General features: G+C 44.2%; 1 long non-coding RNA gene across 1 annotated transcript; it reads right to left on the bottom strand.

Annotated features, from left to right (window-relative positions):
• Positions 1–27,102: 27,102 nt before the first annotated feature.
• LOC123940397 lies at positions 27,103–61,820 on the bottom strand. Its single transcript, XR_006818071.1, has 3 exons — positions 61,693–61,820; positions 60,971–61,202; positions 27,103–28,120 (listed from the first exon to the last, which is right to left on the bottom strand). It is a non-coding gene; the product is annotated as an uncharacterized LOC123940397 (long non-coding RNA).
• Between the last annotated feature and the right edge of the window lie 10,269 nt (positions 61,821–72,089).

Genomic DNA, 72,089 nt, shown 5'->3' with positions numbered 1-72,089 from the left:
CTTCTCCCTCTGCCTGTGCTGTTCCACTTGCTCGTTTTCTCTCTCTCTCTCTCTCTCTCTCCATCAAATAAATAAATAAAATGTATTTAAAAAAAAAGAGTAGGGACGCCTGGGTGACTCAGTGGGTTAAGCATCTGCCTTTGACTCAGGTCATGATCCCAGGGTCCTGGGATTGAGTCCCTCATGCACTGGGCTCCCTGCTTAACAGGGAGCCTGCTTCTGCCTCTCCCTCAGCCACTTCTCCGGCTTGTGCTCTCTTTTTCTGACAAATAAAAATAAATATTTTTTTTAAAAAAGAGTAGGTTCTATCTTTTAATTATATTAGTCTTGGGAGGAGGCTTGAGAGAAGTGTCTCAGGGTAGACATCCTTAGCTTCTCTCCTCACCTTCTATCTTCCGGTGGAATGTTGACAAACCAATTCCAAGGAGTCATATTTTCTTGGTAATTTTTTAAAAAGAGTCTGATACTGAATTAATGACATAAGAGCTATAGCAGGGTCTTCTTCGTTCCATACTCTTTAGAAGCCATGTACCTTCTGGGTAGATTTGGAGGTAGATCTGGTAATGATAATAATGATAGTACCAGTAGCGTAGCAATAGCTGCCAAGCTCCTTACAGAACTCCTCACTCAGGGCATTTTGATCACAGGCAACAAGAACTAACTCTGGCTAATTTAAGCAGAAGAGGGGCATTGAGAAATGTAATACATGCTGTCAGTGCTCCACTCAGAGCCTCGGTATCTTTGGCACAGTCATCCACCAGCCACTGTGAATGTTGGTTACAGACAGGGCATAGCTGTCCCCTTCTCCAGACACTTGGCCTCTGCCAACAGGAGTCTCCTCACGTGGGGGGTTACTGTACACCTCCCAGCAGCCCACAGCCAATGACTGACTGCTTTGGGGGTCAAAAAAGGTCAACCACCTTGCCTCAAGGCGAGATTTGCTCTGGAGTGCAATTCATACCCACAGCCACTAGGCTGAGGCTAGACCCCTGCTGAGAAAGCATCGTGGCTCTTTCCCTGCCCCATCTTGCTTCCCTCACTTCTTCCAGATTTCTCCTGAGGGCATCAATAATCCATATGGCAAGAGGCCCCTCCCGAGGCTCTGTATCTAGGGACCCCAACCTAAAATCAAAGGGCATTGGGGAGCCCACAGAATCAAAAGAGGACAAGACCCACAACAGCCCTTGGGGTGGGGGTGGGGCCTCTGGAGAAGGAATTGAAGTCTGATCTCTTCAGTCTGCCTATTTCAGGATGAATTGGCTCCAACCATTTTCAAGGGTTTTTTTCTGCCTGTTGAAGATCCAGATTAAAAAAAACAAACAACCTGTATCCTGGATCACATGCCCAACTTAGTGCAAGGGTAGAACAGGGCATCTCTTTTAGTTGTCCTCCCAAACTATCCAGTTTCCTGGGTACCTTGGCACCTTGAGGTAACAAATAGCATCTCACTCAGTCCCTCACAGGTATGAGGTAAATCTGTCATATCTGAGGAAACTGAGGCACAATTCAGAAAAGAGCAGGAAGCACATGCAAAATTTTTTGATTAAAGGATCCTACTTTGTAGAGTTGATTTCCCAATATCCACTCTACCCCATGTGGGCAGTAAGCCCCTTATGGCAATCCTATCTCCCTTGGCAGTTACTGGTTTAAGACTGGTCATGTGTCTATGTCCCAGCCAAAGAGACAGGAGGGAAAATTTCTGAGCCTTTCTGAGATAGATATAGATATCTATATAGATATATAGATATGTATATCCTTGTTCTTTCAAACAAGATATGTATCTTGTTTTAAATATATATAAATTTACAAATATATATTATATATTTAATATATAATAATATATCTAATATACTAATTTATATGATTTTATATATATGTATGTATGTATATATGTGTGTGTGTATGTGTGTGTGTGTGTGTGTATCTTGTTCTTTAAAACAAGATCTAAGGACAGACCATGTCCAACTCTTCCTTTGGACATGCTAAGTCTGGATCCAACAAGCCAAAAACTTCTCTGGCGTCTTGCTCACCCCTGTAGTCCAAAGGGAGGTAGGCAAGACTAAAAGATTCACAGAGACATGGAGCCAGTCTGGAGCCTGCTAACCCTCCGGTGTCTTTGTTACATGACAGAAGAAAATTCCCCTATCATTTAAGATAAATAGGCCAAACTGGGGATTTCTGTTATTTTTAACCAAATGCAATTCAACTGATGTGCTCACTACTGCCGACTGGGAAGACGCCAAAGGAATGAGGACATTTTCAAAGATAAGTCCTGGGACAGCTCACAATTTTGGGAATTGCCATTTACTAGCTGTGTAACCCTGGACTAGTTACCTAACCTCTCACACATGTAAAATAGAGATAATACTTATGTCTACTCCATGGTGTGGTCATAAGGATTAAATAGGGTCGGGCATTTAGAACGAGAAAGCTACCACTGGGCATATAGTGGGTTCTCACTAAATACTTGACTATTAGATATGCTCTTGAACGAAAACTTGAAATAGAATAGAAAATAAATATCAAGGGGCACTTGGGTGGCTCAGTCAGTTGGGCATCTGCCTTTGGCTCAGGTCATGATCCTGGGGTGCTGGGATGGAGCTCCTCATAGGGCTCTCCACTCAGCAGTGAGTCTGCTTCTCCCTCTCCCTCTGTGATCTTTTTTACTTTCTCCCTCTCTCAAATAAATAAAATTTTTTAAAAATTAAAAAAAAAAAAAGAAAATGAATATCGATCGCTTTCACATAGCTGGTGAATATTTAACAATATTTTCCTATACTCCCTCCAGACTGCTCCTGCTCTTTATCTACCTGAGTCCCTGACACAGCCATCACTTCCTCTCCTGTCACACAGCATAAGGCCATCAGTGCACCCACTGACACGTTTGTTCATATTTTAACCGTGAACTTCTAAAAGGCAAAGAGTCCTCCTTCTCTGTTTATTTGAATAACATGATTCCAGGAACATGGGAACACAATATAGTCTTGGCTCAGTAGTTTCTTAACCCCAGGTCAAAATCAAATGGGACTGCATCAGTTCTTAAACATTTTTGGATCATGAACCCATTTTGGGAATCAAATGAATGTTGGGGACCAACTCCCAGACAAATAAACAACCAAGCAAAATAGCTATTTGGGCCACGGGCCAGCAGCTTCACCAACTTCATCTTACTGAATCTTTGAAAACAATGCCAAGGTGAAGAGCTTCCCCCAGACGTCCAGGCAGGTTCAGAGATGACAGGTGTCCTGGGTGAGGTCACACAGCTACGTGTTCCATGGTCCTGGCGTACAGGCCTTCCTTGTTCCCTCACAGGCCTGCCATAGATCACTAACCAAATTTGTGGGCTGGAAAAACATTTTCATGTCAATTCTGCTGTGAGGAAACAGAGGCATTCGGAGGAGAAGGCATCGTGGGATGTAGAGGTAGTGAGATGAGTCCACCCAGGTCACCTGAGCCTGATGAGGACTTCGCTCGTCGGTTCTCTCCTTCCTTCATTCTCTCAGACATCAGAGCATCGCAGGTGACAGACACCATATCAGGATCTGACACATGCACCATTACAGAAGGAATCCGCGGCAAGGAGGCCTGGATTTGGATTCTAGCTCCAGCAGTTAGCTGCTACGTACCTGGAGGGAGCTAATTAATGCTCTAGGCCACAGTTTTCCTCATCTGTAAAGTGGGGTGAGTGGTGAGGGTTGTCCTGCAGATGAAGGGGACCTTTGTCAGGAAAGCAAACTATCCAGGGCCTGCGCAGCATGCCTCCTGGACAGAGGTCACTTGCAAACACATAGAATCTATTTTGGAGTTGTCAGATGAGAAGTCCTTAGAGGAAAAAAAGAAAGAAGAGAGAGAGAGAGAGAGAGAGAGAGAGAGAGAGAGAGAAAGAAAGAAAGAAAGAAGAGAAGAGAAGAGAAAAGAAAGGAAAGGAAAGAAAAGAAATTCCTGCCCAGGAGAGGGACCCAGTGAAAGGGGCAGAGCAGGGACCTATACGGACACAGGGAACATTAGGTTTCTCTTCTCTCCAGACCACTCAGCTGACACTCCCCTTTGTTTTCGTGTTGCAAAGGGAAAAATATTTTCCTGGCAGCTGGAAGCAGAGTTTTTCCATTAATCTTCTCTTTGTCTGTTGTTTCACCAAGGTCCAAAGTGACACAAAACAAACCCCAGAATTTCACACCAAGGAGGATGGAAAAATACACCCTTGCCAGGGTTGGGTACAGCTGTCTCCAGGCAACGGAGCAAGGAGTTGTCTCATCAGGGAAATTAGCAGCACCCTGACAGCTGTACCCCAAGAGCACACACAAAGGCAGTTTCCCTCAGACCTCCCCAAATATTTGAAGGCAGTCCTGAAAGTGCCTTGGATGTTTCTGGGCATCTAAATAAAAATGACATGCCTAGCAAATATGAAGACTGCCACTGGGGGGCCAGCCAAGTGCATGAGTCCTATCTTCTGCCCCAAAGTCTTCATCAGGGGCTAGCCTACAATTTTTATATTCAGGGGCTCATCAGTTTCCTTCCAGCCATGCTGGGTGATATTTAGAATGAATTCCTGTGGCCAGTCCAGTCTGATATGCTGTCCAGATGTGGGCACCCAGATATGGAATGGATCCCCGCCACACGTATAGAACAAAATAATCAGGGAGAAGAAAACGAAAGCAGATGCCGGCCCAGAATCTAGTCAAGACTGACTAGAATGAGCCTTGAAGTATTCTCAGTTTTGGGCAGAAAATCAGCCTCCCCTCTATCAAGAGGATGGTTGTTTTGCCACTGAATAGCTAGCTATTGATTGTGCCAGTGGGTCTTTTCTTTCACACCAAGGTGGGGCCGTGATTGGGAGGGTCAGTCAGTCATCTGGATGTGAGCGTCTTGGCTCTGGACACCATCCTGCTGCTTGGAGGTTCCTGGGGGAGCAGAGGAGGGAGGGGAGGGAGTAAGATGCTCCTAACTTATGTCTCTTCCTCATGGGCACATGGAGCCTGGAGCTGTTTCCTGTCCAGTCTCTACAACACATGACCATGTGTGTTTGTGATGGAGGAGGGGAGCAGAGAGCAACAGTCTCTCTCTGGTCCATCTTGAAGCACCCCCTCTCAACCCCTCCCAAAGAAACTCATCCCTCTCCCTCCTTCAGTCAAAGAACAAAACTTCTGTGGATATTGACCCAGGGATGCCTCCAAGAAGTCATAACCTATCAGTCCCACAAATAGCCAGACTTGAATCCCGGTGTGGGCTCAGCAGAAACATCCCATTCTCTTTGAATCCCCGCCACTGGCTACCATGGTTGAGAGCACAGCTTCTGTTCACATTGACCCCTTCATAGGCATCTCTCCATTTAATCTTCATTCCCACCCTAAAGATGAGGAGGAAACAGCTGTGGGAGATTGATTACTCCCCCAAGGACACCCAGCTAAGAAGCAGAAAGCAGGGGTTTGAGCCCACCACAGCTGAATGTTCTCCCAACACGTTCTGCTGCCTCCCACTGGTTGAATGAGCCCATGGCCCCTTTGTGGTTCAGTTTTCTCAACTGTAAATGGGTTATTCTAACGTTTGCATGAGTTAATGTTTATAGAGCCTCACTATGTATGTTGGGTTCATAAGGCCTTTTTCTTCAGCTATGTAAGTGTGTGAGAAATGGTAGAAGATTCATGTTGAGTAAGAAGATTTTCAGGAAATTCAAGTGTGTGAAATGGATCTTTTCTGCCCATAGACAGCCAGCCCTTTCTGAACACATTTTCCTGGTCCCGCTCACTGCTCAGCACCCTATTCTCCCAGATGGCCAGAGTTTTCCTGCATCCTGATCTCCTGTCACAGAGGAAAACACCTAAGATGTCAATCCTACTGGGGGTTGGAGAATCTTGCGATGTATGAGGTCTGGGGCATTTGCATTTTTTAAAAGGCCATCAGGAGAGGAATGCTTCATGTAACAGATGTAATTACTTGTGGTGGTGGGATTTGAGGCACTGTGGTCTTTGGGGTTCTGCCATTTAGATGACCTATTCATAAAGTTGGTTCTCCAGCAGCCATAGACCAGAAGCATCGCTCACTGCCCGAGAACCAGTCATGGCCACTGGAGAGGAGCAACAAGTCCAGATAGAAAGAAAGGTAGAAAGGCTGACTCCAGACTACAAAGTCACTCCTGTTCCCAATTAGTAAAGATTCTGGGAAGGGGAGAGAGAAGTGGGACCCGTCCCGGGCCATGAAGCGGAGCACTTGAGTTCAAGTTCTCCGTGCCTACTCCAGCCTGCCAGACCCCCCACACAGTGTGACACTAACGCCACACATCCAACCTCACCTCCCTGCCCCCACCTGCCTCTCCTCTTGAATTTTCCCCAGCACCGCCATGACGGACTAATCTGGAAGACCTGGAGTCATCAATCGCTCCTTCCGGCCCTTGGCTTCCCCACCTTACATCCACAAGGTCTCAGGCATATTCAGTCACCTGTTCCCTCAGTGAATGTGCAATGAGACCTGATGTAAAAACTCTCAGCCACAGGGGCGCCTGGGTGGCTCAGTGGGTTAAAGCCTCTGCCTTCAGCTCAGGTCATGGTCCCAGGGTCCTGGGATCAAGCCCCGCATCGGGCTCTCTGCTCAGCGGGGAGCCTGTTCCCTTCCTCTCTCTCTGCCTGCTTCTCTGCCTACTTGTGATCTCTGTCTGTCAAATGAATAAATAAAATCTTAATGAAAAAAAAAGACTGTCAGCCACAGAACAGGTACTCAAGAACAATTTGTTGAACTGATCGGACTTCTTTGGCTTCCACCCACTTAGCAATCTGCCCGTTACTAGGGTATTTCTGGACTCCAGGCACTGAGCCAGGTATTTTATACACATTCTCCTTTGTCACCTTCTTATCAACCCCACGTAGAAGGGTCTTTTATTATACCCATTTTGTGGGCCAACCTGAGGCCCAGAGAGCTAAAGTAATCTGTCCGTGGTCTCTTAGAGACAAGGCAGAGAGGAGACTAAAACCCAGGCCTTATTGTCCTGCCACAGAGCCTCTCTCAAAGGTTTCCTTCTTTGTAAACACAAAGCTGGGTGTCCTCCCCTCCTCACAGATACACCTGGAGGACCAAATGGGAGATCAACCCAGAATGGTAGGCCTGGGAGGGCCCTCAGAGACCATCCTGTCCAACCTCCTCATTTCGTAGTTGAGGAGACTGAGGTCTCTTCCTGAGGTGAGCCAGGAAACTCACCCAACGCCCAACAGCTACTGGTGGAACCTGGAACCACAGGTTTCTAACTACTCTTTCTTTCCTTGTGGAAAGATAGCCTGCATACAGAAAATTAAACGGCTTAATGAAATATTTAAAATGAACACTCTTGAATCACCAGACATGTCAATAAATAAAACATTCCAGCAGGCCAGTAAACCCCCATCTCTTTCCCCATTCCTTGTCTCCCTCTTAAAGGTAACCATGGTCCTGACTCTTAGGGGAATCAGTTACTTGTCTTTTTTTTTTTTTTTTAAGATTTTATTTATTTATTTGACAGAGAGAGAGAGAGACAGTGAGAAAGGGAACACAAGGTGAGGGAGTGGGAGAGGGAGAAGGAGGCTTCCTGCTGAGCAAGGAGACCAATGCGGAGCTCGATCCCAGGACCTTGGAATCATGACGTGAGCCCAAGGCAGACGCTTGACGACTGAGCCACCCAGGCATCCCTAGAGAAGCTTGTCCTCTTTGCATATAGCTCTAACTCACTCATTTTCACTGTTGCATCATATTTGTATGGGGTAGAACACTGTCTCCCAAAAATTTCACTTCCACACAGGACCCAAGAATGTGACCTTCCTCGGAAATAGTTTTTTGCAGATGTAATCAATTAAGATGAGGTCATACTGGATTAGAGTGGACCCGAAATCCAATGACTGGAATCTTTATAAACAAGAAGGCCATTTGAAGACACAGAGCAAAACAGAGAGGAGAATACAATGTGAGGACAGGCAGAGACTGGAGTGGTGTAGCTACAAGCCAAGGAACGCCAAGGATTGCTGGCAACCAGCACGGGAGAAACAGAACAAATTCTCCCTCAGAGCCTTCAGAAAGAGCCAACCCTGCAGATATCTTGACGTGGGACTTCTAGCCTCCCAAACTGAGCAAATAAAGTTCTGTGATTTTAAGCAACTCAGTTTGTGGCAATTTGTTATGGTAGCCCCAAGGAACTTTGATAGTACTCCACCATGTCTTGATCCATTCTGTAGTTGAGGTAGTTTGGATATTTCCGGTTGGAAATGATTATGGATAATGTCTCTGGGAATATTGTTGTGCATTTGTCCTGCTGCAAGAGGATATGTGAGTCTCTGGAGGAGACTATGTGCCTCCAGTGTCCCCTATGGCTACCTGAGTGGTCATCCTTCTATGGCCATGGCAGGAGAACGTGCTGGTTCTGTCAGATGAAGGCACATAGGACAACAGTGCAATCAGCAGAGCGCAACTGGAGATGGGCCCTCTGATCTGCCCCAGCTCCTGTCCAAGCTTCAGAATCAGGGGCCTCTCAACTTCTCCTGCCCAAATTCTCCCCCATGCCTCCAACCCTGGCCTTGCTGTGGCCCTGAGTCAGTTGCACCTCCTTTGTTTAGGAACCCCCACCTCCCCCAATGACTTTGGCCTTTTTGGCCCTTCACCTGCCCCCAGCCAGAGTCTCTGAACTCCCTTCTGGTCCTTTCTTCTTTTGCTGGTTAACTGGGTTTACAACTGGACCCTACTTTGTTGTCCACTGGGCTCAGCCAATGCATCTCAGACCAAAAGTCCTTAACCATGGGTCCTCCATTCAAGGGGAGGGTTCTGAAGTATTTTCTTTCCATCTACCAGGAAATCCACGGCCTTTGGGGAACAGCCACTCCTAAGAACAGAAAGGTTGAGGACAGAGAATACAGACATCATGAGCAGAAGAGGGAAGTGGTGTGTGTAGCAGAAGCAGAGACCCCGGTGCATATGGCTGCAGTAACATCTTCCAGTGGCAAAGTCACAAGAAAAAGAATGTTTGTGTCAAACTCCAAAGGGCTGAGGTAAACGGCTGCCTTCATTTGGTGCCCATTCCTCAAGATGAGTCACTTCCTAAACTTCCAGTACTATGAGTACAATTGTTTATCTGACACGAACCTCAAGCTTGTTTTCATTGCTGCAACACTATCGCAAAGCATACTGGGTTGCCTTGTTTCTGAGCAACAACATCCTCTTATTATGAATTCTGTATTTCATTTGGACATATCTTCATAGCATTCGTACAACTCATTCTGGGAAAGTGTGGAAATAGCAATACTGAGGTGGATATAATTCTTTTTCTTTCTTTTATTTTTAGGGAAATCCTACTGCTTTTGATTTTGAAATCCGATGACAAATCTGTGGTTAACTCCACCCATCGGTGCTCTGAAGCCAGGAGTTGAATATTTTTTTTTTTTCCTGTGAGGATTTCAGCAGCCAATATTCATTCACTCTTTCTCAAAGTCCCCCTACAGAGTTCTGGGGAGGTCGTGGGTGAAGGGGAAGTGCAGTTGAGAGCCAAAATGCCTAGAGTTAAGGTAAATGCAGAGTTTTTCAAAAGAACCATGACTTTTCAGTGATGTCAACGTCTTCCCTTCCAAATCATAAGCTAACTGGGGGTTGGAGGTGTATCAGTCAAGATTCAATTAGGGAAGCAGAACCCTGAGAAGTAACACAGAAAAATGCAGATTTGGTATAGGGATTAGACCTTGAGTAATGGTGGGAGCCAGTGAAGATGTCTGCGCAGAGCTGTTCCCTCTCATCTGGTGGGGGTCACACCTGAAGTCTCTGTAGGTTGGCAGGAAGGTAGGACATGAGTGGAGGAAAGCAAGGCAAGGTAATTATAACCTATGGAAACAACAGTGATCCACAAGGACAATCTGAAATCCATGAGGACCAACTGCACCCCATACCTGTCTCCCATCATTTCAACTTCTACTACATGGAAGCTGGGACCCTTTGTCATGGAGCTGCACACACACCTGGCCGGGGCTCAGAGAAACTGCAGGAGGAAGGCCAGAGGGAGGAGAGGACATACAGGCCCACCACTGCCCTGCACCAGCTGAGTCAGCCTGTAGATCAATGGGTGAACTACAGCAGCACCTTGTGCCCTACGCTAACCTTCAGAGCATGGTGGCCACAGCTTCACTTCTGGCTTCCAAATCTCGTGCAAAGTTTTCATATGGCAGTTCTAGCCCAGATCATATAGGGAAAGGAATTCTGGGAAATATGGTTATGGTAACTGGGTCAACATAATACAAAACCATCACAAAGGTGCAGTCAGAAATAGCGGGCAGAGGTTTACTAACTCTGTTTGGGAGATAACACTAAGCTCACATATATGTACTACTTACTGTCTGCCAGACGCTCTTCTAAGCATTTATGTATATTGATTACATATACTCATTTAAGCCCTATGGAGTGGTTGCTTTCATTTTCCTTATTTCACAAATGAGAAAACTGAGTCCTGGAGAAAATCACAAAGCTAGTAACTGAGAGGCAAATCCTAACACAACAGCAATAATGCTAGGCAGTCTTTCATTCGTCCTTATTTTTTTATGACCTGCCATTCTTTAATCCTGAATCCTGCTTTTGTTTATTTTTCTACTTTTTGAAAACATATTTGTCTCTCTCTCTGAGAACTGAGGACCTCTGATAGTGGTCCATGAATGTATTAACCTGGTATGATTACAGCTCTCCTCTTCCCCACGAACCATCTGAAAAAAGAAACCTATGTATTTTCTCATCTAGTCTTTATTCCAGGGTAAAATTCTTTACCTGGGAAGAACTCAGAGAGTATTAACCAGATTCATTTCTCAAGGTTTTATAAGGAGGTGATTAAGAGCCCATATTTGAATTCCATCTTCACTGGGTACCAGGTGAGTAACCTTGGGCAAATTACTGGCAAGCTGAGCTAATATTATTAGTAGTAACAGCCGTAGTAGCATCAGTTAGTCATTGCTGCATAACAAATTAATCCAAATAGCAGTTTAGTTCTTTTTAAAAGATTTTATTTATTTGACAGAGAGAGAGAGAGAAAGCACAAGCATGGGGAGCAGCAAAGGGAGAGGGAGAAGCAGGCTCCCTGCTCAGCTCCATCCCAGGACCCTAAGATCATGACCTGAGCCAAAGGCAGACACTTAACTGACTGAGTCACCCAGACACCCCACCAAACAGTGGTTTAAACAGCACTGATTAATTCTTGCTTGTGTATCTGAGGCATTGTGTATCTGTGGGTCTGCTGATCTAGGCTGGCATCAGCTGGGCAACTCTACTTCCAGCTGAAGATCCAGCTGAGCTTCAGTCTTCATTGATTTGGGGCTTATGTCTTTTCCATGTGTGTTGTGTTGCTAGGAGGCAATGGCTGAGCACAAGCTCTTCCCATGGTGATGGAAGAGGTACAAGAGAAACAAACAGAATCCGGCACTGCCCCTTTAGACCTAGACTCAAATCTGTCATACCATCAATGTCTATTCACATTCCACTGGCCCAAGTGCAAGTCAAGGTCAGGGAAGTACAAATATACGTGGCAAATATAGATGGCAGAGGGTGTAGACAAAGAGAGGGGGAAGAACCAGAGCCAATAATTTATGATATTTAACAATATTATTATTATTATTAAAAAGCAAACAACTATTCTTAGGTTCTCTTTTAAATACATTTCTAGATCTCAGAAATTTAACATTCAGAAGAAAAGCAGAAGTGAATGGATATCTCCAGTTTGTACAGTTGACTAAATGGACAGCAATTCAGAAGAGAATTTCAGGCTTGTTTCTCTCCTCTCCTCCCAACACCTCTAGGTCAAATTCTGCCCCATGATATCCATTGTAAATTCCTGTGATCCACGGGCCTGGGTCAGTTGGTCGATGTTAACTACATATCGGGATCCTTTCGAATCAACTGCAGGCCTCAAACATGATTAGTGAACTTGAAGCCTGACCTGGGGGGCAGAGGGCCCACTCCAGGGTCTCACCGTCCTCCATTTCCTTTCTAAACATCTCACCCAACGACATTTCATCCCCAACATATAAAATTGGGAGCATAATGTTCTAGAATTCTAGGGACAGATCATGCCTCCAGGGAGAAAACTCTGTTCTGTCTTTGTGACCCAGGTACATCGGAGGCATGCAGCTTGAACTTCCTTACTTCTACATGTCTACCTACATCCTCTATCTTCTTACTTGCTTGCTAATGTGGCAGTTGTTTAAAAAAAAAAAAAAAAGGTTTTGTTCCCATGGTGGAGAGTGTCATCCGTATTGACTCTCTTGGGTGAGCTTTCTTCTTTTATTTCTTCTGGAAAAAACAAAACAAAACAAAATAACAGTTTTTTTGGGAGCAGAATCGACATCGGTCAGCTGAGTTCCCTGTAATTGGGGCAGCCTGCCCCTGAAAGAAACTTTGACTCGCAAAAGTCTTAACAACAACAATAGCATCAAATCAAAACCAACTCCCATTGCCAATTCCCCACCACACTACAGACTCCTTGAAGAAAACAAGTCATGTTGTCTTCATATTTAAATTTGCACAAGGCCTGGCTCAGTTGGAATTCAAATTACTTTTGTTAATTAAATGAGTAAATTCCAACCCCCTGTGACAGAGTCCTCATGGCAAGACTTGTGAAAACAAGAACATTGCCATCTTAAGTTGGAGTGGGTGTGGAAGTTATTTTATAGGGAAGTATCCATACGAGGCAAAATTATGACTTGCACATACAATTCTCTTCAGATCTCAGACTCTCGATTCTATAGGCCTCACTCTCAAAGTCTTCCTCCCCTCCCCATGACACAAAAATATATATGGGGTTTAAGGCTATTTGTTTATTCTGATTCACAGTGATTTCATGAGAATCTATTAGAAGTCAGGAACTATGTAGATTTGAGGGATTAAAGGTCAAATACGGCATGGTCCTTAGGGTGTTCACAGTTTAACGAGGGATATAAATGTGTAAACTGATGATCCTCATACGGCATGACAAACTTCCAAATGCCCTAGGAATCCAGAGGAGTTTCCCCTAGGCCTTCCTGGAAGAGGGGACATCTGAGCCGGTTCTTGTTGGAAAAATAAGAGTTGGGGGTGGGGTACAGCTCTAGCAGAAGGAACAGCATGTACAAGGGCTTGGGTTGGACAGCAGCAGAACATTCTTGGAACACCACGGAGTTCAGCATGACTGAGGAAATGGGTGTGAGTTCGGGTGTGGCCAGAGCCATAACCAGAGAGGGAAGCTGGATCACGCCTGCCCCCTCTTAAGGCGTCTTGAGAAGTGTTGATTTATCCTGGGGGCAGTGGGGAGTCGCCAAAAGTTTGCAAACAGGAAAATGACCAAATCAGATGTATGATTTTAAAAGATACAGAAGCGACTAAAGGAAACCAGTTAGGAGACCGTTGCAATTATCAGGCAAGAGCAAGCAGGCCTGTCTAGAGCCCCCTGCTCAGTGACAGGTCAGTTGTGACACAGTTTCACCCTGCGATGTCCTGCGCAGGCTTTGGCCTATGTGTCTTTAACGCATTACAAGCTTTGGCTCCTTGATTTGCACTTGACTTGAATTTCCTTGTTTGGTGGTCATTTTATCCTGCCAAGTTTGAAGCTTACGGCCTACAGCGTTTGATGGCTTTTCAGTACATAGTTTTCAGATCTTTTATTTTTTCTTTATGTGGAAAACTGCAGGGATTTTTCATGCTAAAAAACCCAGGAGTGCATGAATGACTTAGTTCAAACTTTTCCCAAAATATTGATGTTGGGTCAAGATCAAATATCTGATTTTCAGGCCAGAGCTCAGTAATAGGCTAGATATCTTTGCGGTTCCCTCTTTAAAAGAGAGAGAGAAGAGGAAAGAAAACAGGAGGTTTCTCATTTCATCATTTGAAGAATTAGCATCTGAAAAAAATTTTAAAATATCGATGTAAATTTCTCTGATTCTATAAAGATGGCAATATCAAATTCTGAACCTTTCGATTGAAATATCAGACTCCGTATTCCCCATCATGCTGAACCCTCTCCTGCCGTCTTCTTTCCCTTCCTGGCTGTCCCTGCAGTCTCTTCCCTCCCTGCAGTCCCTGCAGATCCTCCCACCAGGGCAGGATCCCAAGCAAGACTGACTGGTCTGGGTTGTTTGTTACTAGGATATAAAAGAATTTTCCAATGATACTCCAAAGAGAGGCAATTATCTAGTAAAATTAAAATTTTGATTTCCATTTTCTCAGGCCTAGCTACCTACCTGATGCTAAGCTCTATTAAGGTCAAGTATAAAGCAATGGGATATAGCCCATTTTCTGTCCCCTCAACAACTCCTTTACACCAGGGTTCCGAATACTGTGGAAATTTAGGAGCTGTTTTGGTTAACTATCACTGCACAAAACCACCCTAGGTCATAAGGACCTAGAAAAAAATAATTGATTATTTCCCACAATTCTGTGGAGTGACCAGGTGTTGCTTATGTCTCGCTGGTCCTGCCGGGGGTATTGGGATGGTGGGAAATTCTGCAATGACTTCATTCACAGGACTGCGACTTGGTGCCAGCTGTCCCCCGGGGGCTCAGTTGGGGCTGTCAGCTAGAGACCTCAGTTCTTGTCCACTTGGGCCTTTCACGTGGCTAATTGGACTTCCTCATCGTGAGGCAGCTGGGTTCTGAGAAGGGATGTTCCAACAGGTGAATGAAGACAGCAGCTGCTCTTCTCCCGTTACATGGAGTACTTCTGCTATGTTCCGCTGGTTAAAGCCAGGCACCCGCCTAGCCCAGATTCAGGGAGAGGAGAAAGAGACCACCTCTTGCTGGAGAAACAGTAAGGGAATATGGCGGAAGAGCATGAGGGACGGGAAATTCAACTGTGACGTCTCCGGCGGGTAGAAAAGGAAAGCCAGTTCGAAGAGGCTATGGGCACAGCTAACTTTGAAGTGCTTAGACCTAGATGCGAACTGTCAGACACAGTGGTCCCTGGGGAAGGATCAGTGGGTAGCTAAGCACTAACCCTATAAAGAACAATCTCCCTCATAAGCTTATTGCCTGGGAGGTGGTTATAAATATGTCCTGTAAAAATGCTCTATTCAGTCTTTGTAATTCTGGCTCTGCACACAACCTCATCCTGAGGAAAGTAGTCATGGCAGTTTCCTTCAACGTAAGTGGCCAACCTGTGAGCCATGAGACCCTGGTCACAGGGGATGGACTCAGGAGCCCAGGGTGGAGAAGCTGGACCCAGCGGAGAGCAGCAGCCAACAAGAAGACCTAGCATGAAGCTCTGTGCGGTAGGAAACTTCTTACTGGCCGTGAGGAAACGACTACCAGGATGCGCAGATCCTCACCCTAGGGAAACGTTAATGCAAAATGAATTGAGAGAGAGATGGTGGAGCTGAAAGCTGAAGAGAGGAAACAGAAAGAGAGAAGCAGAGGAAAAAAGCAGCTGAGTAATGAGGTTCTGATGGACTCAATGGGGAAGAAAGAAGTGGACTCCCAGCGCTGGGGAACGAGATGCTGAGGACACGGAGCAACTGTTGGGTTGGACAATGAACCCATTAGATCTCTCTAAGTCCGCTCACCTTTACTGCCTGTACTCCAGCCCCATGACCTTCACGTTCCTTAAACATGTCGAAGTTGTCACTTAAGGAGCTTTGCACCAGCTGAGCCCTGTGCCTGAGACATTCTGCTCTGGCCCTTCTCCCAGCCAGCTCCCCGGGAGCTCTCGCAGCCCGGCTACAATGTCACTTCTTCAAAGAAGTCTTCCTGGTCCATGCAGTCTGAAGTGGCCTCACACCCGTCTCCCTTCTCCCTCTCTATCACATCACCAGATGCTTTTCTTCATAACACTTATATTTTTGTACCATCTGTCAACCCTCCCTTGAGTGGAAGCTCTGTGCAGGCAGGAACCTAATCTGTCTTATTTACCGTCTTACCAAGCATCTGACTCAGTTGATGATCAATGAATGTCTGTTCAGGAGAGCATTTCCTTCATCTCATACATTGAAAAAGCCTCACATGATTTTGCAGTGATGGACCCATTATACCGACAGCAAGGTAGCCAGAGTCATAGAACCCATCTGCGTTGATGAATATTTAAGTTCCCTAAAAATAGAACAGAAGCTATTCCCCCCAAATAAAAGTGAAGCTAAGGCCATTTTGCTCCCGTTTAATTAACAATATTGGAAACTTTCCGTTCACACTCAAGGACAGTCAAGATGAGCCAAGTAATTTCTGCTCACTAGAAACTTTTGAGGATCTTCCTTCCCCCAACAGCTCACCATCTGCCCTCCCACCTCCCACAAACATACATTTTAAGGTAACTCTTATAAATACGTTTGGATTTGCAGATGATATGCCGAAACTCTGTGCCGATTCTGAGTCTGGTCCGCTAAGCAAGCCTTCAGTGTCCAGGGCATTTTCGCTACTAGATCTTACAGGCAGAGCTTCTGAGGCCAAAAACTTGTGAATGTCCTCAAAAAGATCTGACACCTGAAAAACATATTTTTTTTCAAACAGAATAAATATAATTCAAGGAATGCTGAGGTGAAATGTATGCCGAACAGGACACAAAGTCTACCTGTCCACTGCACTACATTTCTGTGCTTCCCGGGTGGGGGGTGGGGGGTGAGAGAGGGGTCAGAGGGCCTTTCAGTATTTTGGGAGGATGGGGATGCTACGTGCAAGCATTGCTGGACCTCTTTAAATGGCTTACACACTTTTTGGTGTGCCTAAGCCTTGACCCACGTGGCCTCATCTACACACATATACCTGTATGTGAAATCCTTGCCACGCAAACAAAATCTAGAGAAGAAAACCGGCATATACCTGATTTTTTAGTTAGGGCTTAGTTCTCTGAGAGAGACCCAGTCTCAAGTACATCCCGTTTTCCCTCAGGTACATTTGTCCTTATGAGATCCCATGTCCTTGCTTTAGTGTAGAGGATAAGGATCTCAGGGTGTGGCTAGGGGAGGGGAGTCTCAGGGTCCAGGTTCCCTTGACTGCCTTCCAGGCTCCCTCTCTCATCCCACTGCCTCCATGTTTCCTAGCAAAGGCTGCAATAGGGAATTATGGGTCCCTCAGGAGAGTCTTCTGGAAGCCTTGTGAACTGGATGAGGAAGGAGATTAGGAAGTGGGAGGGAGAATGGGGAAAGCATGCAGAGCTTACAAACTCCCTTATGTAATTAATGGAGGTGGGATGTTACTTATTGGGAAAAATCCTGTCAGCCCTTGAGAGGTGAGTTTTGAAACTCCATTTCTGTGGTGGATATGATTTTCCATACAAGTTAACTCTCAGAGATTCCCAGCCAAATATTAATCTCCTTCCTCCACATTGGAACTCTAGTGTCCCTGCTTGTTGCCAAGCATCTTCAATATGTATTTAATATTGTGCGGGCAATCGAAGAAGTGGGGATTTGTAACAAATCTAAAACAGCTTGAAATCAATCGTTTGGTGTAAATAAAGAGCTTTGCGGTTATCATGTTTTCAGATTTTTCACAGGCTCTCATTCCAGACCATTCCAGAGGGAAGAGAAGTCATCCTATTTTTAAAGACCTCCAAAGTACATTCCACTGTCTTCTTTCACAGCCTAGTCTGGTGTCTACCAGCTCTCAGTGCTGGCAAGTCCTCCTGGGGCTCTAACTACATTCTGCCTGTCTCTAACTACATCCCTGCCCAACCAGGGGAACCAGAAGAACTTTCTGCCCTCTTTGATAGCATCTTCCTCAGGCCTTCCAGGTCAGTGAGCCTTTGGAGCCTGATAATCCTTACTTCCATAGCCTCCTTTGAATCTGGAGAATCTGTTGTTCTATAAGCTCAGTATTGAATATCTTCACTGAAGAGGTCTTTTTGCCCGCTGGGGAGAAGGAAAGCAGCTCCAAGTAGCACTGTGAGCAGAGCTTAGTTTAGAGAGTGAGTATGTGAGGGAGCTAGAGGGCCCTGGGCCCACACAGGTCTGCTGGCTCCTACTCCTAGGCCTGCCAGCGGCTGGCAACTGCTCTCCCAGCGCTCTGAGCTCCAAGTCAGGGGACTAACATCCCTCCCCTGTGTGTGTCCTCTGCTCTTCAAGGAATAGGGGTCAGAAGCATCAAGGAAGCTTGGCCTTGCCTGAGAGGAAAAGGAAGCTCAAAGGCCGGGTCAGAGGGTGAGGTACTGCTGGGTCGTAGGATGCATCTGGCTTTAACATTTCTGAGGAAGGAAGGGAGGAAAGAAATCAGATCCTGGTGGCCTTCTGAAGGCTGCTCAGCCTCTGAGATTTTCCCCACATGCCTCTGGCTGCCCAGATTAAGGCTTCAAACTGGCTTAAAAATCTCTTCCATCTCACATCCTCACTCCGAGAGACGGTAGGTCCTGAGCACGAGGTGTTGCCATGCCATACAGTTCTAGAGGGTTCTATGCACACAGGAAGGTGAAAGCCTGAAAAACAAAGATGTATGTGTAAAAAGTGTATGGGGCGCCCTGCCTATATTGGGAGAATGTCCTTGAATAAATGCACAGTTTAGAAGCCCGGACTCCTCATGGCCCGGGTGCACAGTGTCCTTCAGAACGCAGCTCATAGTGACATGCATAGTCATGGGGGGAAAGAACACTAGCCTTTAAGTGCGAGGCCTGAGTTCCACCCCGATTTCTAGGGAACCACTAGGGATCTTAGATTTTTCTGGGCTAGATCAGTGGTTTCCACAGAGACTACCCATTTTGTGCCAAAATTGTCACAGACAGACCTCCACATGACATATCTCCCGTGGTGAGTTGGGTTCTAAAGATGAAATAGGGGGTGAAACTATTTTCCGATAAAAATGTTCCTTTAAGATCCTTTAAGTTACATGCAGACACAGAGATGCACTTATTCTGATAGGCATTTGTTTAAGATCGGAGACCCACTGAGGGGAAACAGTCCCATCTACCAGTCATCCCCAGCCCAGGCAGCCCCTCATCGAGAGGAGCGACAGTCAAATCACCAGCCTCATTCAGTGGTTGCGGGTTTAATTTTTGTTTTGCTGTTTGTGAGTGTGTTTGCTAAGCCTATATCATCAAATTTCAGCACACACAAGATGCAACTCTATCCTAAATGTATTTACAAATCTTTGTTGGTTTAAAAAAATACATTGTGATAATACTAGAAACTCAGAAAAGTTTTTATATGAATGTGCTTTATTTATTGCAGCAACATCTATGCACATTTGCAAGAAATTTTTTTTTTTAAATGTGCAGGTGTAGTGAGATAGGTGAATTATCCAGGAATAGATGTTGCTAGAATCAGATGGCCTAGCTGGCCCCTGGCTCTGTGGCTGAGATAGGCAAGGGAGAGCCAAGCTAATGAGATGGGCTAACCTAACCACAGCTTGAAATCCTAATGCGTTTACACTCTCTAGGCAAGTCCACGCTGACTGACCCAGGAGGATACCGTGGCTTTCAATCCACATTCAAAAAACCAATTTTGGGGGCGCCTGGGTGGCTCAGTGGTTTAAGCCTCTGCCTTCGGCTCAGGTCATGATCTCAGGGTCCTGGGATCGAGCCCCGCATCGGGCTCTCTGCTCAGTGGGGAGCCTGCTTCCTCCTCTCTCTCTGTCTGCTTGTGATCTCTGTCTGTCAAATAAATAAATAAAGTCTAAAAAAAAAAACAAAAAAAAACCAATTTTGAAAAAGTGTAGTTGGACTTAGGTTTGTTTAGCCCCTGGATTCCAACTATACCTTACATGCTGCCTTGTCATTTTGGCGGTGTTCATATGCCTTATTATCTATGGCTATCGGAACGGCCCTGGGAGGCAGGAAAAAATGAGTATGTTTCCCATTTTCCAGACACAGAAATCAAGGCTCCCAAATCCAAGGGTCTTGTCTGAGACCCAACAAGCTCAATAAACGTTAGAATTAGAACCAGAATCCAAGTTTTCTAGTTTCAAGACTAGCTAGTTTCCAAAATATTAACATAAAACACAGACTTCCTCTCTGTGCTTATCTAGAAAGGTTTGTTTACTCTCGCCTAAAACAGAGGCATGCCCGTGTCACCGCTGAGCTCTCCTGCCAGAGGTAGAATCACTCTTTAAATTCTCAGCCGGAATTCTTCTACGTGGGTGCCTTTCTCTGGACCCTGTTCGTCTGCCCCCCTCTGGTGGCCGTTACACAAATAACAGGTGGTAGAGCCGCTCCCAAGGCGGTGTTGGTTTCTCTCTCATCTGTCATTCAGGCAAACAGCACCTACTATGTGCCAGGCTCTGCACTCGGTGCTGGACATACAAAAATTAATAATCTAGGGCGTTGCCTTCGTAGGTGGTAGACAAGTAAGAAGATGATTACAAAATAGCAGGGCAAGTGTCATGGGGAAGTATACAGAAAATGCTGGGAGTGTACCAAAGATACCTGAGCTGGCCTCCTGAGGGATAGGGTAGAAAGCTAAGAAAGGAAAGGCAGTGCTGGAGCTGAGTTCCCAAGGCCAGGTAGGAGCAGGAAATGAGAGGAGGCCTTAGGAATTCAGGAAGCTGCCAGGATCGAGTTCAAAATGGTGGAATTCAGACCACTGGTGCAAGGGACAAGGGCAAGAGGTGGGTCAGAGGGACTGAATGGGGCCAAATTAGGAAAAGCTTTTTATATCATGCTAGCATTTGAGCTCAAAACCCCTAGGCTAGTGGTCTCCAGACTTTTTTTGATCATTTTCCCCATCAATAAAAATATACGAATGTGCATCCCCAACTTTTAGATATTTATTTAAACATCTTATACCCAAGCAATAGAGTGTGATGATCAAGAGCATGAGGTCTGGAGTCAAACTGACTGGGTTCAAATCCCGACCTTGCTACTTATTCACGGTGTGATCTTGAAGAAATAATCGTTCTGTACCTCAGTGTCCTCATCTGCAAACAGGAATATAGCAGATGTAACCTGTGGGATTATGGGAAGGAGTAAATGAATTCATTCCAGGGGAAAGCTTAGGACAATGCTTGACACATAGTTCATGTTGTTGTAGCTAGTAGCTGTACACGCATTTGCAATTTGGTGCTATTATAAAAGTGGAGTTGAGATTTACAACAAGTAAGGGCTCCATTTACTCCCAGAAGTTCTGTTTCAACATCAACTTACTTCAAAATGTCAAGAATTATTCTAGTCTTTAAAAACAGCAACATGAAGAGACTGTCCCCCCGCCCCCACCAAACACCTACCTAAAAAACAAAAACAGCTTTGTCACCCCTGGATCCTACTCATGCCTAAACTCATGCTTGAGGGTGACTTCTCTTTAATTCAAATTGTCCATGGAGAACGGGCCCGAGAGACCCAGGGGATGATGCTACCGGTCTGCGCACCAACCTTTGAATTTTAAAAGGAAAATATAGGTACACCTGTGTGGCTCATTGGTTAAGCATTTGACTCTTGATTTCAGCTGAGGTCATGATGTCAGTGAGATCCAGCCCTGCCTTGGCTCTGTGCTGGGCGTGGGGCCTGCTTAAGATTCTCTCTCTCCCTCTGCCCCTTCCCAACTGCCCAGTCATGCTTGCTCTCTAAATAAATAGCGGAAAAATATAAATATGTAATAAACTACCTTTTAAAAACATTTTCATTTTTCATTTTCGGGGCACCTGGTGGCTCAGTAAGTTAAGCATCCGACTCTTGATCTCGGCTCAGGTCTTGATCTCAGGGTCATGAGTTCAAGCTCTGCTTTGAGCTCCCTGTTGGGCATGGAACCTACTAAAAAAAATTTTTTTTTCATCTTAATTATTAGGATACAAGCTATTTTTGCTCTCTCTAAGGAAAATGTGTTTTGGCAAAGATAAAACTTGCTAGATTTTTCTTTCTTTTTTAAGATTTTATTTTGTTTATTTTACAGAAAGAAAGAATCACAGTAGGCAGAGAGGCAGGCAGAGGGAGAGGGGGAAGCAGGCTCTCCGCTGAGCAGAGAGCCCGATACAGAGCTCGATCCCACGACCCTGAGACCGTGACCTGAGCTGAAGGCAGAGGCTTAACCCACTGAGCCACCCAGGCACCCCATTGATTTTTCGTTATAATCTCAGTTTTACACTCTGTAATGTAACCATGCAAAGTTCTCATTCCAAATTCAGATTATTCCAGTACGTGGTTTTGAAATAACTGAAAAGGAGCTTCACCAACATGCATAGATATTAAATGCAAGAAGTGTTTTTTGGATCATGCCTAATAAATAGTGATAGTCATCTTCCCGTTTCCTCCACCAATTATGCAAATGTATTTGTTGAAATTTAGCTGACAGTTTCCATTTTTCCTGAAGTCAGTCAGTTGTTCTTGCAATATAATTGGGCGATTTTACCTTTTCAAACTGTTAACAAATTGGTTTATTTTAAAAAGATTTGTGTATATAACATCAGAATATCCTGTCTCCAAGTTTTTAAAGTAAGTAGATAAATGAGCTTTTAGAAGGGTCCCACTTACATAGTTTTCAGCCTCAAAAATCACATAACTCTGGAGAAATTTCCACTATCCATTTTCAGTGTAAACCCATGGTCTCCAAAGCATGAGTTTACTTTGGAAAGCTATTACTCTCTCACACTTTGTTACAACATAACCTTTGCCTCCACGGGACAAGTGTATTTATTTTTTCTAAATATCTTGTAGGTACATTTTACTGACTCCACTTTCGTCATGGAAAAGGTCAACAGATTTAAAACATGGTCTGTTTATAAAAGAAAGATTCAGAGCAGGTTTAGGTTTGACAACTCTTTTAAGTAGTTGCCACAGGGAAGCCCTTGTCCCCTCACCTCGTTTTGGTTGTGAGACAAGCTGTATTTCTCAGCCCCATTTTTCCTACTTCTGGGGAGGGAGTTGTACTTTTTTTTTTTTATTAAAAAATTCATATATACACACATATACTAAACAAAAAACCCTCATTGCGCCTACAGATAAAATAAATAACACTCCTGCCTAGCATAATTTTAATCTAGTGGTATGCAGTTAAATGTTTAACACCAGGACTCTGAAAAGAAGACAAGACCCTGATTTGTAGTATTTGCCAACTTCCATGGTTAAATATTCTCACTGAGGTCAGTTTCAAGCCACCAAAACACTGTCCCCGATTGCAGAGCTGGGAAGAGATGCAGGGCAGCAGACCATTATATAACACGTCCATCCTCCAGGTGCAAGAAATGTCAATGACCCCAAGAGCGTGCATAATAGCAACATGTAGTAAAATAATTTGGAAGTGATGAGTATATTTAAATATGCATTATATTTTAAATAATTTAATTATATGTTTATATGCTTTATTTTTAATAATGGTTGTGCTTATCAACCAGCTCCCAAACTCCTGAAAATTTAATAATAAAATATAAAATTTTATAATAATAATAATCATGATCCATTATAAAACTGTTCTGCACATACCACTTTGACCTTGTTAGGCTTAAAGAGGAGGGTCCCCTCTGTACGTGTAACGTGTGCCTGTGGGCATTATGTACATGTTTGTGTATGTTCCAGCTATAAAAAATCTTTACTTCTGAAGGAGACGTGTTATGTGACTGACTTCTGATTTTTTTAATATAATGAGTTTTTGAAATTAAATATTTTTTGAAGGAATAATTTGGTCAGGTTCTGACAAAATGTTAATAACCTATTTTATGTTAGTGTTAAGCGTAATAATCTGAACTGACATTGTATTTAGGGACTTGATTTGGGAATAATCAGCATCTTTTTAATATTGACTTCGAAGTTTTAAATGAGCATGTCTCTCCATTTATTCAAGTTTTCTCTTTGTCTCTCAATAAAGTTTGGAAGTTTTCCTACTGTTGGGCCTTTTTAAAAAGTGTGCTATTTGGTAATACATAATTCTAGTTGCTGTGGTAAATAGAATGGGTTTTTCCCTGATATTTCTATGTTGGTTATTGATATTATATATAAAATCACTGATTTTATATATAAAAGCTAATGCTTTTTATATGTTTATCATATAAGCGAGTTCTTATTAAAAAATATCTTTAGGGGGCATCTGAGTGGCTCAGTGGGTTAAGCCTCTGCCTTCGGTTCAGGTCATGATCTCAGGGTCCTGTGATCGAGTTCCGCATTGGGCTCTCTGCTTGGCAGGGAGGCTGCTTCCCCCCTCTCTCTCTGCCTGCCTTTCTGCCACTTGTGATCTCTGTCTGTCAAATAAATAAACAAAATCTTTAAAAAAAATCTTTAGCTTTTATTTTGTTATTATTTTATTTTTTAAAGATTTATTTATTTATTTGACAGAGAGAAAGAGAGACAGTGAGAGAAGTACTATAAACAGGGATATGGGAGAGCCAGAAGCAGGCTTCTGCTGAGCAGGGAGCCCCATGTGGGGCTGAGGCCCAGGACCCTGAGCCAAAGGCAGATGTTTAACAACTGAGCCACCCAGGTGCCCCTATCTTTAGCTTTTAAACAGTGTGTGGCAGGGTTCCCCAGAAGCAGTACTGAGACTCTCAAGCAGGCTCCAGAATCAGCTGGTTCAGGTAAGAATCCAAGCTCTACCACTCACTACTTACTTTACCTTCTGGAACTTCGTTTCCTTATCCATAAAATGGAAGCAACAATAAATGCATCTTGGAGTATTCTTGTAAGGGTTAAATGAGATGATATATGTAAAACACTTTACAGAGATCCTGGCAGGCAGGAAGCGCTTGGACGATAAAAATCATTTGATATTCTTGGGGCACCTGGGTGGCTCAGTTGGTTAAGTATCTGACTCTTGATTTTGGCTCAGGTCATGATCTCAAGGTCCTGAGAGCAAGTTCCACAGTGAGCTCCTCACTCAGCAAGGAGTCTGCTTGAGATTCTTTCCTCTCTCCCTCTGCCCCTTCCTTGTTGTGCTCTATAAACAAACAAACTGTAAGGGCCTATTTAGTCTATGAGCAATTCCATCCGGTTAAACAGTGATTTTGTTGTTTATGCAGTAACACTCAAACTGACCCTGCCCCTCCTCCCAGGGGAACTTACTTAAAAGCAAGTCCGGGAAACCAGTAAAATATGGTCGACCAGTCCCAGGTAACAGAGCCCAAATACAAGGGCGGGTCAGGCCAGGTGGAGATAACAGAGCCCGAACCAGGGATGAGTCGGGCCAGGTGGAGACATCCAATCAGTGGAGCGCCCATACTGTCTCCCTAGCTACCAAGGAGTGTGGGCCCCGCCTTTTGGGTGCCATTTGGGCGCCAGTTCTGACCAAGGTGATAGGCTAGTTCAAATAGCTACTATGGGGTGAATTGTAATTCAATTGGCCACCCGTGTGTGACCTAGCATGACTGTGCAGCTTTCTCTGTGTGTTACAACCTCATTGGCCACCTGTGTGTGGCCAGGCCCAACCACATGGCCTTTGCCTTGAAAAGTTAGTCTGTGAGGCAGGGAGGGGTCGTCTATTTGTAAGACAGGGCCCCAACCAGTCAGTTTGATTCTCGATGCTTGGCATGAAATAAAACTTTGCTTGACTTTCTCTTTGTATCAGTCTCGTTCCTTTGATTACGGACCCAACAAAACAAACAAACAAACAAATAAATAAATAGATAAAATCTTTAAAAAGTTATTTTATATTCTTGAGCCTCTTGGATTTGCCATGTATAGTATCACACCTATATATAGTAATACTTTCAGATTCCTTCTGAGCAACATTGAAGTTCTCTTTTTTCTCTTTCTCTTTTTAGCTAAGATTACTGGGTTCTTTTTTTTTTTCCTATTGAATTGGATTGACCACAATTTTGAAAATGTTAAGTAAGAATCATGTTATTGGTAGGGGCGCCTGGGTGGCTCAGTGGTTAAGCCTCTGCCTTCGGCTCGGGTCATGGTCTCGGGGTCCTGGGATCAAGCCCCACATCAGGCTCTCTGCTTGGCAGGGAGCCTGCTTTCTCCTCTCTCTTTGCCTGCCTCTCTGCCTACTTGTGATCTCTCTCTCTCTCTCTCTGTCAAATAAATAAAAATAAATTCTAAAAAAAAAAAAAGTTTACAAAAAAAAAAAGAATCATGTTATTGGCCTTCCACATCTTATCCTCGACTTTATTAAGTAATCCTTTAGCTTTTCCTTCTTAAATATGGTGGTGACAGACAGTTTAAGAAAGCTATTATTTCTCCTATTTGCTTAAGAAGTTTTCCCTTTTACTATTTCTTTTAATTTTTTTAAAGATTTTATTTGTTTATTTGACAGAGAGAGATACAGTGAGAGAGGAAACACAATCAGGGGGAGTGGGAGAAGGAGAAACAGGTCCCCACTCCCCACTCCCCATGACCTGAGCCAAATGACTGAGCCACCCAGGTGCCCCCCTATTTACTATTTTTTAAAGGCATAAGTAGAAGGTAGTTTTTCTCTTTGGGCTATTAGTGAGATTAATTAATGTAAATTATTTTTATATGATTCTTTTATTACTTTAGTTACTCAAGCAATATTTGATCACATTCCCCTTGTAAAAATGTTAAACAATACACAGCTATACAAAAAAGATAAAAGTTGAGGTGCCTGAGTGGCTCAGTCGGTTAAGCATTCGACTTTTGATTTCGACTCAGATCGTCATCTCAGGGTCCTGAAATCGAGCCCCACGCCAGACTATATGCTGGGCACGGAGCCTGCTTAGAAGTCTCTCTCTGCCCCTCCTCCTTAAAAAAAGGAAACATTTTAAAATTTTTAAAATTAAAAAAAAAAAAGAAAAGATAAAAGTTCTATTGTTTAGCTCCCATAACTATCTCCATTGACTCCAGAAGAGAAGAGCTTCTTTATATTAATTTACAAACACATGTATAGATACGTAAATCTATACTTCTATTTTTAATATTAATGGATCATTCTATAATATAATTGAGCCCACAAGTTTTGTTTTGTTGTATATTTTTACCTAATGTGTCAAAGATTTTTCTGTCTCAGTTCATATAGAGTAACACATTCTTTTTTAGTAGCTGCTTCATATTCTTTAGTATGGAAGTAACACTGTGATTTAGTCATTCCCTTACTGATGAATATTTAGGTTGTTTCTCTTTTTTTTTGTAATTAAAAAAAAAACCTACTATAGTCAACATTCTTGTCTATATTCTTGTGTGGTTATGAGAATACTTTTTAGGACACAGCTATAAGGGATATTGTTGAGTCACAAACTGGATGCATTTCTAAATTTAGTAGATTCTACTAAGTTACCCATCTAAAGGGCTATACCCATTTATTCACCTACCAACAATGTCGAAGATTTTTCTGTTATGGTCACGTATATGTTATATTTTCTTCACCCTGAATAAATTTTGATGACTTGTGTTTTATTAGAAAATCATTCATTTTACCTACATCTCATGACTTTTAGTACAGAGTTCAACATAACAATCTATATAACAAAACCTGTAAATCTTTCCCTCATCTGTGGTTCCTCTCCTCATTCTATGGTGTTTGTTTTTTCCTGTTCTTTGTCTTGATTAGCTTTGCAAAAGGTTTCTCTTTTCTTGTGTTTTAAAGAAACATGTCTTTGATTAACAATTGACCCTTGAACCACAAGGGTTTGAACTGGCTAGGAGTCGACTCCTACGCAGATTTTTTACAATATAGTACCATAAATGCATTTTCTCTTCCTTATGAGCTGCTTTGTTCTAGCTCACTTTATCACACGAATACACACAGTCATACAAATATAACACACAAACATCGTGTTCGTCGACTATGCTATCATAAACTCTTCTGATCAACAGTAGCCTATCAGTGGTTAAGTTCTGGGAGTTTACATGGATTTTCACCGGGTGGGGTTCTGTGCCCCTAACACCTTGAGTATGGTTACTCAAGGGTCAACCATACCTAACAAACTTAATGATTTTCTCTCTTCTAACCACTAATTTCTGTTTTAATCTTTATCGATTCCATCTTGCTTTTCTTAGTCATATTTTCTTGGCTCTCTTTTAACTTCTGGTTGAACGGTTTATTTTTACTCTTGTTTCCTGTTTAATTATAAAAACTGTTAAACCTCCTAGTGGGTCTATACGCACCGCCTTGGCCTTCTCGCTTATGTAATATTCTTGTTATCATTGTTTTCTAAATAATCTTTAATTGTACTTTTGATTTCTCTTTGATCCAAAAGTTATGTAGGGGTATGTGGGGTTTTTTTTTTTTTCTTTTTTAAGTTTTGGCATTAACATTAAGTTTCTCTGCATTGTAGTCCAAGTTTGTGGCCTTAATGATTTCTTCTCCGTGGAATACGTTAAATTTTTTTCTTGTGGCTTGATCGCTGATCATGCTTCACAAATGTTCCATTGGCTTCAGATATATTCTCTGTAGGGAACAAAGTGTGACACGTATTTATAGTTGGGAAAATATTCTGGTACAACCTGATTCAAGTCAGTCAACTGAGTCCTTGAATGAAGTTCTTAACTCACAGAAGACAAAGTGGGGTTTTTTTGTTTTTTTGTTTTTGGTGTTTTTTTTATTGTAAGGGCCAGGATTTGTTGACATTTTAGAAGAAGGACAGGGAGGAAGATGAAGAGGAAGAGAGGAGGAGGAGGAGAGAAGAAAGGAAGGAGGAAAGTTAGTTTGCTCAGAATTCTAGCAACTAGAGTTTAAATATTAAGAACCAGTTTTGGAAGACTAGCTAACTATAGAGATTTGTACTGTCAACCCTAGACTTGAAAAGGCACAAAAAATAATAGAAGCCTAATTTTCTATTCTGGAAGGGATAAATGCACAAGAAGAACAATTGGAGAGGAGATAAGAAAGTTAGATACCAGTGAGTGTTTCTGTGTGGGGGCTGTGGTCCTGTCCCCTCCCAATGTTGAAGCCCTGAAGGAGGGAAGGGAGGATTGGGATTTGAGGGTCTAAAGAAAGCCCTGTTTCTCCCCTGCAGCCCTAGAAGAAGAGACCCTCTCCAAGTGTTCTATATGTGACCACCATGGAGTAGAAAATGGTGACAAGCCTGGTATAAACAAAGAGAGGACCCAAAGGGTCTCTGATGATAGGGTTGGAGGGAGAGCTCACCAGGGCCAGGGGTGCAGGGACCTGCATAGACGGCCAAAGGCTTAGACTCCAAAGTCACAGACAGACCTCAGGAAATCTACCAGAGGTGAGATGAGACCCAAGACTCCTGGGACCCCTCGGCACAGGTCTGGTTAAGAAAACAGACTACTTATGTCCTTTGGCCACCAAGACAGGAGGCTACCACCAAAGACCAAGTGGGATAAGAGTGTGCCATAGAGGCCATCTTGTCTCACATATCCTCCAAATTATAAGGTTGTCTGAGCCTTGTAAACTTAAAAGAAACCCAGAGGAATGGGAAAGGCAACTTGGAGAGAAGCAAATTTTCTTCATATTTTCATATCTCTGGGATGGGGATGTGAGTTGCAATCAATAGCCCCTTATAGTTGCTTCCAGTTGGCCAGTTGGTAGTCATGACATAGCTGCAATTGTCTACTTACCTGTGGAGAGCAAAAGTACCAGTTTCAAAACTTGCAGAATAAATGGGCATCAGCAACTTGGAAGAAAAATCCCAGAGTAATAGAGAAGCATTCATTGCTCTTACAAATAAAATATTTGTATGGAAGGACAAGAGAAACAGTCAATAAATCACTCCCAAAACAGAACCCAAAAGTAGGGGTTGCAGGCTGGGTTCCCCCAAGAAGTAGACGCTGATAAGGAGATGACCATGTGGAAGTTTTTTTAGGGAATGTCTTTAGGATCAAAATCTATAGAAGCAGCAGATGGGGCAGAGAAAGAAATTGAGCTGTGATGTAGTCACAGTGAAGGCCTCGGCCCAACCCATCAGGAGCTCAAAGCTGGCTGACCCTTTACAGTAGTTTCAAGTTAGGGCAGGGGGCCAGACCTTTATAATCCTGTGCTGGCCAACTTTCAGGAGGCACACCTTGGGTGAGGCGGCCCTCTTCAATAAGGCAATCCTCAAAGAGAACTGACAAGTAAAGGCCAGCTGCCAGCAACATTCCCAGCAGTTGGGGGAATAAGAAATTCCTGGATGAAGGAGAATCTGGGTTTCACCACAGCAGGCTGGTTCTACCTAATTCTGCTTAAGAAGCACCTAGCAGCAAAGGCTTTTAGGTAAATGTTTCATTTCAAGAGTAATGTAAATTACTCTTGAAATGTAATGTAAAAAGTAAATGTTTCATTTCAAGAAACACCAAAATTCTTGATGGCATAGAGAACAATATTGTGCAGAGAACACAACACCAATGACTGAGTGAAAACAATGATACCATTGGATAATGGTGCTGCATAAGGTTGTGCAGGCATGAAAAGAGGACCCATACCCAGAACAGGTGTCCATTGCTGTGACAACAAATAGCCACCACATGCTCAGTTGGTCTCCTGGAAGAGCAGGGCCATATCAGGGGTGCAGCATTGGCTTCTGTTGCTGACAAGTAGGACATTCAGAAGGGGCAAGAGCTGTATCTGTTTTTTTTTTTAAGTGGGAGTCCATGCAGTTAGGTCCATGTGGAACCATGGCCACTTAATTCATGAGTCCATTTGATAATTTATGATGCCGTTCTGGGAGAGCTAATGATGAAGTCTGGCTGACGCTAACTTTGGTTTGGTTGGCACTTTGTCTACTCAAATGTTCTATTCATGTTCTGTGGGGGATGCTCTATGGTGGACATGAACATGTCAAGCAAAACTCTTCACACTTGATGCTCACTCCCTGTGGCTTGTCCACTTGCCTCTACCCCAGGATTTTTTGTTCCAAACCTTCCAGCCATTGTCCCTCTAGACATCTAGATAGTACATCAACTCTTTGACCATGGCCCATGAATACATAAATATTCTTATCTTGAGCTACTTCTATTTCCACACAAGGTGGATAGCAGGGGCACTACCTGCAACTCTACCCAACAACAAGCTTCTCCATTTCCACTTTCTGTCAGTGCCAACTCTGAGTGTGGTTGTGATACAGTACCTTCATTTCATTTCCAGCTTTTATCCATATACTGAACCAACAAAAATGTAAACCAAGTTAAGGTTCTGCTTCGTCCATCCACTGGTCTTATGGGATCCCTCATGTGCCTATAAAGGTAAGCTGACAGACGGGTACAAGTGCAAGCAGGATGGGTGATAGGGGGTTATGAGCCACCTACCTGCCCATGTAGTTTGCTCATGCCCTCTAGTCTTGCTTAGGTTTAGTTCCAGATATACCATTTCCATCTTATAGTGGATTGCTGCTCAGCTCACCCAATTTATGACTAAGAAGTTCCAACAGTTTTGTATGAGAAACCTAATTCCAATGTCAAAAAAATCAGTCAGTCGTTGCTAGATTTTCTCCTTCTTTGGATTTACAATAAACATAACATTTAAGAAGATTTCCTAGGACCTCAAGTTTCCAGATGAAGCAGAAAAAAATGGGGCAGGAGATGATTTGGCTGTGAGGTAGGGATCCACAATGGTGGGAATTTGGGATCTGGGGAGCAAATACTGTGGCAATACAAACTAGTTCCAAATGGTAGTACCTGTTCAGGGGCAGAGTTGGAGGCAGAGAAATTCCTGTGGTAAGTGGTTGACTGAGATGAAGGCATTCATAAACAATGGAGCTACATATTCTAGGTGCTCAGATATTTAAGGTTCCTTAAGTATCTGTTTTATTAAGCACAGAAGAGATATGAAGCACAGTGGAAGGTGGAAATTGCCTGTATTTGGTTATGTGATAGATTAAATACAGACACAAATTCTTTGCCACTCCTCCCAAGATAGAGTCCCCTCCCCTTGATAAAGGCAAGTTCTGTGACCTGTTTTGACCAATAGAATAGGGTAGACATGCCACTGTTGTGCAACTTCCAAGATTAAACCTTCAGATCACCAAACTGTAAGGGAATCAAGTGTGGGGAGAAAGAGAGACCACTGGGAAGAGTACAAAAGCACTAGTGATGTGCATGAAGCCAAACTTGATGCTGGGTGCAGCCTAATCAATTATCCCAGATGACATCACCTGCAGCAGAAGGACCAGCCAGCTAGCTCTTCCCTGCCTGAATTCCAACCCACAGAATTGTGAACAAAGTAAATGGTTGCCGTTGTAACCAACTAAGCCTTAACGCAGTTTATTGTGCAGCAGTAGGTAACTACAACAGGTTACGACAGTGTTCAGTGATAAGCGGGCTTAACAGAAACCATCATCTGGATGATGACTCGTACCCCTTTAGATACTGTAGAAATGAAACCATCAGCAGTCTGAGTGAGGAGCAATGGAGGGGGAATTCAGAGACAATGACTCAGGAAGTCTGTCTCTTTAAAGGGAAGTCATTTTCTATTTGGTTTTCCAGGGCTCTCTGTCATAAAGGAGACACTGGCTTTATTATTAGAGCAGCTCATATGATTAAGCTGATGTTTCTATATTCCTCCTCCTCAACCACACCTCCTTCTCCCCACCACCACCACCACCACTGACAACAACAAAAATCCTTGCTTGAGGCTTATTTTGCAAGTATGTCACATGTACATAAAATCATCCAAATAAAAGAACATTTTCAATAAAATTAATTTAGCCCAAAAAATTCTTTAGAATTTTTACAAAGCTTTCTTGACCTTGTTGAAAAAGTAAATGCAGCAGATCCCAAGGACATCTGTTCACTCAGCTCTGCAGAGAACTCCCTAGAACTTTTCCCTTTAAATCTACTTATCAGTGGGGCGGGGGGTGGGGGGGAGGCCAGGACTAGATGATGGTGTGAGCTCTGGCAGGGGAGAAACTGATTTCTATTTCTAGTTGCCTCAATAATATTTATGACTTTGAGTAGGCCTCAGATTTCTCATCTTTAAAATGGAGTGTCATTCATTTGACAAGTATTTATTGAGCTCCTACTATGTGCCAGGCACTACTCTAGGCATGAGAATACACTGGCATACAAAATTGACAAAGAAGACAAAAATACTTGTCCTCTTGGAGCTTACCTTCAACTGAGGAGAGACAGACAATAAATACAGTAAGTCTAAATTATACAGTATAATAGAAGGTGATAAATTCCATTGGAAAAAATAGAACACTATGAGTAGGAGCAGCATTACAAGAGAAAGGGAGCAGGTTTTAATACTGAATAGTACCACACCCACTGGGGTAGATTTCACCAAGAAGATGACTTTTACACAAAGACATGGAGGAGGAGAAAGAATGACCATGTGGGTACCTAGGGGAAGAGCATTCCAGACAGAAGAAACAATGAAGGCAAAGGTCCTGAAGTGGAAAAGTGGCTGGTGATTCAAGGAACAAGAAGACTATTGTACCTGGTGAAGAGAGAGGATGGGGAGAGACTAGTAGTTGGAGGAATAAGCGTCAATCACGTAGAGCCTTTAGCCATTGTGAGGTTGGCTTTATCTCTGATTGAAATGGAAGCCAATGGATAATTCTTGGCAAAGGAATGACATATTCTAATGTGCCTTTTCAACAGAACCCCCCACCCCACCTCTGAATTGAGAATAGACTGTGGGGAGCAAGGAAAGAGGGAGTCTACTCCAATAATCCAAGAAAAAGACGAGGTTCCATGCCCTCTTTCATTCGCCTGTTGTGGGGCTCTGTTGAGTAAATGGCGTGTAAAACATGGGGGAAAGAATGAGAGGAATGTAAATGGTTTTTCCTGTTCTCTTGGACTTACTAGCTCTGCACTGGACTGTGGCTGGAGGCTGAACGGGTCCTGGCTGATCTTTTCTGGGGGTTATGACAAATGTGATGAAGGTCGTGAGGGAGAACAGAGACCGGTTCCTTCCAAGTTTGTTGGCAACTGCTCATCTTAGAGGAGTGGCTGGCCGATCCAGAGAAATCTGATCCTGGCTTGATGTGTATTTTGGGGAACTGAGTGCTTGTGCACTATTTGAACAGGAAACTCAGCCAGCCAGTCAGTAACGGCTGAGGTTTTTTTTTTTTTTTAAGATTTTATTTATTTATTTGACAGACAGAGATCACAAGCAGGCAGAGAGGCAGACAGAGAGAGAGAGAGGAGGAAGCAGGCTCCCCGCTGAGCAGAGAGCCCGACGCGGGGCTCTTTCCCAGGATCCTGGGATCATGACCCGAGCTGAAGGCAGAGGCTTTAACCCACGGAGCCACCCAGGCGCCCCAATAATGGCTGAGTTTTAAAGACTGAAAATACATCTCAACCAGGAGCACTGGCACCCAGGTTCCTTCCAGAAAAGTTGGAAGAGGACCTTGCCGCCAAATATTCAGCAGGACACGTGGGCTGGGAGGACAGTAAGTTCTCTCGGGCGTTTGATCTTCTGTTGTCACTTCCCTTTACATGTGATTTTCACGGAAAATCCCATGCCTGCTGCATTCAAGGGAGTGTATGATGAATGGTAAAAAGGGAACTGTCTGGAGGGATTTAGCCCCAGAGCTGAATTCATCCAAGACACACATCAAATACTTGGAGAGAGCTGATTACCTGTGACTCTCCTATTCCTCTCAACACATGCTCATCCCCCAACAAACCCACTTCATCCAGGGCTCTTCTCAGTTGTGGTTTGTTCCATCAAAACTTGCTGCAGTTTATACGGAAGTTTAGGAACCCTAAAGAGACTAGAATTTTAATAGGTGGTCTATTGTCTCTTCCATTGTCCCTTTTCTGTACATGTGGCCTCCTTTTCTCTTTTTCCTCAGTACCGCCCCTAGCCCCTCAGCTCACTCCCAAAACTCTCACTGTTTCTTCCAACCAACTCCTTTAGGGTACCTCTAAGGTACCAAGCACTGAACTCAGCCTTACACGTTCAAAGCTAAATAATTCAAAATCCCTGCCTTTCAATTATATTTGCTGTAGAAAGTAGAGGGACTTGTACAGAACCCTGATGCGCTGTGAATGAGGGCTGTGACTAAGTATCCCAAAGAAGGGTTAGGTTACCCTCTGTACTAGGTCTTGGACTGTGAGATAAAGAGAGAAAAGTATATTCATAGCAAAGGAAATAATAGCTAATAATTATAACTACTCCCCCGAAAATATGTGTTAAACGTACACACTTATTATAAAGCTGTTTTTTTAGGAAAACATATATATATGTGTATATATATATACATATATAAAACATATATATAAACATATATAAAAATATATCTTTTAGGAAAGATATATAGCACACGATTTACAAATAATAACATAGTACACAATACTCATTATTGCAAATTCCAGTAGTCAATTAGTTCTCATAAAGTGTTCTCCTTGATTTTTGCTGAACTATCCATGGTTGCGACCAATATGAAAATTGGTTGATATTCTGTTTAGGTTAATGAGTAAGACAAAAGTGAGATAAGAATGCACACCAGAACTTTACTCAGTGGTTGGTAACATGATCAACTTTGCTGAATCAGATAATGTTTTCAAATATCAAAAGAGTATTTTCTTAAGTTTTTAAAATATTCATAATATAATAGCTGTATTCTTGGCACATTTTAAAATGTAATCTGTGTTATTAATATGTACCATCATTTTCTTAAGCGTAGGCAATCAACAAGACAATGCATCAAGTCCTGGTTTGTAGCATTTGCTGGTTTCTGTAGCGGCCATGGTCAACCTCAAGCAACCAGTGTGGTAAATAGATATACAGTATTTTCAAAGTCCAGGTACAACAGCCACAACCTTACTGGCATAAACAACAGAAAAATAGAGCAAAATAGAAAGTGATGAGTTTTGAGCATGTATTTCCCTTTTTAATATAATTTATTTAATTATAGGTTAATATAACTTAATGTTTAATAATGGCTGTGTTTAACAACTGTTTTGCAAAATTCCTGGAAATCAGGTCCTGGGCTCTCAGAAACCTGTCCAAACCCCCCGCACACTGCTGGATCTAGCACATAGTAGGAATTCAGTTAATGACTGCTAACTTGCTTTCTTTTACTAAGGAACAAAAAATAGAAATGGATAAGCTAAGGTGGGTAAAAAAAGGAAAAAAAAAAAAAAAGATTGACATGAGTCCATGAAGAAAGGGCTTTCCAGAAAGCATTGGTGATGTTTGCCCCTCCTTTGTCTGAATGCTTTCTGTGTCATTTTCTTCCGGAAGCGTCAGGCCCACTTTGCTCTGTGAAGGAGAAAGGTCTCTGTGGAATGACCCCCATGTGTCAGTCTCCCCCCTGAGCAGGCTGAGTGTGATGGGCTTCCCCACAGAGCAGATAATGCTCCCGCTTTGTGTCCAGACAAGGGCGCTCACCCCAGCCTGACCTCACACGCTGTGTCAAGTGACATGGAGAGACTGTCTCCAGCGGCTCAACCATCTTCACGCCCAGCAAGATCTGGAAATATTTGTGACTGTGGCACAAAGAGCACTTCTCAAGTGTCAATCAGGAAAACACTCCGTTCTTCTGAAACCCATGTGACAAAACCCACGGGGAGTAAGCTGCTAATATTGAAATAACAAAATCCATATGTTCCCTGACAGCAGTTTGGGTTTTAAAATACACCTCGTCAACTTTGTGAGCTGGTGCTTAACAATCCCTCCTCAGACACTTCTGCCAGGCACCAGCGGGCTTGCTCCCAGGATGGCAGAGAACCAGAGTGTTCCAAGTGATGGTCCTAAGGGCTCTGGAGAATGGCATGGCACCTTTTACGGGGAGCTCTTGGCTAGGCTTCCTTTGCCGACAGGTTGGAGAGTGGGGACAAGTAAAGAGGAACAGAGAGAACGAAGAGGAAGTCGTCTTCAAGTTAAGCAAAGTTCCAGTCAAGCTAGTAATCAATTCCCATTTCCCTAGTCGAGTGTCTGGGGATGCCTGCTCCGTCTTCTTTCTCAATGACCACAAGAGATGGCAGATAGGACCAGCCTCATTGGACATCTATCACTTTGTCCTTCACTATCTCTACTTCTTGGCTCTTGCCTTTCCATTTTCTAAGAATCAAGCCACACAGCTTCTGAGGAAGCAGCCAGTTTGTGTGACGTTACCCTGCTCCTCCAGCTACCAAGTGATAGATTCAGAGATAGGCATTCAGCCCAATTGAAGCTAAACAATCTTATCCCGGGGCTTTGGAAAAGAGATGGGTCTCTCAGCAGGATGCTGAATCTGCCCCAAGTAAAACTTTGGTCCAATTGGTGTCTATGCTCCTCTGTGTAGATTAGGTAGGAGACAGAACCAGTCATTACAAGAGAGAAAAAAAGACAGAAGAGAAAAGCAGAGGCAAGCCATCTTGAGAAATCATTTCAAGTTCATGGTTCCATTGGGATCCTGAGGCCCAAATGCCCTGCTATCTCTAGGTCCATATCTCTTCTATAAGTCTTTTCAAGTGCTAAATAAAGAGCTAAATTTCCAGAAAATTCTGTGGTTGCCAGCAGTGTCCTCTGATCAGTTCATTAGTCTATCATATGGCTTCCTGTCTGCTACTATGAAAAATGACTATTTCTGAATTGTCACCTATGGCAATAATAATATTTATGGAACATCCGTGGGTAGCAAAACAGTGCATTAAGTACTCTACATGAAGCGGTGCCTGGGTGGCTCAGTGGGTTAAGCATCTGCCTTGGGCTCAGTTCATGATCCCAGGACCCTGGGATCAAGTCCTGCATTGGGCTCCGTGCTCAGCAGGGAGTCTGCTTCTCCTTTTCCCTCAGCCCCTCTCCCCTGCTCATTCTGTCTCACTTGCTCTCTCTCTCAAATTAACTTAGAAAACTGAAAAAAAAAAAAAGAACATGATTTAGTTCCTCTAATCCTCCCAACGATCTTGTACAGTTGGTATTATTATTATACCTACTTTATAGATGGGTAGCATTGAATCACAGAGATTTCCATGATTAAGTGTCTATACCTCACAGCTGCACTAGAATATCTGAGCAGTATTGTCCCTTGTGCACCCCTGTTTGTCTCACTAAACATCCTGATTTTCGTTTCATAAATATGCTTGTTCTATTCATTTATTTATTAATTGTCTTTTGCCTTTTTGAGGAAAGAACTGGAGGAAAACTTCTTTAAAAAGCATATATATGTTGTAGTGTGAAATAATAAGTTTCAATGAATGCTCAGCTGGGACAAAGATAAAGTACAAGTAAGATCTGATGACTGTGGGAATAACGACAGCAGAAGCATGAGATGCAGGGTAATATGGAAGACACTGATCACAGCATTGTTTTTTTCATTTTTTTGTTAACATATAATGTATTATTTTCTTCAGGGGTACAGGTCTATAAATCATCAGTCTTACACAATTCACAGCACTCACCATAGCACATACCCTCCCCAAATTAACACCGGAAACAAAGCATGGGTACCACATGAAGAGACAGAATACATTGGGACACATCCATGAAATAAAATGTACCATAAAATCAGACTAAGTACATTGGAAAACGCCACAATGTATTTTTTCATTAATAAAACAGAATGTGTGTTGTAACACCAATGTTGTTAAAACTTAAGGGAGCTAGGAACATATCTTAAGGCCACAAATTCAAGTCTGCAAGAAGTAAGACTTCTTTATTTTTATAACTTTCGAGGGGTAGGAAGGTAATCACATAACAGCAACACACCTACACAGAGTTCTGGACACTGGATCCTGAAAATGCAGTCGGGCCATTCAAACCCTCCTACCTGTGCCTTCTCCCCATTTTTTCCATACCCAGTGACATAGACACTTTGGCCACTTGAGAAAGCCCAAGGAAGAACAAAAATTCATTCGAAGAAATACATGTCGATATTATCATAGGGTATGTGAGACATTGAATTATAAGGCCACATTTATCACTCTCTTGGACTAGAATTATCCACACCCTAGCTGTAGATTCATAGAGGGTGAGTAAGCTGACTCTTGACCAGACTGGACCCTGTGACCCAAACAGAGTCTTGAAATGTGTTTGCATGGCTGAGCCACTCTCTTGGGCTCTCGGATCCACTATGAGAAAAATATACTCTGGGTAGTTGCTGTCCCTTTGGCTGGGGCCCTGTGGAGCTGACCTGAACCCAACCTGAGACTGGAGCCTGGAACAGAACCCTGGCCCAGCTGGGTTGTAGCTGTCCCACAGAACAGTGAGCAGAGACTGATTGTTTCATGCCACTAAACTTTGGGATGGTTTGTTACACAGCAGTGTTGTGGTGACAACTTGCTAATGCCTGTGCACCACCTCCCTTCCCACAGCACTTCTACAACAAGAAAACCCTGGATCCTACCCTTCTGAGAAGAAGAATGCCTAACAGAGGAGTTTATCCAATAAAGTCATTGGACATAAACAAGTATCCTTGTCATCTTTCTGACTTGGTCTCTAGTAAGAACTTAGCGAATCTCTTCCATGGTATTGCTGCCTCAGCATGTGCATTGTTCGGCCAAGCAGCCTGGACGGGCCTCCTGCTGATGGTAGCCGCCTCAATAGACCCTAGACAATGGTCCACAGAGTCACGAGCAAGTGTAAGTTCCCCATAGAACACCCCCTACAGCCCCTGTGATAAACAGTCTCTCTCACCTCCCTGGGTCTTCCCCTGTGTTCCCTGAGATAAGCACCTTACCGGAACTCTGCTCTTTTTGGTTTGAACTGACCAATCTGGACTTAGTCTGGGAACCCCAAAATACTCCCCCCACGGACCCTAGTAAAGCCACGTGCCCCAGGGTCTGTGGCGCTCTCTATCTGCACCCTGCCTTGACCTCCCAAATGGACCCTGGAGGCGTGCTGTGTACTTCCTCCAGACCTGCGAGTGATAAACCTATTTCAGTTTCTCCTGTGGCCTGTTGTTGACCCACAGCTCACCATCCCGGACGCTGTGCTTCCCTTAACAAATGGTGACCTAACAGAGTTCTAACAGTCTCCTTTTCCAGCTCGTGGGATCTGTCTGAAGTGTGTCCAGAGAGGAAACAAATGGATATGGCCCAGGATGACCTCACCTCGCAGAGTCAAATGCCGACACCAACAGTTCAGGTGAACATCAAAACATTTGCTAAAAGACCCCAAGCCCCCAGCGTATGTTTCCAGCATGGAGACTGATTGTCATCTAGAGTACATTGTCCAGAATCTCCGAGGATGAAACAAAATCATGTGTGTAAAGCTTTGTGCTCCCTGGTGGGAGTCCCAGTCATTCCATATTTGAAGTGGGAATAGCAAGAGGGGCTGATCCTTGGGCATGGGCCAGGCTTTCAGCTGAAGGAGAAACCAGTCCATCCAAAGAACCGTGCTTGAAATGGGTCACGGGGGAAGGGGAAGACCCTTTAACAGAAGCTGGAGGGCAGAGACAAATGGGGCAAAGCAGCTAAGAATGCAGAAGCAAGAAGCAGTAAGTGGTCATTGGTGAATGGGCAGTGGTCTACAAAAATTCCAGAAAAGTGGGATTAATTCTTAGGACCTGAGTCTCCATGCTCCTTCTGAGGATACAAATGGCTCACCCTACAGCCATTCAATCTGACTGAAAAAACCAAGCCTAGCACCTCTTTCATAGTAGATATTTAATAATATCCTTTATGGCTTTTCTGAGTACTTGGGGATCTCCTTCTTGACTCCCACTAGTCAAGGGATCTTCTGCCTCTTTGATCCTCCAATCATGGATTTTGTTCAAGTCTTTAGACAGCCAGTTTCTCTCTTACACAAACACAAAGTTTCACTGTATGTCATATAGCAAAGTGCTGTCTACTAAAAAGAAAAGAAAAAAAAAACATTTACTTATGTCCGTGAAAGGTTCTAAAGAAACAATTAAAATGTATAATTTCTTGAAGTTAAATTTGACCGAAGAGCAGCGCCAAAATTTGGAAACTGATTTCTTTTTTCCAAGCAAGATGTATTGGAGAAAATTCAGAAGCTCAAGTCATGGGGTGAGCTCTCCTGATGCAGAAAGACCCTATCTCCTACCTGGTTCTGCACTGGTTTCCCCCACACAGGCTTGTATATCAGGCAAGGAATGTCAATGTTATCAATTGATTCTGTGAAAGGATAAACCCGGGCAACCCCAGGAAGAAACACTGCTCTTTCCAAGTTTTGTGGAGGATGGAAGGAGAGTTTCAGCCCAGGGAGCTGCCCAAAGAAGGTCTGACAGAAAGAGAAGGGCCAAAGGGCTGATGGGTTACAAGCTATGAACAGTCATAAGTAATAGTGTTCCCTGTGCCACTCAAGTAAACTAATGTCCCTCATCTTCTCTTCCTGGGGTCTCTTCTGGGAGGTCCAAATTAAGACATGAAGATTGCTCAGATGCTTTTCTGCTTGTAGACAGACTGTCTTTTTGATATGCTCAGCTCATAAACTAGGTGTCTTAAATAACAGAAATTACTGTCTCCCTCTCCACAATCCAGGTGTCAGCAGGGTTGTCCCTTCTGGGGCTGTGAGGGAGAATCTGTCCCATGTGTCCCTAGCTTCTGGAGGTTTGCTGGCAATTCTTGGGATTGTTTGGTTTGTAGGTATATCACCCCGATCTCTGCTTTCATGTTCTCCCGGTGTTTTCCACGTGGGCATGTCTACGTGCAAATTTCCCCCTTTGTGCCAAGACAGCAGCGCTGTTGGATTAGGAGCCCACTCCCGTGTGACTTGACGGTGACGGAACTAATTACATCTGTAATGAACCTATTCCAAATAAGGTCACATTCTCAGGTCCAGGGATATTAGGACTTCAACATATGGAAGTAGGAGAGGGGCACAATTCAACCCACCACCACGGGCTGAAGTAGAGTATGACAGTGAAAGCATGGAACTGTCATGAAACTGACTTGGTGTGAATTTTCACTGTGCCATTTCCTTGCGCCATGACCTTGGGGAGCTGCTTAACCTCCCTGACTATGAGCTTCCTCATCTCTAAAATGGAGATGCTGACAGTTACCGCCGAGAGTTGTCAACAGGATTAAGTTCCCGGATGAGTCTAAGCGCAAAATAAGTGAGAACAAATCATCCCTACGACTGTTCCTAGCTTGTTGTCCGTCAGCCCTTTGGCCCTTCTCCCTCTGGCAGAGTCTCTCTGGGCAGCTCCCTGTGCTGAAACCCTCCTTCCATTCTCATTACAACTTGCAAAGAGCCACGTCTCTCCCTCTTGTTCTTCCTGGGGTTGCCAAGGCTCTTTTTTCTTCAGAGTCAATAGATAATAACACTGATGTTCCTCACCTGGGATAGCAGCCTCTGGGGGAAACAGTGTGGTGGGGCATGGGAAAGTGAACCAGGAAGGGGGCATCTCCAGTGGAGAGTGTCTGAGCAGTGGGCAGCCCCCAGGGGCAACTGGAGCCTAAGCCCAGGGAGGAACTCCTGGAAACGGATAGAACACAGGCCTCAGAGTTATTGCTCTGAAGGTTGGAGCAGAAGGGTATTAATACGCATCAAATTCCGTCAATCCTGGCTGAGAGCTGCTCCGGAGGAAGGGTCACGTTAATCTCCAGACACTTCAGCCTATGGTGTGGGCAGACAGAGAGGCCTCCCCAGGGTTTCAAAGAAAGCCCTCAGGCAAGAGTTGCAGGTACTTGCAGCTGAAATTCAGCCTGGACCCAATGAAGGCCCTGAGGATCTGGTAGAGACACTTTCATAGATTTTTACTCACGTCCAAACCAACCTCCCAATGGTGAATCATGTTGCTGAGAAAATTAAAGTTGGGCTTGAACGGCAAATGATCCAGAACCGATACCACAAGAGCCACCAAATTAAAATTAAAATGTCTGGAGAACACTCATTCTTATTAGCAGGAGCCCTGCTACCATAAAGGCAAATTCATTCCAAAAGCAGTCCAGGAAACCCCATATGAGGTTAGGATCATTAATGTTAATAAATCTGGTGCCAAAACCAAGTGCTGTTCCACAGAGTAAGGGTGTCTGTCCCTTACTCTCCTAAAGGCAAATTTGGAGCTTGGTATTCTATCTGGGTCAAAAGGGGTTGGGCCAATTGCAGGTAGGTGGCCAACTTAATTGTTCCCTGCATCCGGGGAGATGTTCTACTCACAAAATAAACTTCTGGACTTGTGTTGGGACCCTTTCTTCAATCCCTGCAGGGCCTTTTTCTCCATCCAGGGCAGGTCAAGTTCACTACTCCCTACCCATCAACCTTGCAGTAGCCGCTTGGTCTAAACTTTCACTCAGAACACTTGTCTGGTCTGGCAGATAACATTGAATGAGGCAGAGCAGCCATCAGGAGGCCACCAGGAGTCCAGCCGAGACACGCAAGGCTTCATGCTAGCCTCCCTGATATGAGGATGGGTGGCACCAGAACCTTCAAGTCTGGGCGCCTGGGTAGCTCAGTTGGTTAAGCAGCTGCCTCTGGCTCAGGTCATGATCCTGGAGTCCAGGATCCCCACATCGGGCTCCCTGCTCAGCAGGGAGTCTGCTTCTCCCTCTGACCTTCCCCCTCTCATGCTCTCTCTCTCTCATGCTCTCTCTCTCTCTCATTCTCACCCCCATCTCACTGTACTCATTTCTGCTTCCCGAAAATCCCACAGAAGTAAATCCTCTTGGCCAAACTTGTGTCTCCTGTGAAATCTGAACTTAATCAGGTATCTGAGACGTAAAGAAGTATCTGGCTTTCTAGTGTTTAAATTGCTTACTACAAAGGGGTTGGAATGGAGTTGAAGAGCTCATCTGCACTACCTACCATACCTTCCACAATAAGTAGGGCCATGGGCCCCCCCGTGGGCATTCCTAAGCCATGTCTGTTGTATCAACGTGACACACTAGCTGTTGTAGCAGACAAATCCCAACATCTCGGTGGCTTAGCACAATAGAAGTCTTATCACGTAGAATCCTAAGTCTTGCTAATTGTGGAAGGAGGATGGGAGTGCCCTGTACTGTACAGTCATTATGGGATCCAGACTGACTTCTTCCCCTTCCCCTTCCCTATCCCCTTCCCCTTCCTCTTCTCCTTCTAATGGGAAACAAAGAAAAAAAGCAGAGAGGGCATGCTCAATTCTTAGGTCTTGACCTGGAAGAGACACATATCACATCCGCTCATATTCCACTGATGAGAACTTACCATGTCACTTCTACCTTCTAAGATACAAGGGACATGGTCTCTGGCTTGGCAGCAACCACCCTACAACATTTCTACTCTGTAGACGGAGAGAACAAATCTTTGGTGGACAGTTAGCTATCTAGTGACAGAATCACGTTGGATGGTTTCATCCCTAACATAGGGCACTGGGGCTCAGTATGCCTTTAGTAAATAAATGGATGAATAAATGAATCTTTGCATCTCAAGTCAATCATTGAATTTAAGGAAACTAAAATCTTTTTGATGTTAGTGTCCATAAAAATCATTTTTTCTTAAGAATTATTTTTGATTGTTGCTAAATCTTTTGAAGCAAGGGAAACATTTATTAATAACTTGAATATATCACTTTAAATTGAGGTCCTTTTTTTTAAGTTTATTTATTTATAATCTCTATACCCAATGTGTGGCTTAAACTCACAACCCCCAGACTGAGAGTCACCTGAGTCGCATAAGCTCCTGACTGAGCCAGCCAGGTGCCCTCATACTGAGGTTCTTTTTATTTTAATTCCAGTATAGTTAACATACAATGTTATATTAGTTTTAGGTGTACAATATAGTGATTCAACAATTCCATACATGACTCAGTGCTCATCGGGATAAGTGTACTCTTAATCCATTCACCTATTTCACCCATCCCTCACCTACCTCCCTTCTGGAGACCATCTGTTCTCTATAGTTAAGAGATTGGTTTTGGGGTTGTCTCTTTTTTCTCTTGTTCATTTATTTTGTCTCTTAAAATCCACATATGAGTGAGATCATATGGTATTTGTCTTTCTCTGACTGATATATTTCACTTAGAATTACACTCTTTAGATCCATCCATGCTGTTGCAAATGGCAAGATTTCATTTGTTATGGCTGAGTAATATTCCTCTGTGTGTGCGTGTATAAATATATCACCTCTTCTTTATCCATTCATCTACCGATGGACACTTGGGCTGCTTCCAGAATTTGGCTATTATAAATAAAGCTTCAATAAACGTAAGAGTGAATGTATCTTTTCTCAAATTAGTGTCGTTGTATTATTTGGGTAAATATCCAGTAGTAGAATTACTGAATCACAGGGTATTTCCACTTAAAAATTTGTTATGCCCCTCCCTTCTGTTTTCCACAGTGGCGGCACTAGTTTGCATTCCCACCAACAGCACACAAGGGTTCCTTCTCCTCCACATCCTCTCCAGCACTTGTTGTTACCTGTGACACTGAGGTTCTCCACCTAGGAAGCCCGTGGGTAGGATTCAGAAAGTTTGTACTCTGGATAGGAAAAAAATAACACTTTATTCTCACTAATCTGTAATTGAAACTTCACATTTCCTTCACTTCTGTGTGTAGGTAAGCCATCATCATAGGATCGTTAGCAGCACCAGTGAGGGTCAGGAAGCAAAATCAAAGACATTTTTCTATTATCTTACCATTACTGTGGCTATCTTAAATTATTGCTAATGCTCATCATTTGAAACTACTGCAGTCAGTGGATCTGCTACAGGATCTTGATTGCTCGTTAGCAACAGAGCACACATTATGTTTTAAATGTTTTGATAGTCATTCTTTAATAACATAGTTGTACGAAGTTTCATGCATTTACATTTTTCTTCTGCAAGAGGGTCCAGAGGTTTCACTAGATTGCCCAAAGGATCCGTGGATCAGGTAAGATGAAGACCCCCTTGCAGGAGTGTGCAAGACTATGAGTGCAAACAGCTTCCCACCCCCCATTTAAGTAATAGTTACTTTCCTTTTGGCCCTCCCCCACCCGACCGCCCCCACCCCCAACCCAACTCCAGCCAAGCCCTGTTCCTCCAGGTTTTGGGGGATCTTCCGTTGTCCGTCGTTGTCCCCCCCCCCCGGCCCCCACGTCTGTTCCCAAACGCTGGTGGGAGGCCTGTGGTTGTACCTGCAGGACTGGATAGGGTGGGCCAGGCGATGTCCCCCAGAGAAGGGGAAGCAGGGGAAAGTGGTCATTTCTGATTCCTTGGCCTCACCTCAAATCACTGCGCCAGGCTAAACCGCCTGGCAAACCATGTGGACACTCCCCCTGAATCCCTGAGGGCATCAAAGCAACCTTTCGGTTTCAGCCTTCTTCCCTCCCAGCAAGCCTGGGGCTTTTTGCCTGATCAGAGGAGCTTTTGCAAGGAGGCGCATAAGGATTGCTTTCCTCCCTGGCAAACATTCACAGCTTCCTCTTGCACAGTTCCAGGAGATGTTAATAAGTGCTATTAATTGGGGCCTGATTTGCATACCTTATGGATTATTAGCTGTTTGTAGCTAATGGGGATCAAAGCTTGCACATACAACCCCACCCTGCTCACGCCTGCAAGGGCCTGGATTACCCCAGTCTGTTCTTCCATGCTTAGTGAGAACGGGGAATAACAGGTTTATCGTGCTAGGGCCAAGGAGGCCTCTAGAAATGGAATTGACACACTCCCCCAACTCCAGCATGACACAAAGGAAGACCTTCCACTGTGCAGGCTTGGGAGGATGGCTGCTTGACTTTTGGGCTGTGCTGTGTGATTTAGTCCGCAGTAGGATGTTTTTGCTGGCATCCCCTGCCCCCAGAGCCCTACAATGACAATCATGCTAGCATTCGAATTTTGAAGAGGTTTTGTATTTTTTTCAGTGTTTTTTTTTTTTTTTCTTCTTCTTCTTTAAATCATAGTCTTTAAGCGCTCTTTGTGTTTATAATTAGTCGTAAGCCCCCGGGATGGCTCAATTCGCTTCACTGTGCCGGCCCCCCGCCCCCCTTGCTTGCCCAAGTGCTGTTAATTAGCCCTGCAAAGATCGGCAAGCCTGATTGGCAGCAGCTTTTGCAAAGGTTCCCAGCCCTCTCAGCAACAAAGAAAAACCTTCTTAGCATCTAGGCGTTAGAGCGTCATCCGATTCTCTGCTTTTTCGTTTTGCTGCTGCTGAGGATTTCATGGAAGCGTTTTACGAAATTTGAAATGTGAGCACCAATGTTTTGGTAGAAATTTGTAAATCTTGCTCTTGAGAAATAACGTCATGTTTGAGATTTGTCACAACTGTAAGAAGGGATGGAATGGGGGCAGGAAATTCATTTTTAGATTAAGAATAGGGCTAACAGTTTAGAAAGCTGCTTGGCAGTGTCACCAAAGATATAAACAGACACACGCCCAGACCCAGCGATCCCACTCCTGAGTAGTTCCCACAGAAATGTACCGAGTACTGCCCCAAAAAGTACTGAGATGTTCCCATTGCCCTATCATAATAGCCTCAAACTGGAAACTGCCCAAATGCCCATCAGCGATACCATGACTTTTTTTAAATTGGGGGAATTCACACAATGGACCATGGTACAGCAGTGAGAACACATCCTGCAGCAGCCACATACTGCAATATGGACGAATCCCAGAAATGTAAAACTGAGCTAGAAAAAAAAATGAGAATATACGGTGTCATTCTGTTTACAGAAAAAACAAAAATTGGTGAAAGCTAATCTATTCTATTAGTCCAAAGAGCTGTGAACTTTGGGTGAGAAGGGCAGTAGTGACTAGAAGTGTTTCTTGGATGCCGGTCATGTTCTATTCCTTGACCTGTGGGTTGGTTGTAAGAGATTGGTCAGGGGTGCCTGGGTGGCTTAGTTGGCTAAGCATCTGTCTTCAGCTCAGGTCATGATCCCAGGATCCTGGGATTGAGCCCTGCCTCCGGCTCCTTTCTCAACATGGAGCCTGCTTTTTCCTCTGCCTGCTGCTCCTCTTGCTTGGGCTCTCTGTCTCCCTCTGGCAAATAAATAAAAATTAAAAAAAAAAAAAAAAAGCAGTCAGTGTATGAAAATGTATTGAGTTGTAAACTTGTGTGTGTACTTTTCTGTTTCTATATTGTACTTGGGTAAATACTTTTTTTTTTTTTTAAATGAGACTAAGCTCACTCAAGTTACTTTCTCAGTAGGAAGGCTGACTTGCTCACTTAGTAACTTGGAATAGACAAGGTGGATTTTTCTCCCTGGCCAGCTGAACCCTGGCTGGAATATGGTATTCTAGAGGCCTGGGGCTGCTCTAAGGACAGGTCTCTTGACCATGGGCAGGGGTTCTGAAAGCGTGGGGGAAGCCATCCTAATCACGGTTCAAAGAAAACCAGTTAGCTGACCTGGAGAGCTATAAGTAAATAAATAAGGGGAAAGACAGGGATGGAGAAAAAGGGATGTGACTGCATGCGAAATTGACCAAGTTCGTGCCCTAAGTCACCTACGCGTGGTATCCAGAGCCTGGGAGCATCTTAAAATCCTATGGAAAATTTTGAGGGCTTAAAAATATATTTGATGGCTCCAAATAGCAAAACAGAAAATTAACTGATAAAAATCAATAAATAATGAAATGTCTACAAAACATAACATAATGTAAAGTAATTAAGTATTTCTCAAACATTAATGAGCATACGAAACCTCTGGGGATATTGTCTGAACTCAGATTTGGATTCAGTGGGTCTGGGATGGGGTGTGAGACTCTGCATTTCTACCAAGCTCCCAGGTGACGACGCCAATGCTTCTAGTCCATGAACCACGTTGAATAGCAAAGAAATCGTTAACTGCAGCTCAACCCAACTCTTACACAGTTGTAAATGCAATAGATGCCAAAAATATAAAATGAATATTTTATTTCTATGAAACTCAAAATAATACCTTTTATTGTAGTAAAATACACATAATGTAAAATTTACCATTTTAACCATTTTTTGTATACAGTCAAGAGGTATTAAGTACATTCACTTAATTGTACTTATTAAGTACAATTGTACTTAATACAATTATTATTGTATTAAGTACAATTATTATTATTGTGAAATAATAATTTATCTATTATTGTGAAATAATAAATATTTATTATTTATTGTGAAACCATCATCCCTACCCATCTCCAGAACATGTTCATGTTTCCAAACCAAAACTCCATACCCATTAAACAATAACTCCTTGTACCTGTGTCTCCCCAGCCTGTGGGAAGCACTATTCTGCTTTCTGTCTCTGTGAATTTGTGAGCTTACACATTTGAATTTAACTCTCAGTTATACCATGTAGGTGGATTCATACAATATTTGTCTGTCTTATTTCACTTAGCACAAGGTCCTCCAAGTTCATCCGTGTCATAGCATGTATCAGAATTTCATTTATCTTTTAGACTGAATAATATTCCGTTGCATGTATACACCACATTTTGTTTATCTATTCATCCACTGATGGACATCTGGGTTGTTTCTACATTTTGGCTATGCATCCGAGTATGCAAATATTCGTGTCCCTGCTTTCAATTCTTTTAGGGCTCTTCCCAGGAGTGGAATTGCTGGATCATATGGTATTTCTCTGTGTAATTTTTTGGAGAGCCATGATAATTATTATTTTAAGACTTAGAGTAAACTGTCATTTTGGTGACCCTGATGAGCACATCTCCCCATATTTATGCCTTGTGTAATTCCCTCCCACATTAACTGTGGGCTGGGCCTGTCACTCCTTTGAGTAAAAAAATGTAAGGGAAGCAATGTTAGGCCAATTCCAAGACTAGACTTTAATTGATCTGGCAGCTTCTGCTTCCTCCCTCTTGAAAGGTTTACTCTTGGAACAGTCCTTCCTGGAACTCAACCACCATGCCGTGAGGCAGTCCAAATAGCCATGTGGAGAGCCCCCCTCCAGAGAAGAACCAAGGCCCCCAGCTGACAGCTCTAGCTGAACTCCCAGTCAAGCTCCGTCTGACTCCAGATGCCCAGGCATTCCAGATATTTCAACCTCAGCTGAGCAACTGGTCAAGCCTTTAGACAAATACAGTCCCACTGTCATAACTAACCCCATTTGGAAGAGAACCAATGGGGTCCGTTGTTGTTTTAAGCCAGTAAGTTTTGAGGTGATTTGTTACACAGCATTAGCTAACTGGAACAAAACCCTTTCAAATGTTTTAGAGCAAGAGCAAAATGCATTTCATGTGAAAGTTGGGCAGAATGGAAGATATTTGATACAGAGTGAAATCGGCCCAGAATCTTCAAAGATCTTAAATATCCCGGGTCCTAACAAAAGCAAAGGTGCAGGGCAGCTGGTGAGAGTCGGGCTCCTGCATAACTACAGTCCCTAGAACCAGCAGCTGCTGAAGGATTTTTAAGCAAAGGTGCAGGGCAGCTGGTGAGAGTCGGGCTCCTGCATAACTACAGTCCCTAGAACCAGCAGCTGCTGAAGGATTTTTGTAGTTGTTGTGGCTGTTGTTGTTTGAGTTAAAGGCCTGGCTGGCCCAGATCAGCCTGTCAGTTAGCTGCTATCATGCTTATAGAAGAAGGCAGCTGGGGATTTTTCCCACATATGTGTCCTGGCATATGGCTTCCTGGGGATTTGAACTCCTAATTAGAAGCTTCCTTTTGCCCAAAAATTATTGTGAAGCTGGGCGATAAGAATGAAATCAGCCAAGTCTGATCTCAGCTTCCCATAAGCATGCCAAATAAGCAGACTCCACAGGAAGACTTGAAGGCAGTGGCTGGGATGTGATGATTGCTGACCCTGAGCCTGAGTCCCTGAGCCCTCTCTCATGGCCACACACGGCAAGGGAACCAGCTTCCACTTTGCTCTGTCCTCCCAAGCTGAGGTCCCATGACCCACACCTGCAGGAACCACCCTGACCTTAGGCAGAAAGAATGGTGGGCAGTGGTTCACTCATCATCCAGTAGTTACATTAAGAATGTCCTACAGGGGCACCTGGGTGGCTCAGTGGGTTAAGCCTCTGCCTTCAGCTCAGATCATGATCTCAGGGTCCTGGGATCGAGCCCCGCATTGGGCTCTCTGCTCAGCAGGGAACCTGCTTCCTCCTCTCTCTCTGCCTGCCTCTCTGCCTACTTGTGAGCTCTCTCTGTCAAATAAATAAATAAAATTAAAAAAAAAAAAAAAGAATGTCCTACACACCAGGCAGGCACCTTGCTGGGCATATGTTGGCCAATAGAATAGACATGGCCCTTCCTGTCTTGGAGGTTGCAGCTCAAGGGAGGAGACAGATGATAAACAGGTAAGCACACAAACACCATACAAAGCCTGCCCACTTTCCTGCCCCAGAGGCGCTTTTTGTGATGTCCTCTTCCAAAGTTGCTCTTTACTCTCATACTTTTATTGTCAAAGGTCAGCTTAAATAACTTGGCAAAGGCCTTCCCTGCCACCCAGTGTAGTCCATCCTTCTGATTTCATTCTTTGAGTAGCACTTACTATTGTCAGACATTTTCTTATATATTTACTGGTTTATTATCTCTTTCTCAAACTCCAAAAGGAAAGGATCTCATCTGTCTTGTTCCCTGCTATGTCTGGAGCCCGGAAAACGGTACCCAACATATAGCAGGTGCTCAGTAAATTTGAATGAATCAATGAATGAACCATGACACAAGGTTGGCCCCTCACCTTTACCCCACCAGCAAAGTTTTCTTTTTTATCATATGCAGCTAAGTTTTCACATAAAAGAAAGGAAGAAGATTCTGATAATTTGCATATTTTTCTTAAAGGACAAGTATGTCCTGACAGCCAATTGTATCTTCTCATGAAAAGCCTGGGGCCATCAGAGAGGATTAACAGAATTCCAGCCAGGAATAACACAAGTAGACACTTTAGTCAAGGGGGTTCTTAACCTGGGTAAATGTGTTACACCCAACTGGCCCTTTAGATATCTTGACTAGTGCCCAAGCCCACATTATGATTATCACAATCTGCAGGTGGGCATGACTGACCGACTTGAGGGGCTTCTATCAACACTGGAACTCATTATCAAGATCATTGTCCAACCAGTCCACCACCGAGCACATGCCTGCCTGATGTGGAACAGGTGCCATGCTAGACACAGGTCTACAAAGGTGAACAAGACCCAGTCTCTGACCTCAAGGTGTTCAGACACCTTGGAGGAGACTGAGATCAAAGCCAACAGGCACTGAATGCTGCGATTCCTACAGTGATGGAGCTGGGCAGAGGAGCACACCGGAAGGACACCTAACAAAACCTGGGAGGGTCAGGTCAGGGACTGCCTGGAGGAGGTGTTTCCCAAGTTGAATGTCAATGAACACGGAAGTGGAATGGAGATGGTGGGACAGAAGAGACAGAGAGTATGGGCACAGAGGGGAGAAACAGCATCAGTAGTCAGAGAACCATGAGTAGCAAAGGGTGCTGGAGCGGAGGAGGGGAAGGAGGAAGGGCTGGGAGTTGTGCTCAGCCAGACAGCAAGCCCTGGTTGGTATGAAGCTGGACCCCAGTGCTGATGATGAGATGCTGTGTTGTTCCTTCTGTCCTCTCTGTCTTAACATCCCACCTGGGACCGGGTACCCTGCTGTGCAAGAACAGGACCCAGATTGATGAACCACAGCGTGAGCATTTCTGTCATCGTTTATATCTTTAGGAGGACTTTTTTGCCCACATTGGAGAATCTGAAGGTCAGCATTTTTCTCTTGTACTTTTCCCCTCTAGTAACAGCTAGCTTTTAGAAAGTCAGCATATGTCCATTAACTTTTAAAAACTGCAGCAAAGAATCCAGGAAATTTCCATTGTTTGGACAACTGGTGAGGAGAAGAGATCTCTCCCAGCAGCAGGCTACCATTTCACCCGTATGGCCGTCAGAGAGGAGGACAGCAAACCAGACAGCAAACTGGACAGAGAGATCAGCATGGAACAGAACCTGATTTTTTTTTTTTTTCTGGTTTCTTAGAAACCTTGGAGACCTGAATTTTTTTTTCCCTCTTCCACAATGAAAACATGAATATTTCCTGTAAGTCCTTCCGCTTTGTCAATCCGAAAAACTTGGCCACTAAAATAGTAGCCGTGGTGCGGAGAAACCTGAAAGGGCCATTTTGGAAGAAGACAGGCAGGAGGTTTCCAGCTCCCCTCCCAGGCTGTTCACCAAGGGGCAAACGAAATCCCTTTTAACATGAACTGCTCAGCAAGAAATGTTTTGCCCACATTTAAACCGATACCCAGAGTTCCCTTGTCCTCTTAAAATCCATCCTGCTGGATTTACATACACTCACATTGAGGAGACTCGGAGGGGTGGGGGCCAAGGGCTGTGGAGCCCTCGAGAGAGGGGCAGGGGGACCTCAGATGAGTGTGGGATCTTCTGCGACATGCTGTCCTTGCAGCTGCCTGGGGCTGATGGCACCATGGCTCTGGGGCCTGGGGGACTGGGGACAGGAGGCTGAAAGCCCAGAAGAGGGCAGTATTCATGCCAGGACCGTGGCCACTGGAAAGGGCAGTCCCTTTGGCCCCACAGCAACATGACCCTCAGAGATGATGACAAGTTCTGGGATAAAACAGGAGTGTGAGAGATCAGTCTTTAGTAGGGTAGCCAGATTGAGCAAACAAAAATAGAGGATGCTTAGTTAACTTTGAGTGTCAGATTAAAAACAACAACAAAATACTTTTCAGTGCAAGTCTATCCCAAGTATTACATGGAATAGTCTTATACTTTAAAATTGTATTTTTCATTTTTTATCTGAAATTCTAATTTAATTGGGTGTCCTCCACTTTGTCTGTGAACCGTGCCTTTGTAGAACTGTAGTCCACCAGTTCCTCCCCCCAGGGGATTTGCTTTCCCCTTTCCTCCTCTTCTGGTGCACTTTCTTCCTCCTTCTTCCCTATCAATACAAGAGAGGATCTGACAACAGGTCCCAAATAACTCAAGCCCATTCAATCCACGATGTCCTCTTGCCTCAATTGGCGGGTTTTCTTTTTTGGGGTTGTCAAACATCTAATGACTTTATTCCCTGCTGATGTTGCCTAAGCAATATGCAGCCGATGAGGGAGAGATGGAGGCAGCCCATCTTAATTTGGGTAGACCATACTGAAGCGTTGGAGGGTTTGAGCCATTCTCACCAAGCTCTCTACCGTGTCAGCATCTCCCCTGAGAAATTCAGTTCGCAGCTTATGGATCCACTTGTTACCGAGGTCTGTTGCTGCTCAGGAGTTTTTGTTTGGGGAGCAGGGAGAAAGGGAACACTCTGGGAAGATCTAGGGTCTTTGTTATTTAGTTTATGTGAGTGTCTGAGTTCACATGTGGGGTGATAATTCAGTGGTAGGTGGTTGTGGGGGAAATGATTAACATGGAGGTTGATGAAAGACAGAGGCAACTGAAACAAATCAGCGCAGTTAAATAGGTTTGGCTATGTAGAAGGAATACTAATTACAGTCATTTTGGTGAGCCTTCTACCACGGGTGCCTAACCAGCGCCATGAGACTTCCGTGTATCATTATGTATGTCTTCCACTAACTTTGTTATGAAGTGTAATGTCATTAGAACAGGAGACTCGACATGTATCTGAGCCTGAACACTTTGTTAACCCAAGCAAAATGGATGTCTGTTACTCTTGAAAATTTAGTTCGGCTGGGGCCTGAGTCATGGTGAGAAAAGCAGCTGTGGGGGGCAGGCTCTGTCATGGCGCTGGCTTGGACGAATCCCCGCTTCCCAGAACTCCCCAGACTCGGGCCTTTGTGTCATCCCTTCCCCTCCAGTGCCGACTGGACCTGACTTGCTCCTAAAAATAAAACACAACAAAAGTGATGGATGTCACTTCTGACATTAGGAAAAGGCCTGTGACTTCTGTCCTCCTGGCCATCTCTCATGCTCTCTGGCTCTCTGGCATGCTTGCTCTGGGAAAAGCCAGCTGCCATGTTGCCAGCCGCCATGTGGAGGGGCCCCCATGGCCCGGAACTGAGGGGGGCCTCCTGCCAACCGCCAGCGAGAACCTGAGACTGGCCAACAGCCATGCAAGTGGGCTCAGAAGAGGAGGCTCCCCAGGCTGAGCTTCGTGTTGCCGGCGGCCCCGAGGCACCTTCCTGCAACCTTGTGAGAAGCTCTGAACCACAAGGCAAACTGCCCCACAGAAACCACGAGACCATGGTAATTCCGATTATTATGAACTTAGCAATAATAAATGTTGGTTGTTTTACACCGCTAAATGTGGGGGTCATTTGTTATGCAGCCCAGACAACAAATATAATCACTTATTCAAGACCGTACAGACACGGGGCCTGGCTGGCTCAGTCGGCAGAGTGTATGACCCTTGATCTCAGGGTCAGGAGTCCAAGACCAACACTGGGCATAGAACTTACTTAAAAAAAAAAAAAAAAAAAGTGATAGGTGTGTCACTGAGAGAGGTGGTTGAAAGTGTACCCATGTATTCTGTAAAGGAGACACAGCAACAAACGAGGAGTGTGTGTATGTGTGGTGGGTGGGGACTGGTGGGAAGAAAGACGTGGACACGGTTGGTTTACTGCATCAATATGGCCAAATTCTTGTAGCTCTAGCAGTGCTCCCGTCACCGAACAATCTTGACATCTTGATATTATCACTCAGCCCGGTCGACTCCTGTTTGCAAAGCGAATCTCCAGTCACCGGCTGGGCCGCTAAGTGCTGTCTTGTTTCTCCCTTTGACTTGAGTTCTTTGGTCAGTCTGTACCGGCCAGGTCTCAGGCCACTTCTTTCTGTGACTCCTTGGATACTGATTAACTCTTCGGGAAGGTATGCCAGTTACTCAGAGCTCTTGCCTCTTGACTTCAAACCTACCCTCCTGTACTCAGCCCAGGGGCCTGGGACTCCACACACGGAATTCCGGCTCCGTCAGTGGCTCCTTGCCAGGTTCTACCAATAGGGGGAGCTAGAGGGTGCTTGCGAGTCTGAAGGAAGACGCAGAGACTTGTTCCCTCAAGTTTGTTTCCCCTTGAGTCCCTGTTCCTCTAAGCATCGCCCCAGCTGTAGCTGGGCCTCTGACTGTAGCTGAATACACTTTGGGATTTCTTCAACACTGCACAGCCAACCACAGGAGGGCCTTCAGAGACACCAGCATGCGCTGTGTGGCATTCACTTCTCAGAGGTTGGGGCCCAGTCCCCAGATTAATAATGTCAATCTCTTCCTCGAGCACCCCCAAGCCCGAGGAGCAGAGGCTCCTTCTTATAGTTGCTACCTCCTCGATTACCTTAGATGCTTGCCTTTTCAATTATCTAATTAACAATTATGTCAAGCAAGCCCTCTCTTGTTAAAAAAACAAAAGAACAACAACAACAACAAAAAACGGATATAAGTTCTGTCTCCCGATTGTGCTCTGGCTGATATGGGGGCTCCTCTTCTACTCCCAGCCTCTGACCAGGCTCAGTGCCAGCTTCCCGTTCACTGCTCCAAAAAGACCCTGCAGGTGCACAAGCCCACCAGGGACTCTTCCAGAAGCTGTGTGCCCTAGGCTCCTGATGGCTTCGCCCCAGTCCCAGCCTGGTCTTTAAGAGAGAGTCAGGAAGGGGCACCTGGGTGGCTCAGTGGGTTAAGCCTCTGCCTTGGGCTCAGATCATGATATCAGGGTCCTGGGATTAAGCCCCACATTGGGGCTGAGCAGAGAGCCTTCTTCCCCCTCCCCCTCTGTCTGCCTCTCTGCCTACTTGTGATCTCCTTCTCTCTGTCAAATAAATAAATAAAATCTTAAAAAAAAAAAAAAAAAAAGAGAGAGAGAGAGAGAGAGCCAGGAAGTGTGGACCAGAGATAGCAGCCAACCTCAGAACCAGACACAGTGACATTTGGGGAGGAGGAGAAAGGTCAGTATAAAGAAGCCAGAGCCCAGCTCAGAAATCACTGGTGCCTCAGACAGATACAGTCCCTGACTTTTGATGGATTGACTTAGATCTGTTGATTTTATGATGGTGCTAAAGCAATATGCATTCAGTAGAAACAGAACTTTGAATGTTGAAGTTTGATCTTCTCTGGGCTAGCGATAAGCAATCCAATCCTCTCTCACGACGCCTGGGGAAGTGGCAGTGAGCTGGGGCTCCCTCCCGGGCAGCCACGGGATCACGAGGGTAAACAGCTGATACACCTAAAACCACTCTGTTTTTCACTCTCACTACAGGGGTCAAGCCCTGGGAAGGGAAAGGAGAAGCGGCAGGATATCAGAGGAAGAAGGTGCCCTGCCTTGCAGACTACAGCTCAGCCAAGACCGGGGGCCCAGGGGTTGCCCACTCGAATGTCTGAGTGTCCCGCATCAAGCCGACATGGCCAGGCATTTACTATCCCATCCCCCTCGATCACCAGCTGTGGGCTGCTCTGGAAAGGCATGACCTCCAGCCAGGCTACGGCTGGAAGCCAGCTGCCGACTGGACTCCCCTGCTGTGGGGCAGCAAGTCCTTCCTTGAAGGAGATTTGAGACTTTGCTGTTTACCACAGGACTTTCATCAGAGCCCAGGGACTCAGGTTCCCTGCTGGAGGCAGGAAACATGCTGGGCCTGAAGAGGGGAAGTAGTCAGGACACAGAGCTGCTAACAGAGATCCCCCGGTCCTCCTCCTGCTAATGTCTGACCCTTGGCTCCTACCGGCCTGGCCAGAAACAGCTAGCACCGAGCCTGAAGAGCTCCTACAGCAGGCGTGAGGAATGCTGCTCCAGGTGTCAGCGCCCCTGAGCGGAGCTGGGGAAGGGAAAGGTCTCTGTAAACAAAAAGGCCCAGGAAATCAACCTTTCCTCTTACTTTCTCTTCCCGGGCCACCAATCGCACCTGGATAAGCACGGTGCTGGCCCACCCAGCACCTTCTTCAGGAGCAAAGGAGTCACCCCCTCAGCAGCTGGGAGTGTTGCTGGAAGACAGCCCTTTAGCTGTGACCCTCTTTGGAACTCGCAATGGCGAAAAATGGCTAAAAAGCACCACCGCACCCAAGGCTGTACCCCTTCCTGTGGTGGCCAACTGACGGAGGTGAGGCAAAAAACTCAGGGCCCCTCACTCTGATTTGGGACCACTCTGAAGGATCATCTGGCTTCAGAACTCCCAAGGGTTGATGGACACCCCCTCTGAGACTTTTCCCTCTGTCCAATATTGCTGTCTTTCTTTCCGTATGAGTCCCTTTCTTTCCCCTCATAAACCTCCTACACACTAGTCTCTGGAAGCTTCTTCCTGGGAACCCAAGGTGGGATATTCCTGTTAGGCTCCAAAACTGAATTAACTTTGTTTTGATCCTTTTGGCCTTTGGGGAACCCTCCTGTCATAGCCGGGAGTGGGGAGCCCTCTACCTAGCCTCCCTTCGGTTAGTCACACATCCATGGCTAGAATGATCTTCCCAGATAATCAGTAGCCTCAGTCCTTCACCTCCGGTAGGTCTCTGCTCAAAGCTGTCGACCTGTGAATAATAGCTTTCTCCAGGGCCACATCCACCTCACCTTTCTTTATGGCTCTTACTGTCATCTGACCAATGATTTACAATTATGTGCTTACTCTGGTCTCTGTCCACTCAAGAACAGGGAACTTGGTTTTGTTCATAGCTATTTAGCACAGTTTGAGTTCATTAAATTGACAAATGAATCCAGCCGTTCATTCCGTGAGTACCAAGCCCTGTGCCAGACACTGAGGATGCCTTTGGAAATTTCTGGGCTAGTGGGGAAATCAGACAACTAGGAAAGTCGTGATAACACAATGTGGCAAGTGCAGGACTTGGGGCATCACTGTCAACCGACGAGAGCCACTCAGGCTGCAAGGGCAAAGCTCCAGAGAGCAGCCCACGAGGGATTGGCTCTCCAAGGCAGGGCTGGGAAGATAGGTCCTGGAATGGGTGAATTGTAGAATGGTCCAGGCACACAAGTGGGTGACAGCTGAGGTCTCTAGGACATCAAGGTCAAAAGGGCAATGGGACAGGGAAGGCAAGGGATATAAGATGTCCTAAGATCCAGCACTGCTTCTTCTGGAAACCTGTTCCTCAGAGCACTCACATGAATGTGCAAAATTTCACGTACAGGGGGTATCATTGCTACACTGGTTACAATGGCAGAAAACAAGGAGCAACATAAATGTTGATCAAGAGGGAATGGTTAAATAAATCAAGGAAGCTCCATACTTGGAGTCCTGCAGCTGTTAAAAAGAGTTATATGAGTCTCTATGTGCTGACTTAGAAAGACTGTGTGTACATCATTTAATAGTAAATGGAAAGGAAGATTATGGAAGTTCATGCCCATTTTGTTTAAATGTATACACACGCATACATATGTATGTTTATGTAAACAGAAAATCATCTGGAAGGAAAGTCAGCTATTGACAGTGGGACAGTGGGATGGGAACAGACAAGGGGAGGCTTTTATTATGGGGTATTATTTGAGTGTGTTGAAACTGGCATGAATTCACTTTCAGATTAAATAAAAGGAAAGGAAGAGAAAAGCAAGTCCTAGGGGCTTATGGTCACCAGGCAAAAGGGACAAACAGAAGGTCCACAAATACAAAGAGGTCAAGATCATTGACCAAAGCAGGTCAGAGGGGTTAGAGCAAATGAGAGATAGGAGTCAAGAAGAGGGGCTCACTGAAGACCAGGTCATGGCAGGGCAGTGGGGAGGAGCAGAGACCTGGGTGACCTGATTCCAAGAGCAGTATTGTTGACTCTTTGACCTCGAGGCCACTTCCTGAGGCTTTATGTGTGTGCAGCCGGCCCTGGCAGTCAGAAGGAGCCACCCATGGTTACACTGTACCCAGAAAGGGGCGGAAATAGCAGAGTCCAGACGATGAGGAGGCTCTCCTAAGGCAACTTAGCCTTCTAGCTTTCTCTACTCCAGCCCAACCTTGCTATATTCCCGAGGACAGAAAAGATGGAGCACATCTTTTTCTTACCAGCTCTTTTCACCAAAGCTCTTTCCTTCTTTGCTCATGGCAAGACTTCTCAGAGCCTTTAGCAAGCTTCTTTTTTTCCCCCTATTATGAATCTCTAAGAGGGGATGCTGTATACAGACAGCATTTCCAAAAAGCATTTGACCACAGAGCACTCCTTCATTAGGTAATATATTTAATTGCCGTCAAGTTTTAATTACACAAGTAGTATGTGGGTGCTTGTAAAGAACCTTGTAAAGAACTTGTAAAGAACTCCGGGCTTCCACACTGGAGAGAAAGACCATGTGGAAAAAGAACACCTGGAAGATGAGACACCACAGAGAGAGAGAAGCCAAGAGGAAAAGTTTGGAGGCACGGCAGCAACGCATGTGAGGCCATTTTGACCCTCTAGCTCAGTCCAGCTGAATGCGGTCACGTGAGAGAGCCAGATGGTTCTACATGGGATAGAGAGAAGCCAGCCCTGCTGAACCCTGCCTGAAGTGTTGACTCAGAATCATGAGCAATTGATTTTTGTTTTAAGCCACTAAGTTTCGTTATGCAGCTGTAGACGACTGATACAATTTCTCATCCCATCCTGTGTCAGTCTCGCCCTCCCCAAGTAAATACTATCTTGCAATTTGTTTTTATCATCACTTTGCTTTTATAAAATAGTTCTATCAAGTATTTTTTTTTTGCAATCTCTTATGTGGTTTGCAGCTGTTTTGAGCATTATAAATACAGACTCATGCTTACACGTATTTTGGGGAGCACAGAATTGTAGAATACTCAGCCAACGAAATATTATTGCAACAGTGAAAATGAATGTTGCCGCACAGAAAACATGAATGGATGAAGCTTAGAGTCACAGCATTGCATTGAAAACAGCAAGCAGAAGACTGTAATACAGATCATTCCTCTTTTCATATGATTATTGGTCGTTTCTCGGTTTTCTGGATCTTTTCTTTTGTCCACTTTTCTTTGGGGTTGTTTGTCTTTTTCTTATTGATTTGTTGGACTTCTTTATAAAATTTCTTTATAAATTTTAAGAAGTGTTCCCCAAAAGCAGAGTACTAGGGATTACTTGAATCTTGAGAAACATTTCTAAGAATGGAGTTTAAAATTACCAAACCAAACCCACCAACAAAAGCCACCCTGAAAGGTATCAAAAAAAAAAAAAGAATGGATAAAATTAACTACAAATTGCCAGGCTCTTTGACTTCGGGGCTAAAATGTCAGGGATCAGAGACCCAAAAGAGTTTTGGGCTCGTTACCAGATAAGAGGCTACTTATATAAATCCACAGTGCACAGAAGTTCTAGTTCATATTTTCTTTGCTATCAATCAGAAATGCATCATTTAACTTGAGATATGGCCCCCCCTTTACACATTGCTTAGGATAGACCAATGAATTACTATTCCTCCTAGCAGTGAATTTATATTGCACAAAGGAAAAATAGACTCCTTTAACCCCTGAAGAGTCACATTTCTTTCACTTAGGTCACTTGATAGGGCCATTATAGGCTTAGATAAGACATGTGGGACTCTATTTAATATCGGGCCATTTTCCTGTGCCTCTTCATTTATTAAAAGAATGTATCCATTAGCAGTCATTAGTACATTCTGTCAAGATGGGGGCTAAATTATCTTCAATGGCTGAAGAGAAAATGCTTTTTGAAGAAAAATAATGGCATTAATTGCTCAGTGGAATAGATAGGGCTTTCTTCGTGACAACCTCTCCCTCCCCGCCCCCCCCCCCACCCCGTGCAACTGGACACTGCTTACCTCTGTGAAAGATCCAGGCCATTTTCTCCCTGCCCTATGAGTCAGCTCCTTGCTCCAGCCTGTGGCCTCTCCGGTGGCAGACCACTATCCACAGGGAATGCACAGAGTTCCTCAGCACATCACAGTGAGGCACCTTGACAGATTCCTCTCGCTCCCTCATTCATCCAAGGGTGAAAGAAGAAGGCGGCACCTCACTTAGCAAACAATCTCATTTGAAGGGACTCCGTTTTAGCTACAGGAAGCAAATCACATTAGAGAAATAATTGCCCTCCTGTAGCTCCAAACTGAAACCCATCTCCTTTTCGCCCTTTCATTTGGAACATAGGCTCTCTGGAATATGTGGTTCGAGGAGGGAGGTTGTAGGCATGTGTGTTTGTGTGTGGTATGTTTTCATAATCACAAGTTTCCTATGTAGCTTTTTTTATTAAAAATCTCAAAGTTCAACCTGCGAAAAGCTCACATCTCCTAAATATGGGTGTATCCCCAGGCTTTGTCCTTCTCTTACTCCCTTCCTCTCAGGTCCTGTCCATTCTCAGGGGCATTAGTAATTACATCTGTCTCAGTTAAGATATGTGCAGGGGAAGGTAATAAAGTACTAACTAGTAGTCATGTAAGTAATGAAGACATTTAATAAATTTATGTATAACAAAAAGGCTGGATGTAGGCAATTCCGGACTTCGTTCAGCAGACCAACAAGGACACAAGTGACCAAAGCTTCTTACCATCTTTCTGCTTTGTCATCATCCATGCGTCAGCCATACCTCTCAATGTGCCAAGCCACATCTCTCCAACAGTCATTCTCTCCTGACAGGGTCACAGGCAGGAAGGAAAGAGATGAAAGCAAATTGGCCTTCTCATGGAGGTCTATTTTATCCGGGAGAAAGTCCTTCCTAGATGCCCCTTGGCCATTAGCCAGAACTGGATCACATGGTCACCCCTTGACCAATCAAAGGAAGATAAGTTATCATATTTGGACTTTGGCCAGTCATGACTTAGCCTCTTCATCTGGGCCATTGCAACCCAAACACAGGTGGGATTCAGCTCAGAAGGAAAGAGAAATTGAGGAGGCAAGAGCTCCCAGATTTTATTTCCGGTCCTGACTGCTCTTCTCGCTTCTAGTTTCATCTTTCCAACTGCCTGACGGGCAGCACTACCTCATTGTCTTCCTGGCACCTCAAACTCATTCAGGAAACAGATTCCTTTTCCTCTCCCCTAATACTGCCTCCCCTTTTTGCATTTCCTGGCTTTTCCAGTGGTAATTTCATCCACCCCTTGTGGAAGAGTCCACCTTTTGATGCCCTCTTAATGCCTTTCTTATCCAGTTGGTCCCCAAGGGAAGCCGATTCTTTGTCTCCCTAACGTCTTCCACTCCTCCCGTTGTTCTCACTGTTCTTGCCCCACTTGCAGTCATGCTGTTCCAGCTACACTTGGACCGCTTCATGTCATCTGAAACGAGCCCCAGCCTCAAGGTCATGCACTCTGCAACCAGATTCACTTTCTTAAGGTCTGTAGTCCTCATTCCTCCTGTACTTAGGACCATACACCTATGGGAGAAAAATCCAACCTTCTTGGTTTGGGTTTTAAGATTTTTTACAGTACCTTTTGAAAAGAATTCCCCATTATTCTCTACTCGGGCCAGACTGGTCAATCCCTGTTCCCTGAAATATGATTTATGCACTCCCTTTGTCCACACCATTCCCTTTAAAAAGAAACTCCAGGGAGGCACCTGGGTGGCTCAGTTGGTTAAGCCTCTGCCTTCAGCTCAGGTCATGATCCCAGAGTCCGGGGATCGAGCCCCGCATCGGGCTCTCTGCTCGGCAGGGAGCTTGCTTCCTCCTCTCTCTCTGCCTGCCTCTCTGCCTACTTGTGCTCTCTCTCTCCATCTCTCTGTCAAATAAATAAATAAAATCTTTAAAAAAAAAAAAGAAAGAAAGAAACTCCAGGGTTAAATAATTAGGCAAGTGGAACTCTGCAGTTTCCACATTACCAGTGCTTTGCAATGTGTCAGAATAATAGTTGGTGCTAAATAATGATATAATACCCATTGGTGAATACTGAAGGAAGTTTGTAAAATATTCCATTCTAATGATTAAACTTCTGAAAGTTCAGAGCCCTTTTAAAAGATAAAGGAAGAGGGGGCTTGGGTGCCTCGGTTGGTTAAGTGTCTGACTCTTAGCTTCAGCTCGGGTCATGATTGCAGGGCTGTGGGATTGAGCCTTGCATCGGGCTCTGCACTGGGCGTGGAGCCTGCTTAAGATTCTCTCTCTCTCTCTCTCTCTGCCCCTCCCCACCCCTCTCTCTCTCCTCTTAAAATAAATAAATAAATGTAGTAGCACTCTAAGCCAGGACTGCAACAGAGTCTTCAAAAAAGTAGCACTAAAGTTCTACAATATGATGTCTTTCATCAGTGGTGAGACCATTCATTTGTTCATTCACTGGTAATCAGGAGATGGCGATTTTATGGCCTGACAACTGCCACCAAAATTCTTGGCAGGAGAACTCTAAGGTGTTCAGGAAAATGTCTTGACAAGTTGCTTGGAGGTAGAGAGTGAGGTTCAGACAGAATCTGACTACGCTATTTTTATCAAGGTGCCATATCTAGGGAAAGGAAGGACTTCTCTTCTTAAGCATTTCCTCATAAAGAAAAAACAAGTCACTTCAAGAAAAATGGCAAGGTTTTCAAGACAGAGCCTGGTGTCAAGAACCAGGAGACACACTGAATTATTTTCTGTTCAAATGTTTTCTAAGACTACAGCAAAAAGGTAGGAGGCCTAGGGCTTAGCTTCTAAGATTAGGTGAACGTAGTGTCTGGTACCAAGTTGCCGGTAGGATTTCTCCGAAGGAAGTTGTCAAAGTACAGCTTTTTGTGGATATCTTGGGTTTATAAACCTAGCAGGAATGCTGTGTCACTGCAAAGCTTTGTCAAAACTCTAGGAACTCATTTCTTCATTTGGAAGATAGAAGGAAGGGGTAAAGGGACATTGTACAACACCCAGGCCTGTTTTCTATTGTATTTCCTATGCATGTCCACACATTTATGTTGCTCTGACTTCTCATTGTTTGATTCACATTTCTTTGGTAAAATTGTCCATATCAGTAGTGATGCTTTTCATTTCAGCTGGCTCATACCCAGAGGGAGATTTCTGGCCCATGTAACTAGAAGAGTCCTGATGTCAAGTCCTGGGCCATCGAGTGTGGTTCCATCAGCCTCCAAGCTGCCTCTCTACCATTTCCTCCATCCGTCCCTCTTTTCTGGGTTGACAACATACTCAGGCCAACATCAAGGTGACTGTAGCATCTCCTGGCTTTTCAATCTGGCGGTAACAGTGTCTACAGGAAGAGGGACCACTTGGCTCAGTAACACCACTTTTTTTTTTTTTCATTAACATATAATGTATTAATTGCCTCAGGGGTACAGGTCTGTGAATCATCAGTCTTACACAATTCACAGCGCTCACCATAGCACATACCCTCCCCCATATCCATCACCCAGCCACCCTATCCCTTCCCCACCCCCACCCCCCGCCAAAACCCTCAGTTTGTTTTGTGAGATTAAGAGTCTCTTAGGGTTTGTCTCTCTCCTCATTCCATCTTAAGAGTGAGACCCTCTTATGCTGCCAAACCTTCCATTTCATCACATTTCCCAGAATTTGGTCAGATGCCCACTCCTGAACCAAGGCCCTTGGCCTGAGGAATGCCACACATTAATTGTCTCAGGTATGGATTCCTGGTCTAATGAATCTCTGTGGTGAAGGGGGAGGATTGCTTAGGCCAATGGAGCCCGCGCTGCAGGGGGAGGCGACTCCCTGAACCTCAGGCCCATGTGGACCTGAACAGAACTCCTTGAACAAAAATCAGAGAGCTGCCAGAAACAGACAAAAGGAAATGGATGCTGGGCAAGCATCCTCAGAAGTTCCTTCTGTACAGAACTGCAGAATACCTATTTCATCTCATACCCCTGAACAGGATACAGGCATGTCTGATAACCAGAGGCTGTAAATGTTCACAGAGTTCAAGCCTGCCAAATCTTTATCTAACAGAGTCTAAAAATTTCCACAAGGAAACGGGAAACATGTAAACAATTACAGCTCTGTGGGTAACTGTACACCAGCATACGTGAAACCAATTGTTCCTACTCCATATGGGATACTAATCAGCTTAATTACATGGGGGGGGAAAAACTCAAAGAACCAAAACCACTCCATGGTTTCATCAGAGAAAAACCAAAATAGCTGAAAAATATGCTTTCTTCAAACAGAAAAACAGGTAAAATATAAAATGAAATAGTTTTCAATTGCTGTATTTTTTTTTCACCAGAGGAACATAGAAGACATCGGAAAATATATTCTTTTCCGATAGAAAAATAGAATGTTGGAAAGATCAATCAGAGACTGAGCAGTTTTTAGTTGTCAGTCATTAATATCCATTTTTTATTCTGCCACCGAGTTTACACTCAGCTTTTACATAATGTCTGCAAGACACTATGTTTGTCAGTTTTGTGGGTGTGGCGAGCAGTCTGTCAATCTCACCCTGCTTTGGGCTCAAACTGACTTAGAAGTACAGTTGATCCATTCTTCCAACAAAACCCCCATTGAGGGCCTCTGACGTACCAGGCTGCCCCGTGCCTGCTGCCTCATCACGTGCTCAGCCAGCTGCCTTCCTTCCTTTCAGAGGAATAGGGTGCTTTGGAGGCCATCATCCAATGCCCTTCTTTTGAGCACACGGATCCTTTCTCAGATGGGTCACTGATTTACTGGGCTCCCACTACCAAGAAAGAGCAGTCCAAAGACTGTCTGGGAAGATAAAGTGAAATCACTGGCATAGCTTTTGTTCCTGAGACCCTCATGACCTTTCTGGAGATAGAGCACCACCAGAAAAGAAAGAAGAGCCCATCTTCTTTCAAAGAGTTGGTGAGCTGACACCTGAAGGGTAGGTAGTTGCAGGAGTGAAATAGGTCTTCCAAGTCCCAGGTTACCATGGTATGCGTGCAGGGTGGGAAGGGAGTCTGCACGAATGCACAACAGTCAGGACGAACCAGTCAAGGCTCAACTGTGGAAAGCTTGGAAGTCAGAGATCGATTTAGGCCCATGGGCTAAGGAACAGGCAATAGCTTGCATCTCAAAAGGAAGGCTGTGATACAGTGCTTCCTCCCCACCCCCAAAAAATCATGCATGTTGGGCAGCCAATGTGATAGAGTGGAAAGAATAAAGCCTTTGGGGTCCAGCTAACCTCGGGGTGAAACCTGACTCTACCACTTACCAGCCCTGTGATCTTGGGAAAGCTATTTATCCTCTCTAAGGCTGTTTTCTCATGTAAATAAAGAAATGAAGTCTGGGTACTGTCTACTGTGGTAGACATCGGCCCTAGTGGCTATTGACTTGAAATGCAGCTGGTCAGTGTTCAGATGTGCTCCAAATGTGCGACGGACCCCAGATTTGGAAAATTCGGTATGAAAAAGTAAAAGGAAGAAAAAAATTTCATGATTCTTCATATTGATTACATGCTGAAATGATGACATTGGATATATTGGGTTAAATAAAATAGATTGTGAAAGTTCATTTTGTCGGTTTCTTTTTTACCTTTTTTAATGAATCTACTAGAAAATTTGAAATTACATAGCCATAATGTTGGGCAAAGCAAGAAACAGTTCTTTTTCTCTAATAGAAACTGGAAGTAGGTGGGGTGCCTGGGTGGCACAGTTGGATACGCCTCCAACTCCTGAATTGGGCTCAGGTCATGATCTCAGGCTCACTACATCAAGTCCACATTGGGCTCTGCCCTAGGGGTGGAGCCTTCTTCCTCTCCCTTCTGACTCTCTCTCTCTCAAATAAATAAATCTTTGGAAAAAAAAAAAAAGAAAGAAAGAAAAGAAAATGAAAGTAAAATCTTGTTCCCTAATACCTTTAAACAGTGAGTATGGTAATTTGCAAACATGGCCACGATTTCTATCAATGCCGTTTGGCCATGTCTTTCTACTCAGACTCTGGGCTGGGCTTGCTACTTGCTTTACTGTTGTGACTTTGAGCAAACAGGATGCAAACAGAGGCTGTCAGACTGCTTGTGCATCGGGGTTAACTCTCTTGCGCTCTTGGAAACTTCACAGCTAAGTGAATAAAATAAAGCTAAACCTGCTGAATGACGAAAGGTACGTGGTCAAATTTCCCCACTGCCCCAGCTGTCACAGAGCCAACCACCAGATGCGTAAGCAAGGCCATTCTAGGTCATCCAGCCCCAACTCAGCTGATCTCGCTGACCCAGAGAATCATGAGAAATAATAAATGTGTATTGTTTTAGCATAAGACTTGGGCTGTTTTGTGCAGCAAAAGTTAACTGGTAGAGTGTGCATGGGTCCTTAACAACCATGATATGAGTAGAATCATCAGCAGAGTCTGGGGAAGAATGGAGATTGATAAAATCCAGTTAATCTGGTCTCTATTTGAGGGGGGAGCTTCCAACTTCATTCATACACACACACACACACACACACACACACACACACTGACATATCTTCCCTACACACACACACACACACATGCAACTCAGAGAATTGGAAATGTGGGTTCAAACAGACTGAAGATCTCATACAGGATTTTCCAAACATTCGAGGCATAAAGATTTCTTTTTTAAAAAAGGTTTTATTTATGTATTTGAGAGAGAGAGAGAGAGAACAAACACAAGCAGGAGGAGCTACAGAGGAAGAGGGAGAAGCAGGCTCTCCGCTGAGCAGGGAGACCGACGCGACTCAGTGCCAGGACCCCAGGATCATGACCTGAGCAGAAGGCAGACACTTAACCAACTGAGCCATCCAGCTGTCCAAGATTTCTTTTTCTGATGGCAAATCACTTGGACTCCTGTATTCTGGTAGTTGTTTATTAATATCTATCTTTTGACTGAGAGCATTTATAATGCCCACAGAACCTTTACGGGTACTTACATGCATTTATGAGATTGAAGTAAAAGAGGGCTTTCCAGATGGATCAATTAAAAAATGATGCCGCTCAGGGGTGACTCAGCCCCAAAGTAGGACAAATGGCTCGTAGAAGGGAGGTGGGGCTGGTTTCAACCGTGTTATGAGCCCCTCAGCTGGGCACGTTGGGCCCGTGGATAGCCCATGTAACCGTAGGGAAGCCCTGGATTCAGTAAAGCTTCAGTATAAAATTGGGTTTGGCTCATAGGAATGCTGTCTGGATGGATTTGAAAAATAGTCACCATTTTACAGAGGAGACCAAAAAAAAAAAAAAAAAAAAAAACACCTTTGCGGGTTGAAATGGATTCAGAAACTCCTTGCCATGATTTTACAATTCCCTAAGGGTCTGTAATCTAGAGCTTGGTTGAGACTACTCAAGATTGTGTCTGATGGCCACAGTGGGTCAAGAATGAGAGTGACATTGCCCATCTCTGGACCAAACTGAGTTCACAACTGCAGATCAAGTGTGAGAATTGAGGAAGGAAATACAGTGACACCTTACCACTCTGCCCCACATTAAAATCACAGGACTTGGTGCTAAATGAATCCTTTTACGTTTTGTTCACACGTATTTTTCTGCAAAAAAAAAAAAAAAAAAGCCTACACATGAATAATTTTCACATAAAAATCTGAGTTATTAATAACATTTAGCTTGAGCCATGAGTTAATTTAGCCACTCAGCTCTCCCAGCTTAACCAAAATGTGCCACCTGAGAAATTGCTTCAGTATGTCAAGATTCCCCCAAAAAGGCACCGATTCTAGAGTCGGGCATTGACGCATTATTCCATCACCCCTCACGTCCAGCCAAACACTGAATTAAATTAAAAACTATGCCTTCATATCTGTTGACTGTTCCGTGGAGACCCTGTGATCCCTGTAACAATGCCTTATGGTTATACGATGTATTCACGTTCTAAGGCCTTTTGTTAAACCATAAATCATAAACCATAGAAGTGTTTTTATACTTAAAGTAATTTTTTCTTTCACAGTGATCTTATGAGATGACAAGGGCAACCATTACACTTTTACCTGTTTTAGAGATGAGGGAACTTGAGGGACAGAGATGATATTCCTTTTTTTTTTTTTTAAGATTTTATTTACTTCTTTGACACACACACACACAGAGAAAGTACAAGCATGAGGAGCAACAGAGGTAGAGGGGGAAGCAGGCTTTCCACTGAGCAGGGAGTCTGATATAGGACTCTATTCCAGGATCCCAGGATCGTGACCTGAGCTGAAGGCAGACACTTAACCAACTGGGCCATCCAGGGGCCCCAACAGAGATGATACTCTCAAAATGATTAGCAGACTAGTCAGTGCAGAGCTGTCTCCACTGTATGCAGCTGCTCTGTACCGGGCAATAGGAAATCACAGGTAACATATCTCTCAACTCATTAGTTAACTCAGGCCAGTAGGCATACTGGCAAATGTTTAACAAGTGATCTCCAAATGACAAAGCCATAATTTGCAGCACTTGCCAATTTCCATGGTATAAATACTCCTACCAATGCTGATTTCTAGCTACCTTGTGATATCACCATTGTGGCTGGGAAGCAACGCTCAGCAGTACACCATTGTTTAGGGATTCTGTACAATAGACCTAAGGAACCTCAAGAACATGATAATAGTAAAATGTAGTAACATCATTAGAATGTGAAGAATTTTGAGTATTTATTACCTCTACTTTTAAATAGAGTTTAATCCTAAATTTGTATAATTTAATTTTTAATAATGCCTAAGTTTATGTGATTTAATTTTTAATATCACCCAATTCCTGAAAATTTAGCAATTAGCTCCCATAGTCAGGAGGAGCTAATTCCACATGCCCTAGACATAAGCCCTCCTTTCACATTACTTGAAATTTAAAATAAAATACAAATCACCCCAGGGTGCCTGGGTGGCTCAGTGGGTTAAAGCCTCTACCTTCCGCTCAAGTCATGATCTCAGGGTCCTGGGATTGAGCCCCACATCGGGCTCCTTGCTCAGAGGGGAGTCTGCTTCTTCTTCTGCCTCTGCCTGCTGCTCTGCGTGCTTGTGCTCTCTCTGTGTCAAAAAGAAAATAAATAAAATCTTTTTAAAAAATGAAAATCAAACCAGCAGGTAGCACGTTGGCCTAGATGAAAGGCTCTGAGCCCGATTCGGTGGCAGGGCAAGATCCGACCCAGCACGAGTCATCACGGTGTTCCAGCAGGCTGGACTTTTTTGCACTCTCAGTGGGAAAAATGCTTGTAAGGCAAATCAATATGTAAACACGGCAATGTTTGGTATTCTTAAGAAGGAAAGCTAAGAACTCTTTCTGAGTACTTGTAAAATTATTTTGAATAGGGCCCCTTGACCAAACAATGACTTTGCTAATTTACAAACCACTCCTCTTACTGATCAAGAAAGACACAGAGGGGGCGCCTGGGTGGTTCAGCGGGTTAAAGCCTCTGCCTTCAGCTCAGGTCATGATCCCAGGGTCCTGGGATAGAGCCTCACATCAGGCTCTCTGTTCAGCAAGGAGCCTGCTTCCTCCTCTCTCTGCCTGCTTCCCTGCCTACTTGTGATCTCTGTCTGTCAAATGAATAAATAAAATCTTTATTAAAAAAAAAAAAAAAAGAAAGACACAGAGGATCCTCCAAAGGGAAGAGTGGTTTTACCATTTTCCTCATCAGTGTTTGTCAGGGATTTGAGATAAGAGGTCTGCATTTATTCGGGAATATTCTAAAAATAGAGGCTTTTCGATAGCACACGTATACCTAGAGATCTTTATTTTACTCAAGAGAAAATGTGAACTCTATCCGTCCGTTGGTGTTGGGATTCTCTGATTGCATACCTTTGTCAAAACTCCAAGAACTGCACACTGAAAGTAGGGAATTTCACTGCACATAAATGACACCTCGATTTCTAAAAAATGAACACAGGGATAGGCACAGATAAATGTTTGCGAAGGGAAGGAATGACACAGGAAGACTTTCTTTTTCGATTCACTAAACTAGAAAGTTTTCACTCTCTAAATAAAAATGCATTAGTCTCGGCTATTAAAATAGCTCTTTTTAATTTTTTAAAAGATTTTTATTTATTTATTTGACAGAGAGAGAGCACAAACAGGGGGAGCAGCAGAGGGAGAGGAAGAAGCAGGCTCCCCACTGAGCAGAGCCCAACCCTGGGCTCTATCTCAGGACCCTGGGATCATGACCCGAGCCAAAGGCAGACTCTTAACCGACTGAGCCATCCAGGCGCCCCTAAAATAGATCTTCTGTAGATGCTGTTTGCATTGCAGGCCAGCATCTCCTCTGCCCTGAGACTAGAGACCTACTCAGCTGCCTGTGTAATCATGGGTGCCCTGTTTAAGCCAAGCTATTTGTCTTTGAGAACCAATAGAATCAGGCATTAGAAATCATGGTATCACCTAGAATAAATTTTCTGCGAATTTAAAAGCAGCCATAATAGAGTGTTTGCCATATGTCAGACACTGTAATGGGATGATCAATTTTCTTTTTTCGAATGGGACCATTCTGGTTCCTATGCTGAGAAGTGTTAGAGATGACGGGAGGAAGGGGGTGTGAACAGAGTGGAAGCAGGGAGGCTCCTGGGAGGGTATTGCAACACGCACGTGAGAGATGATGATAGCTTGTCCACGGTGAAGGCAGTGGGAGTAGTAAGACATGGTTGCATTCTAGATATTTTGAAGACAGAGTCCACAATCTTTGACAGTAGATTGGATTTAAGGCATTTAGAGGAAAAGGGGAGTCAAATATGCCTTATAGATTTGAGCCCCTGAACAGCTAGAAGGAATGAGTTGCTATTTCCTGGGATGGGGAAGATGGAGGAGAAGCAAGTTTCAGAGGCCAGAAGGTGAGGTGTCCAGTGTGTTAGGGGTAAGACATCTACTAGCTGTCCAGTAGCGTTTTCATATGGGTGATGGGATGCATGAGTCTGGAGGTCGTAGGAAGGGTCAGCGCTGAGGGTGGATGAGCTGCGGGCATGACGCTGGATAACCAAGCATTGGGGGAGGGGGGGAAGAAAGAGAAGAGGGCCAAGGGCAAGGATCTGGGACACTGCAACATTAGGAAGTCACGGAAGTTAGGAGGAACTGGCAGATGAGGCTGAGCAGGAGCCGCTAACAAGGTAGGAAGAGGTGGTGTCCTGCAGGATGACGGAAGAGAGTGT

This window comes from Meles meles, chromosome 4 (genome assembly GCF_922984935.1).
Source record: "Meles meles chromosome 4, mMelMel3.1 paternal haplotype, whole genome shotgun sequence".
Taxonomy (NCBI): Eukaryota; Metazoa; Chordata; class Mammalia; order Carnivora; family Mustelidae; genus Meles; species Meles meles.
Note: the sequence above shows the minus strand (reverse complement) of the source record. Positions and strands in the feature narration are given on the sequence as shown.